The following is a 57876-nucleotide window of genomic DNA, read 5'->3' as shown; positions in this document are numbered from 1 at the left end:
TGCCTCCAAGGGTCCATCGAGCCCAGCATCCTGTCTACAACAACAGCCAATCCAGGCCAAGGGCACCTGGCAATCTTCCCAAACGTACAAACATTCTATACATGTTATTCCTGGAATTGTGGATTTTTCCCAAGTCCATTTAGTAGTGGTTTATGGACTTGTCCTTTAGGAAACCGTCTAACCCCTTTTTAAACTCTGCCAAGCTAACCGCCTTCACCACGTTCTCCGGCAACGAATTCCAGAGTTTAATTACGCGTTGGATGAAGAAAACTTTTCTCCGATTTGTTTTAAATTTACTGCACAGTAGTTTCATCGCATGCCCCCTAGTCCTAGTATTTTTGGAAAGCGTGAACAGACGCTTCATATCCACCTGTTCCACTTATTATTTTATATACCTCTATCATGTCTCCCCTCAGCTGTCTCTTCTCCAAGCTGAATAGCCCTAGCCTCCTTAGTCTTTCTTCATAGGGAAGTCGTCCCATCCCCGCTATCATTTTAGTCGCCCTTCGTTGCACCTTTTCCAATTCTACTATATCTTTCTTGAGATGCGGCAACCAGAGTTGAACACAATACTCAAGGTGCGGTCGCACCATGGAGCGATACAACAGCATTATAACATCCTCACTCCTGTTTTCCATACCTTTCCTAATAATACCCAACATTCTATTCGCTTTCCTAGACGCAGCAGCACACTGAGAAGAAGGTTTCAGCATATTATTGACGACGACACCCAGATCCCTCTCTTGGTCCGTAACTCCTAACGTGGAACTTTGCATGATGTAGCTATAATTCAGGTTCTTTTTCCCACATGCATCACCTTGCACTTGCTCACATTAAACGTCATCTGCCATTTAGCCGCGCAGTCTCGTAAGGTCCTTCTCTAATTGTTCACAATCCTGTTGCGAGTTAATGACTTTGAATAACTTTGTGTCATCAGCAAATTTAATTACCTTGCTAGTTACTCCCATCTCTAAATCATTTATAAATATATTAAAAAGCAGTGGTCCTAGCACAGACCCCTGAGGAACCCCACTAACTACCCTTCTCCATTGTGAATACTGCCCATTTAACCCCACTCTCTGTTTCCTATCCTTCAACCAGTTTTTAATCCACAATAGGACATTTCCCTCCAATCCCATGACCCTCCAATTTCCTCTGTAGCCTTTCATGAGGTACCTTGTCAAACGCCTTTTGAAAATCCAGATACACAATATCAACCGGCTCCCCTTTGTCCACATGTTTGTTTACTCCTTCAAAGAATTGAAGTAAATTGGTCAGGCAAGATTTCCCCACACAAAAGCCGTGTTGACTTGGTCTCAGTAATCCACGTCCTTGGATGCGCTCTGTAATTTTGTTTTTAATAATAGCCTCTACCGTTTTCCCTGGCACCGACGTCAGACTCACCGGTCTATAATTTCCCGGATCTCCCCTGGAACCTTTTAAAAAAAATCAACGTTACATTGGCCACCCTCCAATCTTCCGGTACCATGCTCGATTTTAAGGATAAATTGCATATCACTTTCAGTAGCTCCGCAAGCTCATTTTTCAGTTCTATCAGTACTCTAGGATGAATACCATCCGGTCTAGGAGATTTGCTACTCTTCAGTTTGCTGAATTGCCCCATTACATCCTCGAGGTTTACCTTGAAGTCAGTAAGTTTCTCCGACTCGTCCGCTTGAAATACCATTTCCGACACCGGTATCCCACCCAAATCTTCCTCGGTGAAGACCGAAGCAAAGAATTCATTCAATCTCTCCGCTGTCTTTAACTTCCTGGATCGCACCTTTTACCCCTCGGTCATCCAGCGGCCCAACCGATTCTTTTGCCAGCGTTCTGCTTTTAATATACCGAAAAAAATTTTTGCTATGTTTTTTTGCCTCTAATGCTATCTTTTTTTCATAATCCCGCTTGGCCTTCTTTATCTGCGCCTTGCATTTGCTTTGACACTCCTTATGCTGCTTCTTGTTATTTTCAGACAGTTCCTTCTTCCATTTTCTGAAAGCGTTTCTTTTAGCCCTAATAGCTTCCTTCCCTTCACTTTTCAACCATGCCCGCTGTCTTTTGGACTTCCGTCTTTCTTTTCTAATTCGCAGAATATGTTTGGCCTGGGCCTCCAGGATGGTATTTTTGAATAGCGCCCATGCCTGTTGTACAGTTTTTACCCTCTCAGTTGATATCTCAAGGTTGATATCAAAACTGATCATATTATGATCACTGTTATCAAGCAGCCCCAGTACCATAATGTCCCTCACCAGATCATGCGCTCCACTAAGGACCAAGTCTAGAATTTTTCCTTCTCGCGTCGGCTCCTGCACCAGCTGCTCCATAAAGCTGTCCTTGATTTCATTAAGAAATTGTACCTCTCTAGCGTGACCCGATGTTACATTTACCCAGTCTATATTTGGATAATTGAAGTCACCCATTATTATCGCATTGCCCATTTTGTTTGCGTCTCTGATTTCTTTTATCATTTCTGCGTCTACCTGCTCATCCTGGCGAGGCGGATGGTAGTACACTCCTATCACCGTCCTTTTCCCTTTTATACATGGAATTTCAACCCACAGTGATTCAAAGGTGTGATTTGTGTTCTGCTGAATTTGTAATCTATCTGAGTCAAGGCTCTCATTAATATGCAATGCTACCCCTCCACCAGTCCGGTCCACCCTATCACTACGATATACTTTGTACCCCGGTATGACAGTGTCCCACTGGTTATCCTCCTTCCACCAGGTCTCAGTAATGCCTATTATATCCAATTTTCATTTAGTGCAATATATTCCAACTCTCCCATCTTATTTCTTAGACTCCTAGCATTTGCATATAGACATTTCAGAGTATGTTTGTTCTACCTATTTGCATGATGCTTAGTACCTGACACTAATGATTTGCCATCTTTTGTCTGATCTTTAGTTGTATTTAAGGGCACCTGGCCTACCACGGTCTGTTGTGCAACCTCACTATCCAGAAACCCTATCTTCCCGAACCATGCGCTTTTGAGTGACTGTCAGCCTTCCCCCCATTTCTAGTTTAAAAGCTGCTCTATCTTCTTTTTAAATGCCGATGCCAGCAGCCTGGTCCCACCCTTCTTAAGGTGGAGCCCATCCTTTCGGAATAGGCTCCCCCTTCCCCAGAATGTTGCCCAGTTCCTAACAAATCTAAAACCCTCCTCCCTGCACCATCGTCTCATCCACGCAGAGACTCTGGAGCTCTGCCTGTCTCATGGGCTCTGACCGTGGAACAGGTAGCATTTCAGAAAATGCTACCCTAGAAGATCTGGATTTGAGCTTTCTACCTAAGAGCCTAAATTTGACTTCCAGAACCTCTCTCCCACATTTTCCTATGTCATTGGTACCCACATGTACCAAGACAGCCGACTCCTCCCTGGCATCTAAAATCCTATCTAGGTAACGCGTGAGGTCTGCCACCTTCGCACCAGGCAGGCAAGTCACCAGGCGATCCTCACGTCCACCAGCCACCCAGCTATCTATATGCCTAATGATCAAGGAAGACAAAGATGTAGCGGAGAGACTGAATGAATTCTTTGCTTCGGTCTTCACCGAGGAAGATTTGGGTGGGATACCGGCGCCAGAAATGGTATTCGAAGCTGACGAGTCGGAGAAACTTACTGACTTCAAGGTAAACCTGGAGGACGTAATAGGGCAATTCAGCAAACTGAAGAGTAGCAAATCTCCTAGACCAGATGGTATTCATCCTAGAGTACTGATAGAACTGAAAAATGAGCTTGCGGAGCTACTGCTAGTGATATGCAATTTATCCTTAAAATCGAGCGTGGTACCGGAAGATTGGAGGGTGGCCAATGTAACGCCCATTTTTAAAAAAGGTTCCAGGGGAGATCCGGGAAATTATAGACTGGTGAGTCTGACGTCGGTGCCGGGGAAAATGGTAGAGGCTATTATTAAAAACAAAATTACAGAGCAAATCTGAGGACATGGATTACTGAGACCGAGTCAGCATGGCTTTTGTGTGGGGAAATCTTGCCTGACCAATTTACTTCAATTCTTTGAAGGAGTAAACAAACATGTGGACAAAGGGGAGCCGGTTGATATTGTGTATCTGGATTTTCAAAAGGCGTTTGACAAGATACCTCATGAAAGGCTACAGAGGAAATTGGAGGGTCATGGGATAGGAGGAAAAGACCTATTGTGGATTAAAAACTGGTTGAAGGACAGGAAACAGAGAGTGGGGTTAAATGGACAGTATTCACAATGGAGAAGGGTGGTTAGTGGGGTTCCTCAGGGGTCTGTGCTAGGACCGCTGCTTTTTAATATATTTATAAATGATTTAGAGATGGGAGTAACTAGCGAGGTAATTAAATTTGCTGATGACACAAAGTTATTCAAAGTCATTAACTCGCAACAGGATTGTGAACAATTACAGAAGGACCTTACGAGACTGGGAGACTGGGCGGCTAAATGGCAGATGACGTTTAATGTGAGCAAATGCAAGGTGATGCATGTGGGAAAAAAGAACCCGAATTATAGCTACGTCATGCAAGGTTCCACGTTAGGAGTTACAGACCAAGAAAGGGATCTGGGTGTCGTCCTCGATAATACGCTGAAACCTTCTGCTCAGTGTGCTGCTGCGGCTCGGAAAGCGAACAGAATGTTGGGTATTATTAGGAAAGGTATGGAAAACAGGTGTGAGGATGTTATAATGCCGTTATATCGCTCCATGGTGCGACCGCACCTTGAGTATTGTGTTCAATTCTGGTCGCCGCATCTCAAGAAAGATATAGTGGAATTGGAAAAGGTGCAGCGAAGGGTGACTAAAATGATAGCGGGGATGAGACGACTTCCCTATGAAGAAAGGCTAAGGAGGCTAGGGCTTTTCAGCTTGGAGAAGAGATGGCTGAGGGGAGACATGATAGAGGTATATAAAATAATGAGTGGAGTGGAACAGGTGGATGTGAAGCGTCTGTTCACGCTTTCCAAAAATACTAGGACTAGGGGGCATGCGATGAAACTACAGTGTAGTAAATTTAAAACAAATCAGAGAAAATTTTTCTTCATCCAACGCGTAATTAAACTCTGGAATTCGTTGCCGGAGAACGTGGTGAAGGCGGTTAGCTTGGCAGAGTTTAAAAAGGGGTTAGACGGTTTCCTAAAGGACAAGTCCATAAACCGCTACTAAATGGACTTGGGAAAAATCCACAATTCCGGGACTAACATGTCCCAGGATTGTAAGATGGGCCTGGGGGGGGGGGGGGCTATGGGTGGAAGGCACTCGGGGTGATCCAGGAAGAAGGGCAACTTCTGTTGGGGGGGGGGGGAACACAAACAAGAGAAAGAACAAATTTTCAGCTTCCACTGAAAACACAAGGCCATTTTTAGCCAAAACCAAAACCAGGCAGAAAAAGGACCTGTAACCGAAACCCCTATGCAGTTGCTGTAAAGCAGTTCTTGCAGAGAGCATACAATCACTGAATATTTTCTTTCCCATATAGTCTAGTAACTTCAGGTCTTTACCACCAGGTGGCATATTAGAGTGATCTCTGTATTTCTTAGCCTTTTTCATGGCTGATTCTTTGGACCACTAAACTGTGCGACAACTGAGTTTTCTTAAACTCTGGGGCAGTGTGCAGAAACAGTGTTTTAAGCCTGTAAAATGTATTAGATATTTTCCTGTTTGTCCGGAAGGGTATTTCTCCTATTTGGCCAGCAGGTGGTGGTTCTTTGCTGAAAAGCTGTTAGGGAAGCAAGAAGCAAGCAGCAGTATATGTTTAAAACTTGTTGACTCGGCTTTGATTAGCTTGGAGTTTGAAATTACCCAGCAATTGTTGCTGGTTGTTGTTTCAGTTTCAGCCTGGGAGAAGAGAGAGAGAGCGCTCTTTGCTGAAGCCCTGTAAAAAAAAAAAACTGTTATTATTTGATAACTGGTGAACAGCTATATATGTCCTGATCCCCCCCAGGAACTTTCTAAGAAGTATGCAAATGTTTAGTTAGTTTTCTAATTGATCAATTTTTCAGTTACTTGTTAGTTTGCTAAATGCACATTTTTTTGTCCACTGTTCCAAGTTATGAGAATAAACACATTTATTTATTCGTTCTGCCTATCTGGACTGATAAAGAACCCTGGTGCTTTGTGTGTTGGGTCTGTGAGTGCTTTCTGGGAACTGTGGGACCAATGGGAGTGTGGCCCCAGTAACCTAGAAATCACTGGGATAACTTGAGAGCGGGAGACTCGCAAAGAGGCGTTTGGGACCCAGTTGGTGGGAGGAGGGTGCTAGTGTAGAGCACAAATGGCAGGTGCAGGCGGACCTGAGCTGTGCTGCGGATAGACCCTTTAAGTGGCCGCGGGGTAACCACAGGGGTGTGGCTAGGTGTTTCATGCCAGGCAGGCTATTCCTTACATTTAAGGTCAAGCCTCTTAGAGTCTTAGACCCTGGTTGCACAGAAACTGGATTCTGTCACATGTGGGCCTATTGTTCCTGAAGCACTGACCGGTACAGTTAGTGGGGTCTTAGGAGTTTGAATAAATTTAAGGAACCCAAAGACATTAGACTTTGGCTCAGCCTCCTTCTACAGAGGGAAAAGAGCTTTCTTTGCTTTCTTTTGAAAGAATCCTTGTTAGAAAATAGCCTCAGAAGGATTGTAGGAGGTGGGGATGTGTCAAAAGGTATTTGTATTGATAGGCTTTCTTTCTCAGGAGAGGAGTCACCTGCTTGTGATTGAGGTTCTGTGAAATATTCCACAACTGTCTGGGACTGTGCAAAGAGGAGATACAGGGGGTAAAAAATGGTCATTCTGGGACTCTGAATCCAGAGATTGTGACCTCCTCTGTGTTGGAGTAATCATAATGCATTGTGAAGTTTGGGGTGCATATTGGGATTGTTTTTGCCATGGAAGATCTGAAATGCCTTTGCAATAGTCTTTTACAACCACAGAACATTTTAAATGTGGTGGTTTCAGAAAGGCAAGGAAAATAAAGGAGAATCAGTTGCCACCGTAACAAGGATTGGAATAGAGGTTAATGGCTCTTTATTCTCTAGTTGACTTCTGTAAGTCTCCTGTGCGTGCCATTGCACTGAGAAAATAAAAATATGGAGCCCTGTGCAGGTAGCAGAGATGAAGAGGATGTCTGTGCTTGGTCACTGTGGTCAGTGCTACCAGAGTATCTGTGCTGAGCTGTCTTGTGCCAAGAATGCTGCAGGGAGTTTCCCTGTGCAAGCAATCCAATAAACAGCACTATCTAGGTTTCTGTGCTTTGGAGGTGCACCATTGGTACGATTGTCTGTGCTTAGGTGGTGATGCTTAGAGGTCACCTTTGAACAATGCATTTCGGTTGCTGTGCCTCCTCAGACTGGTATGGCTTTGCAGAGAAACCTTACGCTTTTGGTTGAAAATTTTCAGCTGAGACACATATATGGTGCTCCCTGTTTTTCATACTTGGACTCTCCTGGCCACCATATGAGGGATGGAGCCAATACTGAGAGAAGAGGACTTGATGGACAACATAGAGACTGATTTATAGTAGGGATATATATATATATATATATAGCGCACATTCAGTTTGATAGCATTTAGTGTACACAAAATTGATTAAGGGGGGAATTCATCAAGAAGCATTAGGCTCGTGACTTAAATAGCCCTAATACTGCTTGACAAAAAATACTGTGGCGATATTCAAGTCACTGTGAGTTAGGTAGTAATGAGATGCAAAATATGCTAATACATGTTTTGCATCTCATTACTATGCAAATACCATAACGTGACTTGCAGTGATACACTGCAAATCGCATTAGGGCCCAGATATCACAATAAAATAAATTATTTTACCATCCAGGAGCATCAGACTGCAAAGCCAAGGCCCGATGGTCCCAGGTCACCAGATCAGGGTCCCCCTAGGCTTCTGGTCCCCCAACTTAACCTTCTGGCACAATGCCCATCCATCCCCCAAAAGAACAAGCTGCCAACTCCCCCTCCCCCCACATCTTGGTATCATTGGTGGTCCAGGGAGGGGGGTCTTTGGACAGGAGCAATGCCCAGTCACTCCTGTCCAGTCCTGCATCAGCTTCACAGACTACCACTAGGGGCACCATTTTGAAGCCGGTGCAGGACTGGGCATTGCTCCTGCCCAAAGACCCCCCTCCCTGGACCACCAATGATACATGAGGTGGGGGAGTGGAGGTAGGGGAACAGGCAGGCATTGTGCCAGGGAATTAAGTTGGCAGGAGGGGGGCAGAAGCCTAAGGGGACCCTGATCTTGTGGCCCAGGAGCATCTGACCGCGGTTTTCTGGACCGATGTTCCCAGGCTGCAGGAATAACGCTGCTTGTAAGCCATCTCGCAAGCAGCGTTATTCTCTTGTCCAGGATCCCACAGGTTACTGAATCCTGCAGGAAATCAAGGTGTGGTAAAAGGCGAACTTTTACTGCACCTTGATGAATTCCCCCCTTAATATGCGTTGTTGATTTGCATGTGTTAAAAACAAATGTGGAAAATGATCAAAATAATCTAAAAGTTGGGAAAAAACGCAAAACAAAGGTTTTGCTCTGTGCATTTCCATACATCATAGTGCTCCGCTCCCTAAGCCTGTAGAGATAGTTTTTACAGGCCCTTGGGAACATTTTGCTACACTTGTAACAGGTTTCTTGCTGGTGTGTGAGCCCACCATAACCAAAGACACACAGCTTGGGCAATCACCGCTAACAATTTTTCCCTCACGAGGGCAGGGTCAGAACTCTGCTTGACCTGCATCATGGCTCCATAACTAGAACAGAAATTGAAGCAAAAACAAAATTAAACTGTGGGTTTGGGGGTGAACATGGAAAAAATAAGAAAAAAAAATAATGAAGAAAAAGCAACAAAAACAGTGTACATAAAAACCAAAATAAGAGCTTTTTGGATTCAAGATGGCCGCTTAGAGCAAACACGTAGAAGCGGAGTTCTCGGCGAGTTAATCCTAGCTTTCGCTATGCCTAAGCGAAGGGGCAAATCGGCCAGCGCTGTGTCTTCTGGCCGACAAGCAGTCCCAGTGACCGGACCTATGGACTCATTCGTCCAGAATGTGCAAGGAATACGATCTGTGAGCGGCACGCTGACGCCGGCTGGAGCAGTTGGAGGCCTGGATCCGACGCTTGTGTTTGAAACAACATTGAGCCCAGATCAGAGGACCCCACCCCCGCAACCGCAGCATGCGAGCACCCCCACGACGGCGTCTACCATGGAAGATCCTGATAGACCTGAGACACGGGAACAACTCGGGATTGACTCGGAGAGCCCCGCAATTGCGGAGGCTGGAATCGCTGCGAGACAAACAACTTTATTAGCGGGGGAATCCTTGGCTGCGAGAACTGAGATAAGTACTTCTTCAAACATTAATCTACCTATGCAAATGTTTGCTTCCTTAGAAAAACAATCTGAAGTAACTCTCGATTCATTGTGGGCCTTGATTGCCTCATTTGGTAAGGCGTTATGTCCTCAAATTAATCAGCTAGAATTGAAAATTCAAACTCTAACGGAAGATATGAGTAAAATAAAAGCTGAAGTTAAATTGTTGGATGAGAAAATAAAGAATATCGACCAAAGGGAAAAAAACCCTCAAGATATTCAAGCGATGACGGTTAAAGATTTGACGAATTTACGTAGGAAAATTGAAGTAATAGAAAATAATCAAAGAAGTAAAAACCTTAGGTTTACTAATTTTCCAAGAATAAAAATAATGTCACCAAAAGAAATTTTATTAAAATATATTAAAGATATACTTCAAATTCCAGCAGAAGCAATACCACCTTTTCTACAAATATATTATCTGCCAGTGAAAACACCAGAAGATCAGATCTCAGAATCACCTTTGGATGTGTCAGCATTGTGAGTCTTCGGACTCCGAAAAAGTTATTTCCTCTACTTTAATTGCCACGGTGGTTCTGGCACCCGATAAGGAGTGGGTGATGAGACTTTTTTTCAAAAATAGAAATAAAGACTTTTATGGACTAAAAGTAAGAATATTTCCAGATGTGACAAGAGAGACCCAAAAAAGAAGGCGTCAATTTCTTCTAAGTAGACCTGGAGTACAGCAGATGGGTGCATCCTTTTTTTTGCATTACCCATGCAAATGCATAGTTAGATATCAATCTATTAAATATGTTTTCTTCGAACCTAAACATCTCATTGAATTCTTAGCAACCAAGAGAATTGAAAGAGAGACTCAAGTGTCCTGAGAGAGAAATACTCCTTGTTGCTCTACAGTGTTTGCTCTTTTTTCTTTGTTAATATTATTATTTGGACTACTCCTCCAAGTCGTAAATCTTGAATCGTATTTGTGGACTTTAGTGGTTTAAATATAAATTGAGGGAAGGATTACGGTCCATTCCCTCTCTTTTCTTATTCTTTCTTTTTTGTTAACCGTTTTCTTAATTAACCACTTTCTGGACAAGCATGTATTGCTTGGTATGTAATATTAAAAATTATAAATAAATAAATTAAAAAAAAACATTTAAAAAAAACCAAAATAAGAACCTTTCCAAAAATATTCTAGGTTACATTGGTTTAGCAGAGTGCAAAAAAAACCCAAACCAAAACAAACCAAAACTGAAGAGACTGAGGAGACTGCTCTGCACAGGAAAAGTACTGTATGACCAAATTTGCAAGAATGCTGAGCTCTGGGAAAGTTGTTCTGTGCTGACGTTGTTGGATGGCATCACCTATTTGTGCATGTGATTCAATCCTGCTTGCCAATGGAGAAACACCGATTGATTCCCACAAAAAAAACAAAAACCAACTCACACACAAATGAAGGTCCCTAAAGATACGAAAAACCCTTTTGAGTTAGACAAAGATTTGAATTCATTTGGATAGATTAGGTGTTGATGTCTTAACTATTAAAGTATCTTTGTGATGCCTCCTTCTGATAAATTATTTGCAAATACTTTAATAAAAATCTATCATTATCTTCCAATGTTATACTTCAACTCAGGGCTGGCTTACTGTGTAAGATAGTGATGCACTGGTTCAGAGCTCTGAGAGTCAACCTCAGTGGCTCACCCCTTCCAGCAAATTACAGTAGAGTAGTAGTAGGGAGCTTGTTGCATCCAGCAAATTACAGTAAAGGGAGCTTGTTGCATCCCTGCTGATCTGCGCCTCTAAAGTTCCCCTAGCTGCATGTACCAGACAGTTTTTTGAAACAGTAAACAAGACACTTCCTGTATTCTTTCAAAACAGACCTGTGCACAGAGCTGTGGGGGGGGGGGGGGGGGGGGGGCCTTGGAGGAGCACAGGAGGGAAGGAAAAACATAGTACATGACGGCAGATAAAGACCTCTATGGTCCATCCAGTCTGCCCAACAAAATTATCTCATAGCATAAGGTCTGACATAATATACATATGCATACTTGATCTTGATTTGTCCTTGCCATTATCAGGGCACAGACTGTAGAAGTCTGCCAGGTTCTAGCCTTATTCTATAATTACTGAAGCCGTCATTGAAGCCCACTCCAGCCCATCCAAATCTCTCCAGCCACAATCAGGGCTCTGACTGTCCATCCACAGACCATAAAAGTCTGCCTGGCCTTGTTATCCAACTACTGAAGCTGAATTTGTCCAGCCATGATCAGGGCACAAACTGTAGAAATCTATGTAGGTTAACTACTTTAGTTAATAGACTTCAGCTGCCGCAGAAAACAGCAGCTCAATTAATATTCTCTGCCTCTAGATATGAATCTGCTGTTCTACTCTTGATGGCGTTGCACTGGCTTTCAGTGGAGGCCAGAGCCCAATTTAAGCTTTGTACTCTTATTCATAAGATTCTAAATGGTTTATTGCCTTTTTATCTTTGTGATTGGGCTAGTGTACTTCAGATTAATTCCTTCTTTAGTATTCATAATTTAATGCTTTTGCATGTTCTGTCTGTTAACAATTGAAATATAGGTCAATATAGTGAGGATACTTACCTGTAGCAGCTATTCTCTGAGGACAGCAGGCTGATTATTTTCACACGTGGCTTCCAATGCTATATTAAGCATTTTCAGGAAATTGATATTGGAGCTAGAACTGCAGTAGTAATGAGAAAGGGGGTTGGCAGGGGGCTGAGACTGATGTTGGGACTGGAAGGGGAGGGGGGAGCTAATGATGATTTTGAGACTAGGACCGGCAGGGGATCAATGATTATTTGGGGCCTGGGACTGGCAGGGGGCTAAGGCTGATGGTGAGGCTGAGACTGGCAAGGGGGCTAATGTTGATTTTGGAGCTAGGTTTGGCAGGGGAACTAATGAGAGCAGAGATGAAGAAAGGAGAATTTATGTCACACCTGATAATTTTCTTTCCTTTAGTCCTACCAGACTAAGTTCAGAACCTGTGGGCTGGGCCTGTCAGCCAGCAGATATGGAAACACAGGCCCAATATTGAGACCAAAGGAAGCAGCCCACATAAGTACTGCGATTGGCGCTGGCCCTGGATATTCAATTTATCAATTAGGGATCTAATGAAAACAAACTTGCGCTGGTAATTAAACCCAATGTATCAATTGCACCAGAAATTCCTACATATAACTTGTCATATAAGCTTTTTTAATTTTTTTATTTGCAGTGCTCAGTATAATGCTGTAGTGCCATATAACCATGTGTTACGGAGTAAGCATACAGCCACCAAACATCACAGCACTGACCCTCCCTTCCTATCCAATCTAAAAAAGCGTTCAGATCTATGCTGTCAATAATAATGATGTCATAAACAAAACTGCTTTCACTTGTCTTGGCTGGTTAGATAAATGCGCGGTCTGTTGCTACTCTGTGTCACCCGTGTTTTAGTGCATAGTGATTAAAACTCGTACTCCATCGCTATTCCCGACGTGGAGCCACGTTTCACCCTCTGGGCTTTTTCAAGGGAATGTATTCCAAATCTATCAAAAAAGGCTACAAACATGTATATATAAGTCTGATATATCCTATATTAATAAGGCTGTATTTTGTGCTCATTTTCAACCCTGTTCTATACAATACAGTAATATATGGCCAAATTTCAGTGAGGATATCCTGTTTACTGATGGGTTCATCTTAACTGTTGTAATCTGCCTTGGGAAGTCTGGTGTTATAAAGATTGGAAGTAAAATTAAATTCTCCTTTCATTGTGGCATATGGAATCACTTCTTCACCTCATCTCTTTTGTAAATGGATTATTTTGTTGAGAGCATGTTTCGGGGACAAGTGGTTTTCATGAATCAAAATAATAAAAATAAATATTTTCCTTCATGCAGATCTATTTGTTTAAACATAATTAAATGGGCTATAAGTCCCTAATGCAGTCCGTTGGTATTCTTATATTTTGTCCTTGTGATGGGTGGCAGAGCCGGTGGGTGGGAGGCGGGGATAGTGCTGGGCAGACTTATACGGTCTGTTCCAGAGCCAGTGGTGGGAGGCGGGGCTGGTGGTTGGGAGGCGGGGATAGTACTGGGCGGACTTATACGGTCTGTGCCCTGAAAAAGACAGGTACAAATCAAGGTAAGGTATACACAAAAACTAGCACATATGAGTTTATCTTGTTGGGCAGACTGGATGGACCGTGCAGGTCTTTTTCTGCCGTCATCTACTATGTTACTATAGGGCTCATTTTCAAAGCACCTAGACTTACAAAGTTCCATAGGTTAGCATTGAACTTTGTTAAGTCAAAGTGCTTTGAAAATGTGCCTCCACGTTATACTATGCCAAAACTGGAAATAGAGTGAGGCAGTAATATCCAAAACTTATTTTTTTGTTTTAATCATCTTTATTCAAAGCACAACATGTTGCTTGATAAGCTTCATACAGAACAAGAAAAAAAAAGTAAGTAAACCGTCCAACATGGCACAAACCATCTTTCTCTTTTGATCTTGGCACAGGGAAAAAAAAAAGATTGTAAATGCTCCCAGGTTTCAACCTAATTCATGTTTGATGTGGGATATAAATATCATAAATAAGTGTTGCAAAATAACTCTCCTCTCGTGTGTCCAGACAAAAAACTCTTTATTTGGGAGTCAATCCCCTTCTTATATACTCTATGAATATTCATGGATATTACATGTATTATCATTACTATTGGTTACATTTTGCTTACACAACCATGATCATGCATTGCTTACAAGAACAACTCTACATGAACAGCTCGTGAACCTGCTCAGGAATGTACAAACATCACCTGCTATTCTGCTACTTTCTCAGGAAAGAACAAAAACATCACATGCTAGATTCTCAGGAATATACAAAACATCATCTGCTGCCTGTATCCAAATACATTCTATCTACATCTCCACCTTTTTTTTTTTTTTTTTTTAATGAAATCTCCGTGGTGTGCCAGCTGGAGATGGAGGTGGAGATGTTTGTAATAGCTTATAAACATATTGAGCAGAGTGACGTGTTGGAGCGAATGGACGAGGAAAACATAAAGAAAAAAGGTTAGGAATGCATTGTATACAACAGCAAAAAATAGTGAAAACAAAATACCAATGACTAAATACTGGATAATAGGGCGGAGCCAGGTCCAAGGGATCCATTGCCACAATTGATCCCATACATCAGAGAGTAGGTTATTATGAATAGTAATATGAGTAGTTAAATTCCGTAGGAAAGCTAATTGTTTGTCAATGGCCTTTGAATTGTCAGATAAATTAAAACAGCACATGTCCTGAAACTCTTCGCAACCATGATGGTTAAGTAATAAAAGATAATCAATGGCTGCTCGATTTTGTAAAACTCCATGACGTAATTGCTGTTGCTCAGCATTAAGTAAACTAATAGCAGTGGAGGTTGCATTGATTGATTTAATTGCCCAACAGGCTAATTCACGAATATTTTTTGCATTTGCCGCTGCCAATGCAGGGACACCTATTAATGAAAATGCAAGTGCCAGATATTCAGTTTGACTCAGAAATTTAACATTATCATTGCAATTGGCAGCAAGGGTCATACGCTTGGATCGCATATGTGAGGAGTTAGAAAATAAAATATGTTTACTGGGAAGTACCATAGTGAGTCGACTTAGACAGCATGTAGTACCATCAGATATATTAGCTGGAATATAATTAAAGGTATACATTCCACATGACCAAAACCAGCCAGGGGGTAAATGAGTAAATTTATAAATATATGAAACATTTTCGTAGGAGCTACAATTTAACAAAGTTGGTCCAAAATTAACACAATTTGATCGGGTACAATTAACCATACGAGCACATGTCATATTGATACTAGCTATTTGATTGGTTCTCACATGCATTGCCAAAGTAGGCGGCAACAGGGTTTGTGTTCCCCAATTATGGTATTCATAAGAAGCATTTCGATAGGATGAATTAACAGGAAGCTGTGAATAAAACCAAGTATCATTTTGCATATCTTTAGGATCATGACATACTGGAATCAGGCAAGTTGCCAAAACTTCTCCAACTGCCTTTTGATGAGAAAGACAGAAATCAGTTTGGTTCAGTGAAATTGCAAACGCTTCCCAAATATTTTTTGTGGGAAGTAATTGTGACTGTCCACAAGGTATGTACAAACAACAACACAGTAGAAGCAATGTAATGGAATTAGCATTAAGCGCTGCAATAATAGCCACTACGAAGTTATCATCAGTCTTTTCAATATGAGCTTTTTCTAAAGTCTCTGAAGCTTGTTGACTCAAGGCTTTAATTTGTCCCCAAGTAACAGGAGCATTAGGTTGACGAGTCACTGACCGTTTGCGTGTTTGCATCTGCGGTCCTTGAAGGGTGAGTGTGAAATTGGGAATTGGGTTGTGAAGACCTTGATGCCACGACATGAGGTTTCACCCACTTTGCTGGAATCCACACCGGGCCAGAATCTGTTTGAACAGCAGCGTAACCACGACCCCAGGTAAGGAGAGGCACAGGGGAACTCCACTGATCAGAAGGTAGTTGTCGGTATATGACCAAAGGACGAGATAAAGGTGGGGCAGGAGTACGAAAATGTTGTTCAAATCTGGAAGAAAAAGTTTTTGTAGCAGGATTATTGATGAGATTGAGATGATTCAGTGTGTAAAGGATTTGTGCTAAGCATTCATCAATGCTTACTCTATGACGGAGAATACCGTCTTTTTTTGTAGTCAGATTACTTAAAGCAGTTTTCAGTGTGCGATTAGCACGTTCAACAATAGCTTGACCAGTGGAGTTATAGGGGATACCAAAAAGGTGCTCAATATGCCAGAGGGTCAGGAACTCCTGTAAGGAGGTGGAAGTATAAGCAGGGGCATTGTCTGTCTTGAGAGTTTTAGGAACACCCATGACCGCAAAAGCTTGGAGAAGATGAGAGCGGACATGAGATGTAGTTTCCCCTTTTTGTGCAGTGACCCACAAAAATCCAGAATGAGTATCAACAACCACATGAAGCTTAGACCATTGACCAAAAGGGGGAAAGTGAGTAACGTCCATTTGCCAGAGGCTATTAACTTCCAGACCACGAGGATTAACTCCAGGAAAAAAGGTAGTAGGAGCTGAAAAGGAACATTGTGGACAATTTTTGATAATAGCTCTAGCTTCTTCTAAAGAAATTTGAAACTGGCGAGCTAGGCTAGGTGCATTTTGATGATGAAGTTCATGACTGCAGTGTGCTGTGGAGAAAAAATGAAGATGGCGATCCGCTCGAGCATTCCCTTCAGACAGACCACCAGGAAAAGGTTGATGACTGCGGATATGACCTATAAAGAGAGAAGAAAGGCGATTCTCCAAGTAACCTTGGAGGGTTAACAGTAAAGCATAAAAAGAGGCATCCATTTTGAATGATACATAACTGTCGGGCATGCGACGGACAAGATTAGCACAATATTGACTGTCAACAATAAGATTCAGTGGTTGATCTGAAAATAAAGAAAGAGCCAGGATGATGGCAGCAAGCTCTGAACGTTGAGCAGAGGTTTGTGGAGAGGTAAATTTGACGTGCCATTTGTTCAGATTGTACCAAGTAACCACCCCACGAGTGGGACTACCATCTGTAAAGACGGTGAGAGCAGTAGGGAGTGGACGTAAAGAAATGGGATCATGAAGAGTGATTGGCAAAATGGATGTGCCCTGTATGCGAGGGTCTTTAGGATAGTGGCAATCTATAATACCAACATAAGTGGCTAAAATAAATTGCAAGTCGTCGGAGAACTGAATCATTTTTTCCCACTGCCACAAAGAATGAGGAATGATGAGTTTAAGAATGTCGAAACCAGTCATGAATGTTGCTCGCTCTCGAGCTTTAGTAATCAGCAAGGCTAGTTGCTGGGGCCATTGTGTAATAGTAGAATGGAGAGTATTCTGTAAATAGACCCATTCTATCAATTTCGGAGGAGTTGTATCTTGATATAAGACACCAAACGGTTGTCGGTGGGTGGGGTCTTTGAGAACGCAAAAACAAAAAGGGCAAATGCATCTCGTCTATCTGTCCATTTTGTTTGTAAGATTTGATCCAATTGTGACAGAATTGTTTGTTGCGATGCAGTGAGTGTAATTAATTCAGCAGGTGTTTTATGACCTTTTAATGCGAGAAACAGGGGTTGTAAAAATTCTGTAGGAAGTTTCAAGTAGGGACGTAACCAATTGAGATTTCCTAAAATCTCTTGTAATTGATGTAATGTCGTGGGAGACTGTAAATTGAGATGAGGAGCGACAGGTTGGGCTGCAGCTTTAGTCATACGGAAACCTAGATATAAATAGGGTTCCTTTTCTTGAACCTTCTCTGAGGCAATTGTTAATCCTGAGGAGGCCAAGATAGAAATTAAAGTAGATTTCCAAGAAGGGGGAAGAGTTATCCCTGCAATTAGTATATCATCCATATAATGATATACCAAAAGTTGAGGGAAATAGGCACGAAATGGTTGCAAGGCTTGATGAACATAGTATTGACAAATAGTGGGTGAATTTAACATTCCCTGGGGCAAAACTTTCCAACAATACCTAGTAGTAGGGTGTGCATTATTGTAAACAGGTACAGTAAAAGCAAAGTATTTATAATCTTTTTCCTGGAGAGGAATTGAAAAAAAACAATCCTTCAGATCTATAATAGCTAATTGATAATCATAAGGAATCAAATTAGGATTTGGAATACCACATTGTAACGGGCCCATTGGTTCTAAAATCGCATTAATAGCTCGTAGGTCATGTAAAAATCTCCATTTTCCGGATTTTTTCTTGATCACAAATACCGGAGTATTATATGGAGAATTGGTAGGCTCAATGTGATTTAATTGTAATTGTTCTTCCACCAATTGATGTAAAATCAACAGTTTTTCTCTGGTAATCGGCCACTGCTCTACCCAAACAGGTTTGTCAGTTTTCCATTCCAAAGGAAGAGAAAAAGACATATTTATGAACTGTTAATCAGGTAGGATCAATGATGCATCTAATTGTTCCAAAAGGTCACGACCCCATAAATTAAAGGGTACTTGTAAAATACAGGGCTTAATATGTCCTAGAACCTTGGTATCGTTAGGATATGTAATAGATAACCATTGAGAACTTTGGGAGGCTGACTGAGTTCCCCCTATTCCTGTCACATGTGAAGTATCTTCAATGGGCCATTCCACAGGCCATTGTTTATAAGCTATGACAGAAACATCCGCCCCGGTATCTAATATACCAACAAAGGGCTTTTGTTGCAATAAAAATTGAGCAGTGGGTCGTGCATTAGAAACCGGTTTTAAAACTGCACTTACCTGTCGCGTAGATCCAAAGCCCCCTGTACGAGAGACAGTAGAAGGAATAGGTGCTGTAAAATATGGTAAAATAATTAATTGTGCCCACGAGTCCCCGGGAGAAATTGTTAAAGGTGATGAGGACCATACTTGAATTTTAACAATGCCTGTGTAATCAGCATCAATAACTCCAGGGATAACATGAATACCTGCCTTCGATGCAGAGGAGCGAGGTAATACTAAACCTACAGTAGCCGCTGGAATGGGTCCTTTAAAGGTAGTATTATATACCAAAACTTCATGAGGTAAGATGGCAGTTTTACATTCCGCTGCAATAAGGTCAATTCCTGCACTACCTTGTGTAGCAGTAGTACTATGAGCAAAAGACCCTTGCACTCCCTTTGGACCGAGGTTAGGAGTTAACCCGGAGCAAAGTTTTTTGGGGGTGGCGGTGTGGAATTAATTGGATTAGAGCGACATTGATTGGCCCAATGATATCCTTTTTGACATCGAGGACATTTTCGAGAAGGTCGAGAAGGTCCTTTTGCAAAGTTGGCACCCCCTCCTGGGGCTCTACACTGAGCTCGAAAATGTCCTGGTTTCTTACAATTAAAACACGTCCCCTGTGGCTTATTACCTTTTTGTATAGCTCCTGCTAACAAATTCATAGAATAACCATGAGTCCCCACATCTGCACATGCGCTCAATAAATCTGCTAAAGTAATTCCTGGGCGATGAGCTACAGTCTGCAATGCCTTTTTGCAATCTGAATTTGCATTTTCTTGGGCTAATTTAATCAATAACTCTGTTTGCGCATCAAGATTATCAATTTGCCTAGTTACAGCTTCCTGCAATCGATTAACAAATTGAAGGTAAGATTCGGTTGCACCCTGTTTAATTGATGCAAAAGATTTTGTTGGTTTATTCCCTTCTGGTGTTCTTTTAAATGCTCGCAAGATACAAGTGCCTATGGCTTGAAAACAGGTATCGTTTTGTTGAATTTGCATATCAAGGGTTGAAAATGGTCCCGATCCATAAATTTGATCAGGCACCAAATTAGTCCCAGTGATAAGTTGTGCTGCTTGCTTATATTCATTATCCCACACTACATATTGCGCAGGAGTTAACAGCATACGGAAAAGGTCTTTCCAATCTTTTGGAGTCATTAAGTAACCGTTACTAATCCCTTCTATCATGCCTTGAACAAATGAACTTTTTAAACCTGATTCTACGATAGCTCTACGTAATTCTCTCAAAACTTGATAAGGTAGAGCAGTCCATTCTGCATGATGTGTTTCGTTCCCTGCCTCTATTGTTGTAGTTCTAGTAACTGGGTATAAATTAGGATTAGGTTCCGAATTATCCCATAGATCATCGTTCCAAATGAATTCACCATTTTTTCGTGCTTGCTGTATACCTAATTGAATTAAACTAGGTCGTTCTACGCTCTTTGGTGTTTTGGTAATAATAACGCTATCATTAGCGTTGTTGTTTTGGATATTTTCAATTGGTTTATTAGGGGTAGTAGTAGTAAAGTCAGGAGTTTTGTTTTGCTCTTCCCTTCCCATATCGGTGGCCAGCCGACAAGAAGGAGGAGAAGGTGTAGGTCCAAGAGTCGCGGGAGGTAAAAGAGACCAGGTCTTGCCTGGCAATTTGTTGGATATATTTTCGTTAGTAATGCCTGTCAATCCAGAAGAGAGAATTACTATAGTAGAATATATCTCTCTCCAAGTCAATAATATAGGAGTCGAAACTCTAGGCTCTAAACGAAACTGCTGCCCTATCTTTTCCCATGTTTGAGGATCGAATGATCCCTTCTCTGGATACCAGGGACATTGACAAACTATTTCCTCAATTAAACGCTCTATATCTTTAAGAGTTATTGGATTTCGGGAGGAACCATATCTTTGCGTTATAGTATATAGCTCCTGTGCATGTTGTTTATGTGATGATGTTAAATTTCCCCCCATACTTACAGTGTTCCGTAGAAGGAATGGCGCGCTGACTGTTCCAGTCGTAGTAAGTACGTCACGTTTTCACCGATCACGTCGGGGATCACCAGATGTTGCAAAATAACTCTCCTCTCGTGTGTCTGGGCAAAAAACTCTTTATTTGGGAGTCAATCCCCTTCTTATATACTCTATGAATATTCATGGATATTACATGTATTATCATTACTATTGGTTACATTTTGCTTACACAACCATGATCATGCATTGCTTACAAGAACAACTCTACATGAACAGCTCGTGAACCTGCTCAGGAATGTACAAACATCACCTGCTATTCTGCTACTTTCTCAGGAAAGAACAAAAACATCACATGCTAGATTCTCAGGAATATACAAAACATCATCTGCTGCCTGTATCCAAATACATTCTATCTACAAATAAGTAAATAAATAAATAGAAACTTTGAATGTTGAGTACCTGATTTTCATAACATGACATCTGTTTTAGTGGCCCTTTACGAAGAGAGAAAAAAAAATCTGCAAGAAGAGCTAGAGAGTCCCTATAAACAGCCCCTCTAAATGACAAACTGATTACGATTTATAACAAACTGCTACTCTACCTTTGAAGTTATTCCATTATTATCCTTCCTCTCGGTACACCCGTATTCTGAATATACCGGCATGTTTGAAAATATAAGTGAGATTAAATAATAAATGCTACCAACAATAAAGAACGACAACGTGGATGCAGCACCTAATAGGTTTGTTTGCTTTGTTTTGAGTGTATACAGACGACAGCTGGGAAACAGAGATTATCCTTCGTGGCTTCAACTTTTTGACGTCATGCCGTATGTTTTCAATCAAATCTCTTTGGTCTACCTAGCAACCTAGTACGTCACGTCACTCACCGACCGTAAGTGCGTGTGCTCACTAGGTAACCCACGTGCCAAACGGTTTGACTTCGCTATTTCTTCAGAACTACCTGGCCGCCCACAGAAGAGAACGCACTGTGAGAGAAGTGGGGGTGCAAACAAGCGAGAGCGGAGGAGTTGCTTGCTTCTCAGCCGATGTGAATTTTTACTTGCCTATTCCATAGGCGGAAATGTGTGCGGCTGCGCGAGGCACCGGGCGTTGGTAGTAGTGATCAAGGGCGTGTGATTTAATCAAACCTCCTTGGTAGTGGTATCTGTGCCCGCAGCAATGGGAAAGAGGAAAGCGCGAGGTGGCGGTTTCCGGCGAGTGCTGACCTTCGACGAAGAGAAACGGCGGTGAGAAATTTGCGCCGCCATGAGCTTCCCGGGGGAGGAGTTAGCGGGGAACTTCTTAAAGTTGGTTGGTGGCGGTTATGTGGCGCACGCGCAGTGTAACTGGATTTTTTAATGTGGCTTCATTATTTCCGTACGATATTTTTTCTAAAGTGATAGTTGCGGCGGCCGGAGGGGCCCGGTCTTGATATCATAGGAGCCAGCTCAGTGGGTGCTTGAGTACTCCAATTGAGAAAACCTGTGTCTAGTTGGTTAACTTCCATTGGGTTTAGTAGCCCTAGCCCCAATCGGTTTGAAAAGTTGGCTTCTATGATTAAAATAATTCATGCGTATAGATGTGTTGCAAAATAACTCTCCTCTCGTGTGTCTGGGCAAAAAACTCTTTATTTGGGAGTCAATCCCCTTCTTATATACTCTATGAATATTCATGGATATTACATGTATTATCATTACTATTGGTTACATTTTGCTTACACAACCATGATCATGCATTGCTTACAAGAACAACTCTACATGAACAGCTCGTGAACCTGCTCAGGAATGTACAAACATCACCTGCTATTCTGCTACTTTCTCAGGAAAGAACAAAAACATCACATGCTAGATTCTCAGGAATATACAAAACATCATCTGCTGCCTGTATCCAAATACATTCTATCTACATCTCCACCTTTTTTTTTTTTTAATGAAATCTCCGTGGTGTGCCAGCTGGAGATGGAGGTGGAGATGTTTGTAATAGCTTATAAACATATTGAGCAGAGTGACGTGTTGGAGCGAATGGACGAGGAAAACATAAAGAAAAAAGGTTAGGAATGCATTGTATACAACAGCAAAAAATAGTGAAAACAAAAATACCAATGACTAAATACTGGATAATAGGGCGGAGCCAGGTCCAAGGGATCCATTGCCACAATTGATCCCATACATCAGAGAGTAGGTTATTATGAATAGTAATATGAGTAGTTAAATTCCGTAGGAAAGCTAATTGTTTGTCAATGGCCTTTGAATTGTCAGATAAATTAAAACAGCACATGTCCTGAAACTCTTCGCAACCATGATGGTTAAGTAATAAAAGATAATCAATGGCTGCTCGATTTTGTAAAACTCCATGACGTAATTGCTGTTGCTCAGCATTAAGTAAACTAATAGCAGTGGAGGTTGCATTGATTGATTTAATTGCCCAACAGGCTAATTCACGAATATTTTTTGCATTTGCCGCTGCCAATGCAGGGACACCTATTAATGAAAATGCAAGTGCCAGATATTCAGTTTGACTCAGAAATTTAACATTATCATTGCAATTGGCAGCAAGGGTCATACGCTTGGATCGCATATGTGAGGAGTTAGAAAATAAAATATGTTTACTGGGAAGTACCATAGTGAGTCGACTTAGACAGCATGTAGTACCATCAGATATATTAGCTGGAATATAATTAAAGGTATACATTCCACATGACCAAAACCAGCCAGGGGGTAAATGAGTAAATTTATAAATATATGAAACATTTTCGTAGGAGCTACAATTTAACAAAGTTGGTCCAAAATTAACACAATTTGATCGGGTACAATTAACCATACGAGCACATGTCATATTGATACTAGCTATTTGATTGGTTCTCACATGCATTGCCAAAGTAGGCGGCAACAGGGTTTGTGTTCCCCAATTATGGTATTCATAAGAAGCATTTCGATAGGATGAATTAACAGGAAGCTGTGAATAAAACCAAGTATCATTTTGCATATCTTTAGGATCATGACATACTGGAATCAGGCAAGTTGCCAAAACTTCTCCAACTGCCTTTTGATGAGAAAGACAGAAATCAGTTTGGTTCAGTGAAATTGCAAACGCTTCCCAAATATTTTTTGTGGGAAGTAATTGTGACTGTCCACAAGGTATGTACAAACAACAACACAGTAGAAGCAATGTAATGGAATTAGCATTAAGCGCTGCAATAATAGCCACTACGAAGTTATCATCAGTCTTTTCAATATGAGCTTTTTCTAAAGTCTCTGTAGCTTGTTGACTCAAGGCTTTAATTTGTCCCCAAGTAACAGGAGCATTAGGTTGACGAGTCACTGACCGTTTGCGTGTTTGCATCTGCGGTCCTTGAAGGGTGAGTGTGAAATTGGGAATTGGGTTGTGAAGACCTTGATGCCACGACATGAGGTTTCACCCACTTTGCTGGAATCCACACCGGGCCAGAATCTGTTTGAACAGCAGCGTAACCACGACCCCAGGTAAGGAGAGGCACAGGGGAACTCCACTGATCAGAAGGTAGTTGTCGGTATATGACCAAAGGACGAGATAAAGGTGGGGCAGGAGTACGAAAATGTTGTTCAAATCTGGAAGAAAAAGTTTTTGTAGCAGGATTATTGATGAGATTGAGATGATTCAGTGTGTAAAGGATTTGTGCTAAGCATTCATCAATGCTTACTCTATGACGGAGAATACCGTCTTTTTTTGTAGTCAGATTACTTAAAGCAGTTTTCAGTGTGCGATTAGCACGTTCAACAATAGCTTGACCAGTGGAGTTATAGGGGATACCAAAAAGGTGCTCAATATGCCAGAGGGTCAGGAACTCCTGTAAGGAGGTGGAAGTATAAGCAGGGGCATTGTCTGTCTTGAGAGTTTTAGGAACACCCATGACCGCAAAAGCTTGGAGAAGATGAGAGCGGACATGAGATGTAGTTTCCCCTTTTTGTGCAGTGACCCACAAAAATCCAGAATGAGTATCAACAACCACATGAAGCTTAGACCATTGACCAAAAGGGGGAAAGTGAGTAACGTCCATTTGCCAGAGGCTATTAACTTCCAGACCACGAGGATTAACTCCAGGAAAAAAGGTAGTAGGAGCTGAAAAGGAACATTGTGGACAATTTTTGATAATAGCTCTAGCTTCTTCTAAAGAAATTTGAAACTGGCGAGCTAGGCTAGGTGCATTTTGATGATGAAGTTCATGACTGCAGTGTGCTGTGGAGAAAAAATGAAGATGGCGATCCGCTCGAGCATTCCCTTCAGACAGACCACCAGGAAAAGGTTGATGACTGCGGATATGACCTATAAAGAGAGAAGAAAGGCGATTCTCCAAGTAACCTTGGAGGGTTAACAGTAAAGCATAAAAAGAGGCATCCATTTTGAATGATACATAACTGTCGGGCATGCGACGGACAAGATTAGCACAATATTGACTGTCAACAATAAGATTCAGTGGTTGATCTGAAAATAAAGAAAGAGCCAGGATGATGGCAGCAAGCTCTGAACGTTGAGCAGAGGTTTGTGGAGAGGTAAATTTGACGTGCCATTTGTTCAGATTGTACCAAGTAACCACCCCACGAGTGGGACTACCATCTGTAAAGACGGTGAGAGCAGTAGGGAGTGGACGTAAAGAAATGGGATCATGAAGAGTGATTGGCAAAATGGATGTGCCCTGTATGCGAGGGTCTTTAGGATAGTGGCAATCTATAATACCAACATAAGTGGCTAAAATAAATTGCAAGTCGTCGGAGAACTGAATCATTTTTTCCCACTGCCACAAAGAATGAGGAATGATGAGTTTAAGAATGTCGAAACCAGTCATGAATGTTGCTCGCTCTCGAGCTTTAGTAATCAGCAAGGCTAGTTGCTGGGGCCATTGTGTAATAGTAGAATGGAGAGTATTCTGTAAATAGACCCATTCTATCAATTTCGGAGGAGTTGTATCTTGATATAAGACACCAAACGGTTGTCGGTGGGTGGGGTCTTTGAGAACGCAAAAACAAAAAAGGGCAAATGCATCTCGTCTATCTGTCCATTTTGTTTGTAAGATTTGATCCAATTGTGACAGAATTGTTTGTTGCGATGCAGTGAGTGTAATTAATTCAGCAGGTGTTTTATGACCTTTTAATGCGAGAAACAGGGGTTGTAAAAATTCTGTAGGAAGTTTCAAGTAGGGACGTAACCAATTGAGATTTCCTAAAATCTCTTGTAATTGATGTAATGTCGTGGGAGACTGTAAATTGAGATGAGGAGCGACAGGTTGGGCTGCAGCTTTAGTCATACGGAAACCTAGATATAAATAGGGTTCCTTTTCTTGAACCTTCTCTGAGGCAATTGTTAATCCTGAGGAGGCCAAGATAGAAATTAAAGTAGATTTCCAAGAAGGGGGAAGAGTTATCCCTGCAATTAGTATATCATCCATATAATGATATACCAAAAGTTGAGGGAAATAGGCACGAAATGGTTGCAAGGCTTGATGAACATAGTATTGACAAATAGTGGGTGAATTTAACATTCCCTGGGGCAAAACTTTCCAACAATACCTAGTAGTAGGGTGTGCATTATTGTAAACAGGTACAGTAAAAGCAAAGTATTTATAATCTTTTTCCTGGAGAGGAATTGAAAAAAAACAATCCTTCAGATCTATAATAGCTAATTGATAATCATAAGGAATCAAATTAGGATTTGGAATACCACATTGTAACGGGCCCATTGGTTCTAAAATCGCATTAATAGCTCGTAGGTCATGTAAAAATCTCCATTTTCCGGATTTTTTCTTGATCACAAATACCGGAGTATTATATGGAGAATTGGTAGGCTCAATGTGATTTAATTGTAATTGTTCTTCCACCAATTGATGTAAAATCAACAGTTTTTCTCTGGTAATCGGCCACTGCTCTACCCAAACAGGTTTGTCAGTTTTCCATTCCAAAGGAAGAGAAAAAGACATATTTATGAACTGTTAATCAGGTAGGATCAATGATGCATCTAATTGTTCCAAAAGGTCACGACCCCATAAATTAAAGGGTACTTGTAAAATACAGGGCTTAATATGTCCTAGAACCTTGGTATCGTTAGGATATGTAATAGATAACCATTGAGAACTTTGGGAGGCTGACTGAGTTCCCCCTATTCCTGTCACATGTGAAGTATCTTCAATGGGCCATTCCACAGGCCATTGTTTATAAGCTATGACAGAAACATCCGCCCCGGTATCTAATATACCAACAAAGGGCTTTTGTTGCAATAAAAATTGAGCAGTGGGTCGTGCATTAGAAACCGGTTTTAAAACTGCACTTACCTGTCGCGTAGATCCAAAGCCCCCTGTACGAGAGACAGTAGAAGGAATAGGTGCTGTAAAATATGGTAAAATAATTAATTGTGCCCACGAGTCCCCGGGAGAAATTGTTAAAGGTGATGAGGACCATACTTGAATTTTAACAATGCCTGTGTAATCAGCATCAATAACTCCAGGGATAACATGAATACCTGCCTTCGATGCAGAGGAGCGAGGTAATACTAAACCTACAGTAGCCGCTGGAATGGGTCCTTTAAAGGTAGTATTATATACCAAAACTTCATGAGGTAAGATGGCAGTTTTACATTCCGCTGCAATAAGGTCAATTCCTGCACTACCTTGTGTAGCAGTAGTACTATGAGCAAAAGACCCTTGCACTCCCTTTGGACCGAGGTTAGGAGTTAACCCGGAGCAAAGTTTTTTGGGGGTGGCGGTGTGGAATTAATTGGATTAGAGCGACATTGATTGGCCCAATGATATCCTTTTTGACATCGAGGACATTTTCGAGAAGGTCGAGAAGGTCCTTTTGCAAAGTTGGCACCCCCTCCTGGGGCTCTACACTGAGCTCGAAAATGTCCTGGTTTCTTACAATTAAAACACGTCCCCTGTGGCTTATTACCTTTTTGTATAGCTCCTGCTAACAAATTCATAGAATAACCATGAGTCCCCACATCTGCACATGCGCTCAATAAATCTGCTAAAGTAATTCCTGGGCGATGAGCTACAGTCTGCAATGCCTTTTTGCAATCTGAATTTGCATTTTCTTGGGCTAATTTAATCAATAACTCTGTTTGCGCATCAAGATTATCAATTTGCCTAGTTACAGCTTCCTGCAATCGATTAACAAATTGAAGGTAAGATTCGGTTGCACCCTGTTTAATTGATGCAAAAGATTTTGTTGGTTTATTCCCTTCTGGTGTTCTTTTAAATGCTCGCAAGATACAAGTGCCTATGGCTTGAAAACAGGTATCGTTTTGTTGAATTTGCATATCAAGGGTTGAAAATGGTCCCGATCCATAAATTTGATCAGGCACCAAATTAGTCCCAGTGATAAGTTGTGCTGCTTGCTTATATTCATTATCCCACACTACATATTGCGCAGGAGTTAACAGCATACGGAAAAGGTCTTTCCAATCTTTTGGAGTCATTAAGTAACCGTTACTAATCCCTTCTATCATGCCTTGAACAAATGAACTTTTTAAACCTGATTCTACGATAGCTCTACGTAATTCTCTCAAAACTTGATAAGGTAGAGCAGTCCATTCTGCATGATGTGTTTCGTTCCCTGCCTCTATTGTTGTAGTTCTAGTAACTGGGTATAAATTAGGATTAGGTTCCGAATTATCCCATAGATCATCGTTCCAAATGAATTCACCATTTTTTCGTGCTTGCTGTATACCTAATTGAATTAAACTAGGTCGTTCTACGCTCTTTGGTGTTTTGGTAATAATAACGCTATCATTAGCGTTGTTGTTTTGGATATTTTCAATTGGTTTATTAGGGGTAGTAGTAGTAAAGTCAGGAGTTTTGTTTTGCTCTTCCCTTCCCATATCGGTGGCCAGCCGACAAGAAGGAGGAGAAGGTGTAGGTCCAAGAGTCGCGGGAGGTAAAAGAGACCAGGTCTTGCCTGGCAATTTGTTGGATATATTTTCGTTAGTAATGCCTGTCAATCCAGAAGAGAGAATTACTATAGTAGAATATATCTCTCTCCAAGTCAATAATATAGGAGTCGAAACTCTAGGCTCTAAACGAAACTGCTGCCCTATCTTTTCCCATGTTTGAGGATCGAATGATCCCTTCTCTGGATACCAGGGACATTGACAAACTATTTCCTCAATTAAACGCTCTATATCTTTAAGAGTTATTGGATTTCGGGAGGAACCATATCTTTGCGTTATAGTATATAGCTCCTGTGCATGTTGTTTATGTGATGATGTTAAATTTCCCCCCATACTTACAGTGTTCCGTAGAAGGAATGGCGCGCTGACTGTTCCAGTCGTAGTAAGTACGTCACGTTTTCACCGATCACGTCGGGGATCACCAGATGTTGCAAAATAACTCTCCTCTCGTGTGTCTGGGCAAAAAACTCTTTATTTGGGAGTCAATCCCCTTCTTATATACTCTATGAATATTCATGGATATTACATGTATTATCATTACTATTGGTTACATTTTGCTTACACAACCATGATCATGCATTGCTTACAAGAACAACTCTACATGAACAGCTCGTGAACCTGCTCAGGAATGTACAAACATCACCTGCTATTCTGCTACTTTCTCAGGAAAGAACAAAAACATCACATGCTAGATTCTCAGGAATATACAAAACATCATCTGCTGCCTGTATCCAAATACATTCTATCTACATAGATGTGGGTTTTTTGAGCCTGCTGTATGTGGGAAAGCGCGGGGTACAAATCAAATGTAATAAATATACACCATAAGAACAGGGTTGACACGGAAACGACATATATAAGCTTAACAATATAGTAGATGACGGCAGATTTGGTGAGGGTTGTAATTGCTGCTCCATAGATGTCATTCTTACCTTAAGGAGCATAAAAGGGCATTTAATTGCTGTTATTTTTTAAAATTATTTATGCAATTTTAAATTATACATCCAAGCTTGTGCTTGTAAAGAAAAAAAGTAATCTATTCTATATATATATATATATATATATATATATATATTATTATATATATAAATTATTATATATATAAAAGGCAACCCCAACGTTCTGAAGCCTCCACGGAAGTTGAGGCGCCCGAGATATCCGGTGTGCCCTGGAGTGTCTGCACCGCCCTCGCGTCAAAACGTCATGACGTCGAGGGCGGAGCTATTGACACTTGAGGGCCGAAACGGCCCACAGCGAACAAGGCAAATAGCTTCGAGGGATGGAGGGAGGGGGCCCCTTGCTAGCGCCCGTTTCATTCCGCTCAGAAACGGGCATTTTTTCCTAGTTAGTTATTAAGCTGCAATCTTTTTTTTTTATTTTATTTTTCTCTTGATTCCCACTAGATTGCACTGTTTCTCTAATTTGTAATCTTAATACGAGTGATATTTAATTTTCTTTATTGGCTTTGTTGCTTGTTTATTACTTATTTGTAATAAACTTATTACTTATAAACAAGCAACAAAGCCAATAAAGAAAATTAAATATCACTCGTATTAAGATTACAAATTAGAGAAACAGAGCAATCTAGTGGGAATCAAGAGAAAAATACAAAAAAAAAAGATTGCAGCTTAATAACTAACTAGGAAAAAATGCCCGTTTCTGAGCGGAATGAAACGGGCGCTAGCAAGGGGCCCCCTCCCTCCGTCCCTCGAAGCTACTTGCCTTGTTCGCCCTCCCTCCGACCCTCGAAGCTACTTGCCTTGTTCGCTGTGGGCCGTTTCGGCCCTCGAGTGTCAATAGCTCCGCCCTCGACGTCATGACGTTTTGACGCGAGGGCGGTGCAGACACTCCAGGGCACACCGGATATCTCGGGCGCCTCAACTTCCGTGAAGGCTTCAGAACGTTGGGGTTGCCTTTTATATATATAGATAGATTTTCCTGGAATTTAACTTAGTACAAGAACAGTACTGGGCAGACTTCTATGGTCTGTGCCCTGAGAAAGGCAAGGACAAATTAAACTCGGGTAACATACCATGTAAAATGAGTTTATCTTGTTGGGCAGACTGACCGTACAGGTCTTTATCTGCCGTCATTTACTATGTTAACTTTCAAGTCTCTAAATAGGTACATAAAGGGGGCCTTGGCAAGGCATCCTCTGACATGCAATTCAGAGCCTTTAGAATACAAGAAGAAAGTTAGTTGTGAAGGCTTTAAAAAGACATTTAACATTCAGGGAAATTTTAAAACTGAGCTCTGATCTGGAAAGTCCTAGAACTAAGGAGCAAAAATTGTGTTCTATGGGTTTGTGTTGCCCTCCCAACATCAGGAAAAAGCCATATTTTCTCATTGTAAAATAATTCAAATCTGGGTGAGAAAAAAATTCAAAACCCAAGGGCCCTGTTTACTAAGCCGTGCTATAGGCACACAAACCTTTTAGCGCATACTAACACTAGAGACCCCCATTATATTCCTATAGGTGTCTTTAGTGCTCACTAAATAGTTTACTAAACCGCCTACAGTGCGGTTTAGTAAACAGGGCCCCAAGTCTCTATCATTAACATCCTCAAAGGTCACTATCAAAGTAGCAGTTACAGTGGGTCTCATTCATCTGTGAGACATTTAGACAGACAAATCCAGTGAAGAGTCTAAACCCCCCCCCCCCCCCCCCCCCCCTTTACAAAGCTGCACTAGCAGCTGCCGGGGCTGTGTCGGCTTTGATCCGAAAGAAAAGAAGACAAGGATGGAACATAATACATCCGAGAAATTATCAAAGATGACTGTATCTTCAAAACTTTATTAAAATATTTCAGTAAAAAATGTTTTACTGTAAGCCACATTGAAATAATGCCATATTGGAAAATGTGGGATATAAATGCCAAAATAGCATATTTATAGAAGGCACATTAGGAGGTTGATATATCTTTTTGCCCTTGAAATATTTTCTAATTCCAGTTTCTTGTTAATAACCAAATTGTCTTTTATTAATATTGTCAACTTTTCCAGTCTCACATTAATACCTTGTAATTTATTTCCAAGCTCCAGTTAAGAGATTTGAGTGCGATGCTACTGATTCTGAGAGTTGAGCTTCCATTCTAAATTGCTCAGAAAGTGATTGCTAAAGATTAGCATGCCATAACATTTCCATTGTTATTACTTGCAGTTTCTCCATAAGTTTTGTTCCCTCTGCAGAGGTCTGAATCTGTTCCTGGTCGGTGCTCCTTCCAATTGCCGACCAGACTGCCACCCACAGGCCTTGGCTGATGGAATAGTCAGCATTTGTATAACTGTTTATGGGCTATTGCCTGTTGCCTCCTCAACCATCAGAACCAAGGTGGTGGCCCTGCACCATATTCTGTAAATCAATCGAGCGAAGTGTTGTAAATCAGTTGAGCGAAGTGTGGGGACTAAACACAGTGCCTTGTTAGAGGACCAGCAAAGAGAGGGAAATACAAATATAACAAATAATGATAATTTAGCACTCTGGGATTCAATCACAAACGCTCCTAGTCTTGCAGTCCAAATGATAAACACTGAAAGGAAAGGACACAAGGCTGAGGTATTAGAAAAAAAAACCATAGAAAAGCTGTTTTATTAAAGATAATGGCAGCAAATAAATGTAATCAGAGACGTTTCACTTATGCAGAAATACGCAAAACGTTGATAAAGTACTCAGATTTAAGTACTTGTCAAGGTGGAATAAAGATAACACACACTGCCCTAGTCTTAAAATTTATAGGACTCCTGACACCCCAAGCACTAAGAAGGAAGCACTTCAACCTGACAAATGGTAATACTCTGGATCCGTAGGGAGTTGGGAGTCGGAGGCTGACAAGTTGGTTTCACCTCACGATCAGGCAATGCAGCAGCAGAGACCCCAGGCTGGTCAGCTGATGGTAGCTCTACCCAGGCAGGTGAGCTTTCGGGGTGGGGGGGGCATATCTTTAACAAGCCTTCATCATGTGGCTAGCTCAGGCCAGCTGATAGCAGCTCTGTGCGAACTGCCAAAGATAACAACCAGCTAGCTATGGTCTGGTGCTATGTTGACTAGACTTAACAGTCTGATGTTTGCCAGTGTTGTGGCTTTGGGGGCCCAAGGACCTAGCTCTTGTCTATGAAGGTCCCCAGCACAGTAAACAAAAATAGTTGTGAACAGTTGTTTTGCTTCTGTGAGCCTTGATGTGTCAGCAATGTGCTTGAGGCCTATTACAGGAATGAACCTCTGGATGTGAGCTGACATGGCCTAAGTCTGAAAAGTCAGGTTCATAATGTAGAATAGTTCTTGATTGTAGTGCTACGTGTTTTGCCCCTACGGAAAGGATTTACTTCTTACTTCAGCGCTCAAGCTGACCTACATCATGGGCCAAAGGAGACGCCGGAATTGCTTACAAAGGATCTGTAATTGACAAGAAGGACACCAAGCATTGAGCACTTCAGCTCATAACAGAAATAAACAGTAGGGGGCAGAGCAAGATGGCAGCTACAGCTTAGTCGGCTGGAGAGCTCTGTGTTTGCCTTATATTTTGTTGTTTTTCTTTTGCCTCTTACCCTCACTATGAGAGAGAAAAGAAAAGGTGTAACCCGCCAAGCGTTTTCCAGCTCTGGTGAGGATTGTGGGGTCGATGGATACTTCTGTAACTCATGGCTCCACCCTTGTTCAATCTTCGGAGTGCAAGCTGCTTGGAGAGATGCTGGAAGAAGATTGAATTAGGGTGGAGCCATGAGTTACGAATGTGTCCATTGGACCCACAGCCTTCACCTGAGCTGGAGAACTCCTGGCTTGGAGGGTTATACTGTTTCGTTTCTTCCCCAGTGTGAAGGCAAGAGAGGCAAAACAAAAGAAGAAAAAATAAAAGGCAAACATGGAGCTCTTCAGCAGACTAAGCTGAAGCTGCCATCTTGCTCTGCCCCCTACTGTTAATTTATGTTATGAGCTGAACTCAATGCTTGGTGTCCATCTTCTTGTCAGTTACAGAACTTTTGTGTATTTTCTGTACCTTTTTGCATTCTATCACCTGTTCTCCAAAGGATTTCCAAGCATCCTCTTCCTTTTCTGTTAAAAAAAAAATGCATTAACTGATGTTCTGCTTGAGCCTTGCAACTTCATATCATGTCCTTTTGGAAAGAGTGCTCCCTCTTTTCCCAATATTGTGCACATGCACAGTTGTTCACACATGTGCAATGGATTCAGTAGGTACACTCCTGGGAAAAGAGTGCACACTATTCATTGAAGACATTGGATATATCATTGACGTTTCCTTTGTTATTTTCCATTTTGCCTTCTCCCTAAAGGGTGTCCACTGTAGATATTCTCATTTGCAAAAAGCCAAATGCTTTCTTTTAACCCATCTGCGGTATCGCTCAGAAATATATTGAACAGGACCAATCTCTGAGGCGTTCCACTATTTTCCTGTACCTCCTCTAATTGAATTCCATATACCACTACCCTGTTTTGTCTGTCACTCGTCCATTTTCTAATTCTATTCACTACCTTGGGACTTGGTCCCAGGTTGCTTAATTTATTCATGAGCCTCCTCTGTGGGGGTTAACAAAGGCTTTGCTGAAATCCAAGTATCCACATTCAGCCACCTATTCAAAAAACAATTGACCCTGTAGCCCATTGGATTGCAGCTAGTTCATTATCCTTCCTTCTGTAGCATCTCATTTTTCCTGTCACCAAGGTAATGCTCACTGGCTTCTAGATTCAAACCTCTTCTCTGGTGCTGCTTTTGTGTAGAGAACCACAGCTGCCCTTGTCCAATCCCATGGAAGTGCTTCTGTTTCCAAAGACCTGTTAAAACACATCCTTCCGCAGTCGGCAGACCTTTTGGGATTTTTTTTCATCTGGCCCTATTCTCCATATATACTCTCTTCAAGGAAACCTCACCTAGTGCGGACACAGGAAAGACTGAGAGTCAATTTGCTTTTCCTGTATTCTTTGAGTAGTGGTGCATGGCCCCTCTTGGTTGGTGGTGTGATTGGTAAATTCCGTGAACAGTGTGACATCTATTTCTTTTTGTATGTACTTTGGTTAGCCATCTGCAATACTTCTTCAGCGTCTTCACGAGTGAACACCGAACAGAAGTATTTGGTTAGCATTTCTGACTTTTGTCATCCTCTGCATTACAGGTCCACTTGTGGCCATTCTTCTTTCCTGCACAGCAGGCAAAAGTAGAGGCTGTCAGAGGACGAATCACCAACGGAGATATTAATTCAACAGTCTTTATTGTAATATTAAAAAAGAGGGCCCGACACGGGCCGTGTTTCAACGCACACAAGCGTCTACATCAGAGATCAAACAGAAAACTCTGGAATGGAGCACAGGACCGCAGTCCTGCTATAGTTTAAAGCTGTAGACCGTACACAAATACTGTTTGCAATCAAAGCAAGATGACAAGTTTCTTACAAAATTTTGCTCCTACAGTCATTGTAAGAAACTTGTCATCTTGCTTTGATTGCAAACAGTATTTGTGTACGGTCTACAGCTTTAAACTATAGCAGGACTGCGGTCCTGTGCTCCATTCTAGAGTTTTCTGTTTGACCCCTGATGTAGACGCGTGCGTCTAAACACGGCCCGTGTTGGGTCCTCTTTTTTAATATTACAGTAAAGACTGTTGGATTAATATCTCCGGTGGTGATTCGTCCTTTGACAGCCTCTACTTTTGCCTGCTGTGCTTTCCTGTCGTAGAGGATCTTCCTGTCTTGTATTTTGTTTCATTCTTCTTTCCTGTCACCTTGCTCTATTGTTTAAAGTCCTTCCTCCATCCAGCCTTTGTCATCTTAATTTCATTCCTCATCTCTCTGTTTTACCAGATATGTGTTCCTCTTTTTGGATGCTTTGATTCTTGACTGTTAACATTTTTGCAGCTACCTCTTTGGAGAACCATATATAGATTTCCTTTACCTCAAATTAGTTTTCAGTACTTTGCTAGCACACCACTGAAGGGGTTTGGTTTTGGACATGCTGGTGGTACTTTTTTTTTTTTTTTAAGTTATTTTTTCCATTACCTCCCACAGATCAATCCAGAGATGAATGGGTTATGTCCTCCTACCAGCAAGTGGAGATAGAGAGCTCTGCCATAAAGGATACCATGCAACAGCCTTACTTTCAGTATCTCAGCAGGTGGATGGACATATCCTGTGCAGCTCTCCAGATGGTGCTTTTTCCTGGCCTTTTCCTTTAGGTCTAGTTGAGCTGGGGGTCTTGGCTTTCTCTGCCTGCCTGTGGGGTATACCTGGTGGGGCCAGATCCTTCCCCCCCCCCCCCCCCCATCCCTCGTCACCACCATTTCCCCACCTCTCTGTGCTTGGGTCTTTACCCTGGAAGATTTTCTCCTTCTTCTTCAAAGCAAAAAAAAAAAAAAAAAAAAGAGCCAGAGCAGGTTAGGGCGTCATGGGGTAGCAGGTGCCTTTGCACTGGTTATGCTGTTGCTCTGCCTCGGGGGAGTACAGACTCCTGAAACTGTGAGTGTTCTCTTTTCCTCCCTTCCTGTCCTTGCCAGTGGAGCATTTTTACTCTGTTCCCGTTTGGGCTGCCCGGTAAGCAGTGTTGGGACCTTGTGCTGCCTCCCTCGTTAGCAGAATCTGGCTTTTCTTCCACCGGTCAGCCCCTGGGCTGTTTCCTAGGGCTGGCAGTGGGGACTTGGCAGGTTTTCCATTTGGTGGGCTCCGTGGCTGTTGGTTGTTTCACAGCAGCCATTTTTGGTATTTGGCGCCATTTTTAGGGAACAGACTTCTCCTGCCTTCAGCTGTAAAGTACAAAAAGACCCCAAACACGTTTCTTGGCTCAGGACGCGGGCATGCGGCGCTCTGATTGTGGTTGCAAGGGTGTACTGTCTTGGGTGTTGGGAGGGGCATGGGCGGGTCAGGGGCGTTTACAGAAGATGCATATAGTGTTAAAGAATAGCAGGGCTCCATGCCCAATTTGCACACCAGGATTTACACCACATTTCAGCTCGCATAAGACCTTGAACCTGAAGTTGAGCAGCAAATTTGACACTCAATGCTATTCTATAAAGAGTGCTTATCCCAAAGCGCCCTTTAGCATTGAGCGCTGAATTTTTGGCACCATTTATAGAATTTGGCTCTTAGTGTATAGAAGATGTTAATTCCCATAACCAGTTGTGAAATTATGAGATTTAACTTTGGCTTTGAAACATACATACTAAGTGTTTTCAACCTTCAGCATATCACAGCTGCTTTTTCCCTCTGGGGAATGTCACATTGTTCTCTTGACTTCACCCCTGAGAACTATGTCCTTTGTTTCAGGGAGTACTTGACGGGGTTTCACAAACGGAAGGTAGAGAGACGGAAGGTGGCCGTTCAGGAACTGAAAAAGAAGATCAAGGAGGAGCAGAGGAAGATGAGAGAGGAGGTACAGGATTCCATATGGCGGCCAGATAACAACTGATTACCCTAGACTGTTTTTTGTCAAATCTAGAGCCAGATTCATTAATATATTTTCTTACAGACAGAAAACACTTCATGATGCAGGCCCAAAAGGGTTAATAGGGCAGGAATGCAACTGTTTTGGTGTTACTTTATAAAGTGAGACAGCCAGCTATTTGTCTTCAAAAGTACTAGCGCAAATCAAGCAGTGATAGCACCTACAAAGTTCAGACACCCCAGATTCTATCGAGGTCACTCAAATTTAAGAAACATATAAACCGAGAAAATTGTAGGCAGATAAAGACCATATGGCCTATCCAGTCTGCCCATCTATGCCATGTGCTATCTCTGTCACTCCCTTACAGATCCTATGTACTCGTCTCAAGCTCTCTTGCATTCAGATACTGTTTTCATCTCCACCACTTCCACCAGGAGGCTGTTCCACGAATTCACCACCCTTTCTGTGAAGAAGTACTTCCTCAGGTTACTTCTGAGTTTGTCCCCTTTCACCTTCATCCTTTGCCTTCTTGTTCCAGAGCTTCCTTTCAGTTGAAAGAAACTTTCCTCCTGTGCATTTATGCTGCGTAGGCATTTAAATGTCTCTATTATATCTCCCGCCTTTCTTCCAAAGCATACATATTGAGATCTTTTAAGTCTGTCCCCATACACTTTATGACTAAGACTGCTGACCATTTTAGTAGCCACGCTGTAGACAGACTCTAACCTGTTTATATCTTTTTGAAGATCTGGGTATTTACCATCCAAGTTTGGTTCCTTTATTTGTCCCACTTTGAGTTTTTTTGTTGTTGTTGTTTTTTTAACTTACAAATGAAGTTAAGTACATAAGTATTGCCATACTAGGAAAGACCAAAGGTCCATCGAGCCTAGCATCCTGTTTCCAGCAGTGTCCAATCCAGGTCACAGATACCTTGCAAGATCCCAGAAATGTACAAAACATTTTATACTGCTTATCCCAGAAATAGTGGATTTTCCCCGTCCATTTACTAACGGTCTATGGACTTTTCCTGTAGGAAGCCGTCCAAACTTTTTTTAAACTCTGCTAAGCTAACCACCTTTACTACATTCTTTGGCAACGAATTCCAGAGTTTAATTACACGTTGAGTGAAGAAAAATTTTTTCCGATTCATTTTAAATTTACTACATTGTACACGATGCAGTAAGATAAACTGGGGTATCTAGGAGGGATTATGTACGGAATGATAAGATAAAGGTCCCTACTAGGCATATTAGATATCAGGTTACAAGGGATAAAAAGAAGTGGAGGGAAGGGGAAGGGAAGAGGAGGGAAGGTCGAAGCACATTAAAGGGGGGGGGGGGATGGAGAGGAATATATAACTTAAGTTAAACGGCTAGTTTGGAGATTACTAGATTGCCTTTTTTGAACTCTCACTTACACGCGATGGCACAGACATAATATGGAGACTTCTCGGCCATCGGTCCGGGGAATTATAAGAACCCAGACCCTACGGGACACAGATTGGGAGAGGTGAGAACCCGGTGTAAAGGAGTGAGGGAATGGCAACAACATAATCACTCTATGGTAACAGGGATAACATTGTTAACGAGGGAAGATAAAAGGGGGGGGGATACTGGGAGGAAAGTGGGAAAATAGGATTATAAAATAAAACTGGGGATGTTTCATGATATAGGTTTGCAATCAACATGGAATGTTTGTTGACTATAGACATCACAATGTTTCAAGTAAATCAGTAAGGTTGAATGTTCAATAAAATAAAATGTTTAAATATAAAGCACAGTTGGAGGGGAGGGGTAAAAATGTTAAAAGTTTGATGACTGTAAGCAGTGTTGTATATTTGTTGTGTTACTACCGTGTACTGAACTCACTGTAATGAGGTGGATTTGTACTTCTTGACTTTTCATCCATAAAAAACGTTGAAACATAAATTTACTACATTGTAGCTTCATTGCATGCCCCCTAGTCCTAGTATTTTTGGAAAGCGTGAACAGATGCTTCACATCTACCCGTTCCACTCCACTCAGTATTTTATAGACCTCTATCATATCTCCCCTCAGCCGCCTTTTCTCCAAGCTGAAGAGCCCTAGCTGCTTTAGCCTTTCCTCATAGGGAAGTCGACCCATCCCCTTTATCATTTTCGTTGCCCTTCTCTGCACCTTTTCTAATTCCACTATATCTTTTTAATTAATTAATTTATTACATTTGTACCCCGCGCTTTCCCACTCAAAGCAGGTTCAATGCGGCTTACATAGTAACTGGGATTACAAAGTATTGGTTGAGAGAAATAAGTTGAGTATTATCGGAGTAATAAAAGAAATAAGAATGAATTCATGCAGGGATGAGGGGAGTAGGAGGAGTATGAGCAAGGGTAAGTGAGCAATTGGAGGGGTAGATGAGGCGGAGGGACCAGAATTGAACACAATATTCGAGGTGCGGTCGCACCATGGAGCGATACAAAGGCATTATAACATCCTCATTTTTGTTTTCCATTCCTTTCCTAATAATACGTAACATTCTATTTGTTTTCTTAGCCACAGCAGCACACTGAGCAGAAGGTTTCAACGTATCATCAACGACGACACCTAGATCCCTTTCTTGGTCTGTTACTCCTAACGTGGAACATTGCATGACATAGCTATAGTTCGGGTTCCTGTTTCCCACATGCATCACTTTGCACTTGCTCACATTAAACGTCATCTGCCATTTAGACACCCAGTCTCGTAAGGTCCGCTTGTAATTTTTCACAATCCTTCCGCGATTTAACAACTTTGAATAACTTTGTGTCAGCAACAAATTTAATTACCTCACTATTTACTCATCTCTAGGTCATTTATAAATATGTTAAAAAGCAGCGGTCTTAGCACAGAGCCCTGGGGAACCCCACTATCTACCCTTCTCCATTCAGAATACTGACCATTTAACCCTACTCTCAGTTTTCTATCTTTTAACCAGTTTTTTTTAAATCCACAATAGAACACTACCTCCTATCCTATGACTCTCCAATTTCCTCTAGTCTTTCATGAGGTACTTTGTCAAATGCTGTTTGAAAATCCAGATACACAATATCAACGGCACACCTTTATCCACGTTTGTTCAGGCCTTCAAAGAAATGCAGTAGGTTGGTGAGGCAAGATTTCCCTTTACTAAATCCATGTTGGCATTGTTAATAAAATCCATGCTTTTGAATATGCTCTGTAATTTTGTTCTTTATAATGGTCTCTACCATTTTGCCCGGCACCGACGTCAGACTCACCGGTCTATAATTTCCCAGATCTCCTCTGGAACCTTTTTAAAAAATCAGCATTACATTGGCCACCCTCCAATCTTCTGGTACCACACTCGATTTTAAGGATAGATTACATATTTCTAACAATAGCTCCGCAAGCTCATTTTTCAGTTCTATCAGTACTCTGGGATGAATGCCATCCGATCCAGGAGATTTGCAGTTACATCCTCCGGGTTTACAGAGAATTCATTAAGTTTCTCCGACTCGTCAGCTTCAAATACCATTTCCGGCACTGGTATCCCACCCAAATCTTCTCGGTGAAGACCAAAGCAAAGAATTCATTTCATCTCTCTGCTACAGCTTTGTCTTCCCTGATCGCCCCTTTTACTCCTCAGTCATCTAGCGGTCCAACTGATTCTTTTGCCGTCTTCCTGCTTTTAATATACCTAAAAAAAATTTTTTACTATGTGTGGTTACCTCCAACGAAATCTTTTTTTTTTTTTTCTTTTTTAAGTCCCTCTTAGCTTTCCTTATTTGTATTTGTATTTGACTTGAACATTCCTTATGCTGTTTCTTATTATTTTCAGTCTGTTCCTTCCATTTTCTGAAGGATTTTCTTTTAGCTCTAATAGCTTCCTTCACCTCACTATTTAACCATGCCGGCTGACGTTTGGTCTTCCGGCTTCCTTTTTTAATACGCGGAATATATTTGGCCTGGGCTTCCAGGATGGTGTTTTTGAACAGCATCCACGCCTGATGTAAATTTTTGACCCTTGCGGTCGCTCCTCTCTTTTCTTTTCACCGTTCTTCTCATTTTATCATAGTCTCCTTTTTTTAAAGTTAAATGCTAACATATTTGATTTCCTATACTTCAAAGCTAATATCAAATCTGATCATATTATGATCACTGTTATCAAGCGGCCCCATCACCATTACCTCCCGCATCAGATCATGGGCTCCACTAAGGATTAGGTCTAGAATTTTTCCTTCTCTCGTTGGTTCCTGTACCAGCTGCTCCATAAAGCAGTCCTTGATTTCATTGAGGAATTTTACCTCCCTAGCGTGTCCCAATGTTACATTTACCCAGTCAATATCAGGGTAATTGAAATCACCCATTATTATTGTGTTGCCAAGTTTGTTTGCGTCCCTAATTTCCTTTAACATTTCTGCATTCGTCTGTTCATCCTGGCCAGGCGGACGGTAGTACACTCCTATCATTATCCTTTTCCCCTTTACACATGGAATTTCAATCCACAGTGATTCCAAAAAGTGTTTTGTTTCCTGCAGAATTTTCAATCTATTTCATTCAAGGCTCTCGTTAATATACAATGCTACCCCTCCACCAATTTCGATCCACCCTATCACTACAATATAATTTGTATTCCGGTATGACAGTGTCCCACTGGTTAGCCTCCTTCCACCAGGTCTCAGAGATGCCTGTTATATCTAATTTTTCATTTTCCAAAGTTATCCGACCGGGAGCAACAGATGTAGAATCAGCTCGACCAGGAGAAATCCCAGCAAAGATAGAACTTCCAGGGCAGACCACTATAAAATATGAGTGGAGTGGAATCGGTAGAGATAAATCACTTGTTTACTCTTTTCAAAAATACTAGGACTAGGGGGCATGCAATGAAGCTACTAAGTAGTAAATTGAAAACAAATCAGAGAAAATACTTCTTCACTCAACATGTAATTAAACTCTATAATTCCTTGCCAGAGAATATGGTAAAAACAGTTAGGGTTTTAAAGAGGTTTGAGAAAAACCACTGCTTATTTCTAAGATAAGCAGCATAAAATCTATTTTACAGTTCTGGGTTCTTGCTAGGGACTTGAGACCTGGATTGGCGACTGTTGGAAACAGAATACTGGGCTTGATGGACCTTCTGTCTGTCCTAATATGACAACACTTATGTTCTTATTTTATAATCCTTGTGTGTTTTCTGTCTTGTGTTTTGTTTTAATGTTCCTTCCCTTAATATTATTTTTTTTTAATCGCTATGATTTTTTGTATATAATATGTAGTGTGTTATTTCAGTTCATTTATAAACCACTCTTATCCAGTGGGATACAAAATCAACATACACAAATAATTTGAACTTTGAACTTTATCAGTGATCAAGGAGTGCATAAGAGGAGATGTATATTCTAAGTTGTTCACCCTTTTACGTATATTGACGAGTCCAAATTAGCTGCTATTTCTGCAGTTTTTGAACTGATGTGACTTATTGCATGTTTCCTGAAAAAAATGAAGGCATTTTGGCTCTCAGGTTGACTGCAGAGTGCTTTTATTGCAACTCACTGTATCACTGGATGAGAGATGAAATAGAGGGGAAGGTTAGTATGGCAGTGAAAACCCCCCAAGGTTCATTGCAAGAACTGTAAGACCAAATAAACATAAGAAATCAGAGCAATGATAGATCTCCAGGTCCACCTGTTAGTGCAGACTTTCAGCCAAACAGGTTCTTAAAAATCTGGAAACTTTTTAGTTCGTCAGAAACGGGTCAGCAGGTCTTCTCAAGGGGCGATAGGAGCACCATTTATTCCTCACATTTAAATTGTCTACATATCACATGTGTAGAACTCAAGGTCAAAATCATACTGTGTTATGGGGTTTTGAGCCCTATAGCCCTATGCTGTTTCTGGGTTGTATTGGAGCCACTATATGGATTTATTTCCTCCCTTTCTAGAGACACAAGGAATATATGCGGATGCTGAAGGAGAGACAAGAGGCTCTGGGTAAGTGCAGCATTCAGATCAGACATCCTGAATGTTTCCTTCAAAGAAATGGCCCTGTAAATCTGTTTTCTCACACGTAAACTGAACCCATCACTTCTTGTAATCCCGCTCCACACCTCCATTTGTCCTTTCTTCTTAAGTATAAACATTTCCAAATGTAAAACTATAGTAAACAAAGGAAGGATGCAAGCCAAAACATGCCCATCTGGTCACCATATCAGAAAATACCCAAGAAAGAAAGTCTACCCTCCCAGCTGACCCCATAACCAAAAAGAGCTCAAGTATTACAGTAGGGACAAGAGGTCTTTGTTCTTATAACTTCCTATACCTTTTTAATATATAGCCCCCAGTTCCTCCCTGCAGCATGTAGAACAACAGAAACTAATATCCCCACATCCATAGAGGTTCAACAGCCCATCCAAGTTTGCCACTTTATTCAAAATCATACTTAAAGATTTCGAGGAAAGTGTTTGTTTGTAGATAAGGTTCCCGTATCAAGAGGAGTCTTTTTTTTTTTTTTTTTTTTTTCATTTTGGAGTGAGGCTTCCCATGTGATTAGTGTGTGAAATTCACTGCCAACTCCAATAGGAAGGGAGGCTCCACCTGCACCTATGATTGTAAAATGCATTTCTCCGAGGACAAGCAGGCTGCTTGTTCTCACTGATGGGTGACGTCCACGGCAACCCCTCCAATCGGAAACTTCTCTAGCAAAGTCCTTTGCTAGTCCTCGCGCGCCCGCGCGCACCGCGCATGCGCGGCCGTCTTCCCGCCCGAAACCGGCTCGAGCCGGCCAGTCTTCTTTTGTCCGCACTCGGTACGGTCGTGTTTCGCCGTGTCGAGCCCCGGAAAGTCGACCTCGCGCGTCCAAATTTATTTTTGACGTGTTTTTTCTTCGGAAAAGTCTTTAAAAGTGTCGGGAAGTGCTCAGGAAACCCCCCCCGGGTTTCGTGTTAACCCTTCCCGTACTTCCAGCTTTTTGCCCCGATAAGTTTTCTTTCGTCGTCGGGGTAGGCCTCTTTTCGGCCTCGGTCGAGATTTTCTCCCTTAAAAAATTTTTGGTGCTCTTTTTCCGTCATTTCGGATTTTGATTTCGCCGGCGTGATTTTTCCGCCCATGACATCGAAGCCTTCCAGCGGCTTCAAGAAGTGCACCCAGTGCGCCCGGGTTATCTCGCTCACTGATCGACACTCGTCGTGTCTTCAGTGTCTGGGGGCCGAGCACCGCCCTCAGAACTGTAGTCTGTGTTCCCTGCTTCAAAGGCGGACTCAGGTAGCGAGATTAGCCCAGTGGAACGTGTTGTTCTCGGGCTCTTCGTCGGCATCGGCACCGGGATCTTCGAGTGCATCGACGTCGTCAGCGTCCAGACCATCTTCCTCGGCCGCCCCTGCATCGAGTGCATCGAGGCATCGGGCCTCTGCATCGGCGCCAAGGTATCGGGCGACTGCATCGACGTCGGTGGTACCGGGACCTCGTCTGCTGATGTCGTCGGACGGTGGTGCATCGTCAGGAGTGCAGGTGAGGGCTGTCCATTCCCCTGCTGGTGGCGGTGAGCCTTCGGGTGGGTCTCCTCCTACCCTGAGGGCTCCTGCGGTACAGCCCCCCCGAGACCGACCTCCTTCGGCCTCGGCCCCGAGGAAGCGACGGCTGGATTCTACGTCCTCGTCGGTGCCGGGGAGCTCCGGTGACATGCTTCGGAAGAAGTCGAAGAAGCATCGACACCGGTCGCCTCCCCGTGTCGGCACCGAGAGCTCTGGGTCGCCGAGGGAGTCGGCACCCAGCAGGCATCGGCACCGAGAGGACCGCTCACCCTCTGTTCAGGAGGTGTCGATGCGCTCCACTCTGGACAGCCCGGAACAGCCTCCTCGCCCGGAACAGGTTCTGACGTCGACGCCTGCATCGACCTCTTTGCCTTTCTCTGCAGCCGCTCTGAACGAGAGCCTCCGGGCCGTTCTCCCAGAGATTCTGGGAGAGCTGTTGCGCCCTACCCCTCCGGTACCGTCGAGCGTGGCGCCGGCTGGCCCATCGCCCGGGGTGAGGTCCCCGACGTCGGTACCGCGTGCGGTGCCGACTGCGGCCACCTCCCAGGAGGGCTCCCCGACTACGTCGGCGGAGGGAGCTTCGCCGATGCGGGCGAGGGAGTCTACCTCTCGACGCCCCCCATCGTGGACGTGGCTCCACCGAGTCGAGCCGGGCGAGGTTGCAGACACAGGTTCGTGAACTTGTGTCTGACACCGAGGGTGAGGCCTCGTGGGAGGAAGAGGAAGACCCCAGATATTTCTCTGACGAGGAGTCTGAGGGTCTTCCTTCTGATCCCACTCCCTCTCCTGAAAGACAGCTTTCTCCTCCTGAGAGTCTGTCTTTCGCTTCCTTTGTCCGGGAGATGTCTACGACCATCCCCTTCCCGGTGGTTGTGGAGGACGAGCCCAGGGCTGAAATGTTTGAGCTACTGGACTATCCTTCTCCACCTAAGGAAGCGTCCACTGTTCCCTTGCACCATGTCCTAAAAAAGACATTGCTTGCGAACTGGACCAAGCCACTAAGTAATCCCCACATTCCCAAGAAGATCGAGTCCCAGTACCAGATCCATGGGGACCCAGAGCTGATGCGCACCCAGTTGCCTCATGACTCTGGAGTTGTGGATTTGGCCCTAAAGAAGGCTAAGAGTTCTAGGGAGCATGCTTCGGCGCCCCCGGGCAAAGACTCTAGAACCTTAGACTCCTTTGGGAGGAAGGCCTACCATTCTTCTATGCTCGTGGCCAAAATCCAGTCTTACCAGCTCTACACGAGCATACACATGCGGAACAATGTGCGGCAGTTGGCGGGCTTGGTTGATGCTCTTCCCCCTGAGCAAGCCAAGCCTTTTCAGGAGGTGGTCAGGCAGCTGAAGGCGTGCAGAAAATTCCTGGCCAGAGGGGTGTATGACACCTTTGATGTTGCGTCCAGGGCCGCTGCTCAAGGTGTGGTGATGCGCAGGCTCTCATGGCTGCGTGCCTCCGACCTGGAGAATAGACTCCAGCAGCGGATTGCGGACTCGCCTTGCCGTGCGGACAATATTTTTGGAGAGAAGGTCGAGCAGGTGGTAGAGCATCTCCACCAGCGGGACACCGCATTCGACAAGTTCTCCCGCCGGCAGCCTTCAGCCTCTACCTCTACAGGTAGAAGATTTTTTGGGGGAAGGAGGACTGTTCCCTACTCTTCTGGTAAGCGTAGGTACAATCCTCCTTCTCGACAGCCTGCGGCCCAGGCTAAGCCCCAGCGCGCTCGCTCTCGTCAGCAGCGTGCGCCTCAGCAAGGCCCCTCGGCTCCCCAGCAAAAGCAAGGGGCGAGCTTTTGACTGGCTCCAGCAGAGCATAGCCGACATCCAAGTGTCAGTGCCGGGCGACCTGCCGGTCGGGGGGAGGTTGAAAGCTTTTCACCAAAGGTGGCCTCTCATAACCTCCGATCAGTGGGTTCTGCAAATAGTCCGGCAAGGATACACCCTCAATTTGGCCTCAAAACCTCCAAATTGTCCACCGGGAGCTCAGTCTTACAGCTTCCAGCACAAGCAGGTACTTGCAGAGGAACTCTCCGCCCTTCTCAGCGCCAATGCGGTCGAGCCCGTGCCATCCGGGCAAGAAGGGCTGGGATTCTATTCCAGGTACTTCCTTGTGGAAAAGAAAACAGGGGGGATGCGTCCCATCCTAGACCTAAGGGCCCTGAACAAATATCTTGTAAAAGAAAAGTTCAGGATGCTTTCCCTGGGCACCCTTCTCCCCATGATTCAGCAAAACGATTGGCTATGCTCTCTGGACTTGAAGGATGCCTACACACACATCCCGATACTGCCAGCTCACAGACAGTATCTGCGATTTCAACTGGGCACACGTCACTTCCAGTACTGTGTGCTGCCCTTTGGGCTCGCCTCTGCGCCCAGGGTGTTCACAAAGTGCCTGGCTGTAGTAGCAGCGGCACTTCGCAGGCTGGGGGTGCACGTGTTCCCATATCTCGACGATTGGCTGGTGAAGAACGCATCCGAGGCAGGAGCCCTGCAGTCCATGCAGATGACTATTCGCCTCCTGGAGCTACTGGGGTTTGTCATAAATTACCCAAAGTCCCATCTTCTCCCAGTGCAGAGACTCGAATTCATAGGAGCTCTGCTGGATTCTCGGACGGCTCGCGCCTATCTCCCAGAGACGAGAGCCAACAACTTGCTGTCCCTCGTCTCGCGGGTGCGAGCGTCCCAGCAGATCACAGCTCGGCAGATGTTGAGATTGCTGGGCCACATGGCCTCCACAGTTCATGTGACTCCCATGGCCCGCCTTCACATGAGATCTGCTCAATGGACCCTAGCTTCCCAGTGGTTCCAGGCTGCTGGGGATCTAGAAGACGTAATCCACCTGTCCACGAGTTTTCTCGAATCCCTGTATTGGACGATTTGGCCCAATTTGACTCTGGGACGTCCTTTCCAAATTCCTCAGCCACAAAAAGTGCTGACCACGGATGCGTCTCTCCTGGGATGGGGAGCTCATGTCGATGGGCTTCACACCCAAGGAAGCTGGTCCCTCCAGGAACGCGATCTACAGATCAATCTCCTGGAGTTGCGAGCGATCTGGAACGCTCTGAAGGCTTTCAGAGATCGGCTGTCCCACCAAATTATCCAAATTCAGACAGACAACCAGGTTGCCATGTACTATGTCAACAAGCAGGGGGGCACCGGATCTCGCCCCCTGTGTCAGGAAGCCGTCAGCATGTGGCTCTGGGCTCGCCGTCACGGCATGGGCCTCCAGGCCACATATCTGGCAGGCGTAAACAACAGTCTGGCCGACAGGTTGAGCAGGATTATGCAACCTCACGAGTGGTCGCTCAACTCCCGAGTGGTGCGCCAGATCTTCCAAGCGTGGGGCACCCCCTTGGTGGATCTCTTCGCATCTCGAGCGAACCACAAAGTCCCTCAGTTCTGTTCCAGGCTTCAGGCCCCCAGCAGACTGGCATCGGATGCCTTCCTCCTGGATTGGGGGGAGGGCCTGCTGTATGCTTATCCTCCCATTCCTCTGGTGGGGAAGACTTTGCTGAAACTCAAGCAAGACCGAGGCACCATGATTCTGATTGCTCCGTTTTGGCCGCGTCAGATCTGGTTCCCGCTTCTTCTGGAGTTATCCTCCGAAGAACCGTGGAGATTGGAGTGTTTTCCGACCCTCATCACGCAGGACGAAGGGGCTCTTCTGCATCCCAGCCTCCGGTCCCTGGCTCTCACGGCCTGGATGTTGAGAGCGTAGACTTTGCCTCTTTGGGTCTGTCAGAGGGTGTCTCCCGCATCTTGCTTGCTTCCAGGAAAGATTCCACTGAGGAGTTACTTCTTTCTATGGAGGAGGTTTGCCGTCTGGTGTGACAGCAAGGCCCTAGCTCCTCGCTCTTGTCCTACACAGACCCTGCTTGAATACCTTCTGCACTTGTCTGAGTCTGGTCTCAAGACCAACTCTGTAAGAGTTCACCTTAGCGCAATCAGTGCATACCATTACCATGTGGAAGGTAAGCCGATCTCAGGACAGCCTTTAGTTGTTCGCTTCATGAGAGGTTTGCTGTTGTCAAAGCCCCCTGTCAAGCCTCCTACAGTGTCATGGGATCTCAATGTCGTTCTCACCCAGCTGATGAAACCTCCTTTTGAGCCACTGAACTCCTGCCATCTGAAGTACTTGACCTGGAAGGTCATTTTCTTGGTGGCAGTTACTTCAGCTCGTAGAGTCAGTCAGCTTCAGGCCCTGGTAGCCCAGGCCCCTTACACCAAATTTCATCATAACAGAGTAGTCCTCCGCACTCACCCTAAGTTCTTGCCAAAGGTTGTGTCGGAGTTCCATCTGAACCAGTCAATTGTCTTGCCAACATTCTTTCCCCGTCCTCATTCCTGCCCTGCTGAACGTCAGCTGCACACATTGGACTGCAAGAGAGCATTGGCCTTCTACCTGGAGTGGACACAGCCCAACAGACAGTCCGCCCAATTGTTTTTCTTTTGATCCCAATAGGAGGGGAGTGGCTGTGGGGAAACGCACCATATCCAATTGGCTAGCAGATTGCATTTCCTTCACTTACGCCCAGGCGGGGCTGGCTCTTGAGGGTCATGTCACGGCTCATAATGTTAGAGCCATGGCTGCGTCGGTAGCCCACTTGAAGTCAGCCTCCATTGAAGAAATTTGCAAAGCTGCGACGTGGTCATCTGTCCACACATTCACATCTCATTACTGCCTGCAGCAGGATACCCGACGCGACAGTCGGTTCGGGCAGTCAGTTCTTCAGAACCTGTTTGGGCTTTAGGATCCAACTCCACCCCCCGAGGGCCCTGTTTGTTCTGTTCCAGGCTGCACTCTCAGTTAGTTGGTAAATTTTTTTAGGTCAATCTCAGTTATGTCCTCGCCGTTGCGAGGCCCAATTGACCATGGTTGTTGTTTTGAGTGAGCCTGGGGGCTAGGGATACCCCATCAGTGAGAACAAGCAGCCTGCTTGTCCTCGGAGAAAGCGAATGCTACATACCTGTAGAAGGTATTCTCCGAGGACAGCAGGCTGATTGTTCTCACAAACCCGCCCGCCTCCCCGTTGGAGTTGTGTCTTCCCTTGAAGTGTATTGTCTTGCTACATACTGGACTGGCCGGCTCGAGCCGGTTTCGGGCGGGAAGACGGCCGCGCATGCGCGGTGCGCGCAGGCGCGCGAGGACTAGCAAAGGACTTTGCTAGAGAAGTTTCCGATTGGAGGGGCTGCCGTGGACGTCACCCATCAGTGAGAACAATCAGCCTGCTGTCCTCGGAGAATACCTTCTACAGGTATGTAGCATTCGCTTTTTTTAACCTATAAGGCCTGTTTTGCCCACATATCACATATTATTCTTAAATTATGTGATAGATCCAGCAAGCATACCTCTGGATTAAGATCAAGTCTCTGCTTAGTCACTTGCTCTAAATAGGTTCCAAGATCTGTCCGAAAACTTTGAATTCTCAGCAGGGTCCATAAAGAGTGATAAAGATTATTCTTTGTCCCACTACGCTTTAAACATATTGATTTTTCTATTCTCTTTTCTTTATTCAATTGGGATTGTGTAAAGTAAGCTGTATGCAGTGTATAGAACTGGCGCTCCCTGAGGTTTGTACATAAGATCAACTGGAGTATCCCCTTTAATACTAGCATTCCAAGAACCCAATGTATGTTCCAGGTCCCTCTCCCAATGGATCTTTACAGCTGTAAAGTCTCTTAGCCTTCCCTAGTCAATTGTAAGGCCTTATATATGCCTGAGATGGAAGCTCTTGTCAGATAATTGAATTGAAGTTTTAAAATTTTCTGCATCCAGGGAATGTATATAATGCATTCTCCGAAGACAAGCAGGCTGCTTGTTCTCACAATTGGGTCATCCTCCGCGACGGCCCAGGAGACCAGGAAAAAACTTGCACAGCAAACGTAGAACTCTCGAGAACGCTGCGTCGCACGGGCTGAACACACCACGCATGCGCGAATGGCTTTCTGCCCGAGATGCGAGCGTGCTCTCTTTAGTTCTTTTTGATCCGCATCTGGAGCGACGCGTCTTTGGTTAGGCTGCGCTCTGTTTTGGCTCAGGAGAGTTTGTTCTTCAGCATTTACCGCTCCCCTTCTTTTCTTTCACTTTGTGTAGTATTTCTTTCACACACACACAAAAAAAAAGTAGTGTTTTCCCCTATTTTATTAGTTTTTCTTCACCATTTCCTTCTTTTTTTCGTCTGGGCTGCTCGGCTGGGTCATTTTTCCCCTTTTTGTACCTTTTGTTTTTTGCAAAATCGAGTCTGTTAATTTCATAGCCGCTGTTTTTCTGTCCATGTCATCGAGGACTCCCAGTGGCTTCAAGCGTTGTACTCGCTGCAACTGGACCATCTTGGGTACCGACCCCCACGCGTGGTGTCTCCAGTGTCTTGGACCTGACCAGCTGCCTGTAAGCTGTGTCTTTTGATGAAGAAACGGACCCAAGTGGCTCAGGAGGCTCAACGTGAGAAACGTTTTGCTGATCGGTCCGGTCCTTCGACATCGGTACCGAGGTCGTTGACGTCGAGGGAAGCAGCGACATCGAGAGTCAAGGTAATGGCTGCCGAACGACCGCATGGAGCTGGGAGCAGCGAGGCATCAAGTGGGTCTCCACCTATCTCGAGGCCTACTGCTGTGCAGGCCCCGAGGAGACGTGAGGATTCCATGTTCTCCTCTTCGGTACAGAAGAGTCTCGATGACAGGTGTCGCGCGAAGGCTAAGAAGCACTGTCATCGTTCTCCTTCCATGCATGGTACCGAGAGCTCCGGGGAGCCGAGAGCGTCAGCAACTGACAAGCGTTGGCGCCGGGAGGACCGCTCACCCTCCATGCAGGAGGTGCCGATGTGTCGGTCATCTGGCAGCCTGGAACCGGCTCTCGAGCCCCCTCAGATTCTGCCACCGACTCCTGCACCGGCCCCACAGCCTTTACCGATGGAAGTTCTCGACGAGCACATCAGAGCCCTTCTTCCAGAGCTTCTGGAGGGATTGCTGCGCCAATCTGCTTCGGTGTCAGGGGTGCTTGCGCCTTCTGTACCGACTGCGTAAGCGGCATCTGGGCCATCTCCTGTGGTGAGGTCCCCGACTTCGGTGCCGCTTGTGGTTCCGGCGTCGGCCACCACCCGGGTCGATTCCCCCTTGACGTCGGTGGAGGGAAGCTTCACCAGAGTCCAGACAGGGGTAGACTTCTCGACATCCCCCACGAAGTCATCGATCCTCGACGTTGAGACAGGCTCGGGTTCGGGCTGCTCTTAGAGAATTTTTGTCTGATACCGAGGATGAGCACTCGCCCAGATACTTTTCGGAGGAAGAGTCATATGGGGTTCCCTCTGATCCTACTCCACCAATTGAAAAAAGAGTCTTTCTTTCTCATCTTTTGTTCGGGAAATGTCTACAGATATTCCATTCCCTTGGAGGTTGTGGATGAGCCCAGGGCCGAGATGCTCGAGGTCTTGGATGATCCTTCTCCACCTGCTGAGGTTGCAACGGCCCTTTGCATAATACGCTTAGGGAAGTACTTATGCGAAATTGTTTGTTCCCTCTTTCTAATCCAGTGGTCCCTAAAAAATCCGAGTCCCAGTACAGAGTCCATGGAGAGCCTGTAATGGTGAAGGCCCAACTTCCTCACGATTCCATGGTGGTGGACTCTGCTGTCAGAAGAGCCAAGAGTACTAGAGACTATGCCTCGGCGCCCCCAGGCAGAGAGTCTAGGACCTTGGATTCTTTTGGGAGGAAAACGTATTGGGCAGCAATGCTCGCCGCCAAAATCCAAACTTACCAGATCTACACGTGCATTGACTTGCGGAACTCGGTGAAGCAACTATCTAGTTTGGTTGAAGCACTCCCTCCGGAGCTCGCCAAACCTTTTCACCAGGTGGTCAGACAGCAGAAGGCGTGTCGTAAATTTCTCGCCAGGGTTACTTACGACACTTTTGATGTGGCATCCCGAGTAGCTGCTCAAGGTATAGTGATGCATAGACTCTCATGGCTGCATGTCTCTGTCCTGGATCACAAGACCCAGCAACGAATGGCAGACGTTCCTTGCCGGGGGGATAATCTTTTTTGGAGAAAAAGTAGAGAACATGGTCGATCAGATCAAAAAGCACCATGATGCAATGGATTCTTTCTCCCGCCGGGCGTCTTCTGCTACCACCTCCTGATCCAGGAGGTTTTTTGGAGGGAAGAGGAGTGCTCCATATTCCTATAATAGGCGTAGACACACTTCTGCTTCTCAGCAGCCTGTTCAGGCTCAGTCCCAGCATGCTCGTTCCCATCAACGGTGTGCGCGCGCCTAAGGCTCCTAGGGCTCCCCAGAAAAAGCAAAGGACGGGCTTTTGACTGGCTCCAGTGCAGCATAGCCGTTGAAAAACTGTCCGTGCCGGATGGCTTGCCTGTCGGGGGGAGGTGGTGGTTTTTTCACCAAAGGTGGCCTCTTTTAACCTCCGACAGGTGGGTTCTTCAAATAGTCCGGTTAGGATACATGCTCAATCTGGAATCCAGGCCTCCAAATTGCCCATTGGGAGCTCAGCCCTTCAGCTCCCAGCACAAGCAGGTACTTGCAGAGGAACTCTCCGCCCTTCTAAAGTCCAGTGCGGTCTAACCCGTACCACCAGGGGAAGAAGGGTTGGGATTCTATTCCAGGTACTTCCTTGTGCAAAAGAAAATGGGGGATGCGACCCATCCTAGACCTAAGGGCCCTGAACAAATTCCTGCACCGAGAAAATTTTCAGGATGGTTTCCCTGGGCACCCTTCTTCCCATGATTCAGGAAAACGATTGGCGATGCTCTCTGGACTTGAAGGATGCCTATACACACATCTCGATACTCCCAGCTCACAGGAAGTATCTTTGATTTCGGTTGGGAACTCTGCACTTTCAGTACTGTGTACTGCTCTTTGGTCTTGCGTCTGTGCCCAGGGTTTTCACTAAGTGCCTGGCAGTTGTCACAGCATCGCTACGCAGACTGGGAGTGCCTGGGAGTGCACGTCTTCCCTTATCTTGACGATTGGCTGGCGAAGAGCACCTCAGGCAGGCGCTCTACAGTCCATGCGGATGACTATTCGACTGCTAGAGCTATTGGGGTTCGTGATCAATTATCCCAAGTCCCATCTCGTCCCAGTACAAAAATTGGAGTTCATTGGAGCTCTGTTGGACACACGGACGTCTCAAGCTTACCTTCCCCAGTCAAGGGCAGACAATCCCCTGGCCCTAGTGTCCTTGGCTTGAGTGTTTCAACAGATCACAGCTCGGCAGATGTTGAGACTCTTAGGGCACATTGCTTCCACAGTTCATGTAACTCCCATGGCACGCCTACATATGAGATCAGCTCAATGGACCCTAGCTTCCCAGTGGTGCCAAGCCAGAGGGGATCTAGAGGATGTAATTAATCTCTCCACCGACTTTTGCAATTCCCTTCAGTGGTGGACCATTCGATCCAATTTGACCTTGGGACATCCATTCCAAATTCCTCAGCTGCAAAAAGTGCTGATGACGGATGCATCCCTTCTGGGGTGGGGAGCTCATGTAGATGGACTTCACACTCAAGGAGTTTGGTCCTTTCGGGAAAAGGATCTTCAGATCAACCTCCTGGAATTACGAGCGATCTGGAACGCTCTCAAGGTTTTCAGAGATCTGCTGTCCAACCAAATTATTCTAATTCAGACAATCAGGTTGCTATATATTACACCAACAAGCAGGGGGGCACTGGATCTCGCCCTCTGTGTCAGGAAGCCGTCCAGATGTGGCTTTGGGCGTACCATCACGGCATGTTTCTCCAGGCATAAACAACAGTCTGGCCGACAGGTTGAGCAGGATCATGCAACCTCACGAGTGGTCGCTAAACATGGACGTAGTCTGCAAGATCTTCCGAGCGTGGGGCACCCCCTCGGTGGATCTTTTTGCCACTCAGATCAATCACAAACTCCTTCAATTCTGTTCCAGACTTCAGGCACACGACAGACTAGCGTCAGATGCTTTTCTCCTACATTGGGGGACAAGTCGTCTTCTGTATGCATATCCTCCCATACCTCTAGTAGGGAAGACTTTGCTGAAACTCAAGCAAGACCAGGGAACTATGATCCTGATTGCTCCTTTTTGGCCTCGTCAGATCTGGTTCCCGCTTCTTCTGGAGTTGTCCTTCGAAGAACCGGGTGGATGTGAAGCGGGTGGATGTGAAGCGACTGTTCACGCTATCCAAAAATACTAGGACTAGAGGGCATGAGTTGAAGCTACAGTGTGGTAAATTTAAAACGAATCAGAGAAAATTTTTCTTCACCCAACGTGTAATTAGACTCTGGAATTCATTGCCGGAGAACGTGGTACGGGCGGTTAGCTTGACGGAGTTTAAAAAGAGGTTAGATAGATTCCTAAAGGACAAGTCCATAGACCGCTATTAAATGGACTTGGAAAAATTCCGCATTTTTAGGTATAACTTGTCTGGAATGTTTTTACGTTTGGGGAGCGTGCCAGGTGCCCTTGACCTGGATTGGCCACTGTCGGTGACAGGATGCTGGGCTAGATGGACCTTTGGTCTTTCCCAGTATGGCACTACTTATGTACTTATGTACTAACCGTGGAGATTGGAGTGTTTTCCGACCCTCATCACTCAGAACGATGCGTCACTTCTACATCCCAACCTCCAGTCTCTGGCTGTCATGGCCTGGATGTTGAGAGCCTAGAAATTGCCTCTTTAGGTCTCTCGGAGGGTGTCTCCCGAGTCTTGCTTGCTTCCAGAAAAGATTCCACCAAAAAGTGTTATTCTTTCAAATGGAGAAGGTTTGCCGTCTGTTGTGACAGCAAGGCCCTAGATACTTTTTCTTGACCTACACGGACCCTGCTTGAATACCTTCTACACTTATCAGAGTCTGGTCTCAAGACCAACTTCGTAAGAGTTCATCTTAGTGCAATTAGTGCTTAGCATCAACATGTAGAGGGTAAGCCTATCTCTGGACAGTCTTTAGTTCGCTTTATGAGAGGTTTGCTTTTGTCAAAGCCCCGTCAAACCTCCACCAGTGTCATGGGATCTCAACGTCTTTCTCACCCAGCTAATGAAAGCTCCTTTTGAGCCACTGAATTCCTGCCATCTGAAGTGTTTGACCTGGAAGGTCATTTTCTTGGTGGCTGTTACTTCAGCTCATAGAGTCAGTGAGCTCCAAGCCCTGGTAGTGCATGCACCTTATATCAAGTTTCATCATAACAGAGTAGTCCTCTGCACTCACCCTAAGTTCTTGCTGAAGGTGGTGTCCATCTGAACCAGTCAATTGTCTTGCCAACATTTTTTCCCTGTCCACATACCCGCCCTGGTGAAGACAAGTTGTACACCTAGGACTGTAAGAGAGCATTGGCCTTTTATGTGAAGTGGACAAGACAGTCCGCCCAGTTGTTTATTTCTTTTGATCCCAACAGGATGGGAGTTGCCATCAGAAAACGCACAATCTCTAATTGGCTAGCAGATTGCATATCCTTTACTTATGCCCAAGCTGGGCTGACTCTGGAGGGCCATGTTACGGCTTAATGTCAGAAAGCCATGGCTGCGTCAGTGGCTCACTTGAAGTCAGCTGCTATTGAAGAAATTTGCAAGGCTGCAACGTGGTCATCAGTCCACACATTCACATCTCACTACTGCCTTCAGCAGGATACCCGACGCGACAGTCGGTTTGGGCAGTTGGTGCTGCAGAATCTGTTCGGGGTTTAGAATCTAACTCCACCCTCCTAGGCCCATTTTTATTCTTTTTTTTTTTTTTTTTTTGACTAATCTTTTTATTAATAACAAGCAGAGCATATTAATACAAACACTTGACCAATACACGTAAAATTCAAACTGTAGTATTAGCTTATGATCAACATCTAGTTACTCATTACAGATTATTCATTTATACTGTTCCAGGCTGCACTCTGTTAGTTGTTTATGGTTTCAGGTCAATCTGTGTTATGTCCTCGCTGTTGCGAGGCCCAATTGACCAATGTTCATTGCTTTGAGTGAGTCTGGTTGCTAGGGATACCCCACGTGTGAGAACAAGCAGCCTGCTTGTCCTTGGAGAAAGCGAAGATACTTACCTGTAGCAGGTATTCGAGGACAGCAGGCTGATTGTTCTCACAAACCCGCCTTCCTCCCCTTTGGAGTTGTTGTTTGTTTGCTTATTTTTATGCTTTTTGATTAAACTGAGGTAGCATGCTCGTGCGGCGGGCGGGACGTCATCCGCTCATTCGTGGTGAGCGTGATTCGTGCACCAGAGCTCACTGGCAAAACCTTTTGTTCATTTTGCTTGCAAAATTTCTGATTCCTGGGCCGCCGTGGACGTCGACCCACATGTGAAAACAATCAGCCTGCTGCCCTCGGAGAATACCTGCTATATTTAGGATTGCCATCCTCAGGTATTTACAGTGATCATTTTTTTTTTTATCATAAGCGCTGTACATTCAAACTGCACAATAACAGCCAATCCCCTATGCACTGCATTGAAATAAATGGACCTCCCTTCTTTTTCCTGGATAGGACTAACAATGGGGCAGAAAGCATGTACAGATCCTACCACAGCACATGGCATCCACTGAAGAGAAAAGCTGCTATTATTTTGACATTAATTTGGAACGTTGCCCAGAACCCCATACAAAAAATTGCACTACACTCCTGTCTGGCAGTCATGTGCTGCTTTATCTGTCTCTTTTCTACTGCTTCATTTTTCCCTGTACAGCCATACATTCCCTTCTCCTTCCTTTCTCTTATTTCTACTCTTTCTTTATTTATTTATCTCATCTTTTCTGTCAGGTCAGGATTTCTGTTCTTTTCACAGAAGAGGCAGATGAGCTGGAGCAGCTGGTGACATCCCAAACTGAATCTCTTCAGTATGATCATCCCAACCACACTGTGACCGTGACAACAATCAGCGACCTGGACCTGTCAGGAGTCGGCTTGCTGGGTCTTGGGGTACGATCTTTCACGTTTCTGTGCCCATCTTCTAATGGCTGCTGTGACACCTGTCTCTTGTTTCACCAAAAATTAATTCTTGACCGTTTTTCCCTTAGGTAACTGAGCAAGTCAAGGTAGTGAACATTACTTGTGTCACTAGAGTTGGGACACCCCTCAGTTACTTAAGAATGATGGAACTACTCACTAAAACAGTCACAGCTGTAATTACTAATAAATAATATTGCAAAGATGTATTCATAAGACCATACAACATTTCCAAAGCTGTGCTTGTGTGTGTATATGGGTCATTCGGAGGCTGTGTTCATGTATGTGAGCTGATCTGGGATGGCAATATAGTTTAAAAACTTGCTGGGTCTTGGGGAATGATTCTTCACATTCTCTGCCAGTCTTCTGACGATTCCTGTTCAGGGCCTGCTTAACCATTAGCAAACTAGGCCAGGATATCCACAATGAATATGCATGAAAGTGATTTGCATATAAAGGAGGCAGTGTATGCAAATCAAGTTCATTCATATTCACTGGATATTCTGAAAACCTGACTGGCAAGGGGTACTCCAGGACTGGACTTGGGGAAATACTGAACTAGGCT

At 44.0% G+C, this 57876-nt stretch overlaps 1 protein-coding gene across 1 annotated transcript; it reads left to right on the top strand.

Annotated features, from left to right (window-relative positions):
- Positions 1-21473: 21473 nt before the first annotated feature.
- LOC115459361 (nucleolar protein 12-like) lies at positions 21474-57487 on the top strand (the record flags this gene model as incomplete). Its single annotated transcript, XM_030189199.1, has 5 exons — positions 21474-21829; positions 36765-36870; positions 42799-42847; positions 57151-57284; positions 57383-57487. Coding segments are annotated over exons 1-5 (462 nt in total), but the record flags the coding sequence as incomplete, so codon positions are not given.
- Positions 57488-57876: the final 389 nt, after the last annotated feature.

The sequence above is a fragment of the Microcaecilia unicolor genome, unplaced genomic scaffold, assembly GCF_901765095.1.
Source record: "Microcaecilia unicolor unplaced genomic scaffold, aMicUni1.1, whole genome shotgun sequence".
In the NCBI taxonomy this organism is placed as follows: Eukaryota; Metazoa; Chordata; class Amphibia; order Gymnophiona; family Siphonopidae; genus Microcaecilia; species Microcaecilia unicolor.
Note: the sequence above shows the minus strand (reverse complement) of the source record. Positions and strands in the feature narration are given on the sequence as shown.